The sequence below is a fragment of the Nelumbo nucifera genome, chromosome 8 (assembly GCF_055504915.1).
Source record: "Nelumbo nucifera cultivar China Antique chromosome 8, China Antique-T2T, whole genome shotgun sequence".
NCBI classification, from domain to species: domain Eukaryota; kingdom Viridiplantae; phylum Streptophyta; class Magnoliopsida; order Proteales; family Nelumbonaceae; genus Nelumbo; species Nelumbo nucifera.
Genome location: NC_142656.1, coordinates 24,354,116 through 24,426,204, shown reverse-complemented (window position 1 = coordinate 24,426,204; position 72,089 = coordinate 24,354,116). Strand labels below are relative to the sequence as shown.

Genomic DNA, 72,089 nt, shown 5'->3' with positions numbered 1-72,089 from the left:
CATGCATGCATGTATGTATGTATGTGTGTATATAAATATATATCTATATATTTTCATACTTCTCCGTAAATTTTATTCAGCTAGTTAGTCAGCAGCCGGTCGGTTAGCTTCTCTAACAACAAGAGAAATTTTACTTTCAGCTCTATACTTCCTAGAGGCAAAGCAATTCAGAATGATGTTTAAGATACTCCACGGTTAGATTTCTAATTTCTTCAAGAGGTTGTCCACAACTTAGTATCTCCCTCCATCCATAAGCTGTTCTCTCCCCATTCTGCATCAAGTAACATATATAGCTTCTCTCGCCCACGAACCTCCACCACAGTGATAGAAACCTTCCCCACTAGGGGTATCAATGGACCTCGTTGACGGATTGGATGGACCAATAAGACATATTGAATTGGACCTGTCCAGACTTACTGATCCAAATATTAATTTATTAGATTGGATTCGACCTGGCCCATAGATCTGTAATGTATATTGGATTGGGTTGGATTGAGCCGCTGATCCATTGATAGAAGATAAGAATATAGGTGTTAATGGACCAGATTTGGGTTAGAATTAATCTAAATTAAAACAAATTTGAACATATTGGATGGTTGCTGAAGGCCTTTCAATGAGTCTACCGTCTCCAACACCTTTTTCTGGGCTTTCTGCTGGATTAATCCCTTTCTCATCCTTCTTAGGAGCATTTGCCATGTTTTATATGTATAAAATAACAAAGATAACCTCTGTGAGAGAAAGAGATCTAGAGAGAGAGAGAATGGTTAATTTTGATATTTGCAAGGTTCTGAGTAGTGAATCTGGAAGCGGAAGTGGATAGTACAAATGGGTATGGGCATTTTTAGTGGGAGGGTGGCAATTTTGAATGAGTTGATGTGCAGAAGTTGAGTTGTTCAACACAATAAGGCGTTTATATAGAGAAGTCCTGAAGAGGAAGAAATGGTGAAGTCAAGAACTCAAAGACATCTTTTCATGGAGTGTGAGATAACACATTAAAAGATAACACTTCTTTTTCTTGTGTTCTTTCTTTCTAGACTCGCCAGTCGCCATGTAGGAGGTGGTTATTTCTCTTTTCCTTGACTTGTCAAACTCAGAGGTCAACATATCCTCCAATTTCATGGAAAGATAGGGTTAAACAAATTGGTGAAATTAATAATAAAATATATAAGGCCTGCCATGATTAAGGTAGCAATCGGGTCGGATTCGGATTTAGTTCGGTTCTGCTTGCTTTACTATTAATATACTTCATTACATTACATATTGATGGGTCAAATCAGCATTGGATCGGATTACTGGACAGAAGCAAGTACTATCGTATCCAAAGTCCAATAATATAATAATATAATCAGGTTGGATGTTAGATCGTGTATCACGTTTGGTGGTTTAAAATTAAGGTTGTGTTTGGTTTGAAGGAAAAAAAATAGGGAAAGGAAGAGAAAGTCAGAGAAAACCTTTACAAATATACATATAAGTTTTCATATCTTTCTCTTCCTTTCCCTACTTTTTCCTTCAAACCAAACATAACCTAAAAAGTCACAGGAATAATTGGTGGGTGAATATGGAGGGTATTGTAGATATTTTGTTTGTGGCTGATCTTTGAATCGAAATTATCTTGGAAAAGCTTTGTATCTTGGAGATGTCATCTTTTATCAAACGCGACTGCTTTGTGCTTTATTGGGCTTTAAAAAAGCAACTTTATTGTAGTGGGTTAATAATAGAAAGATGCATTAATTTATTAAACAGGTCTCATAATAAACGGATGCAGCAATTGAACGGCATATTAAAAACTCTATCAGTCCGAGTTTGTCTTACATTAAGGGTTCGTTTGGTTTGCTGGAATAGGGGTTTGGAATCAGAATTGAAATAGGCTATTTCGATTCCAACTATTTGGTTGGGCGGAATCAGAATCTCATTCCCATTTTTGTTGGAATGACATTCTCCCATTTGAAAGAATGACTATTCCCTGCCCCTTTTTTGGGAATGAAATCTCATTCCTGCTGATTTTAATTCCCATTCCCATTTCTGTCTGAACCAAACAAACTATGGGAATGGACCATTTCGATTCTGATTCCGACTAAAAACCAAACAGACCCTAAACTCTAATGAATAATGACATAGATCCTGATTTGTCTCGTACTAATGCTAGGACAAACAATGGATAAATGGTATTAAATAGAAAGGCAAAACATGATTCATGTTGCCGGCCCCATTTACTTGGGACACTTTTGGCAGATGATTTTTTGGAAAGACATGATAATCAAAGCCCCTACATCTCTGGGTGAATTAAATAAATAAATAAATTAATTAATTAATAAATAAAACAGCTGATTGATTACCACTTTTATGATATTGGTTTATTTATTATTACAAGATTTTCTGGTATCAAGGTCCAACCTTTTATATATTAATATTAATATTAGGTAGCCCCAAAATATATATGGCCTGAATGGTCTAGAATTGACTTGAAATCTGCTATGAACACAGATGTAGGGCTAAGTATTAAATACAGCAAATTAATAAAGGGCAAATTTTTTAAACTGCCCTTAAGGTTTAGGAAATTGACTAAATATATCTCTACTGTTTTTGACAATTTGCCCTTAGTATAGATAGACATCAAATCATTTATCTATCCATCCATCTATACTATTATAAAAAGTAGGAATATCTCCCCATGGCTTTTGGATTATTTTCTTGACTATTTGAATTTGGTCTCTTTTTATTGTAATCACAGAAATAATTGTAATAAATGATTATTACTTTTATCAATGATGAAAATGTAACAAAAAATAAATAAAGCTAACTTTTGAAAACAATACTTATTTCCATCTAAATGGCGGGTCAAAGGTCCAAATGTGTGGATAAAATGGGTCAACCAATGATATCAAAATTAAATAATAAAAATAAAAAATACAAAAAAAATCATAAAAAAATGATATATCTCAAATATTATACATTTATCATAAACAAGAATTATTTTTATAGTTGATTATGAAATGGGGTAGAAATTTTAGAACCACCCATAAATTTAAAACTCAAAACATAGATAAAAATAAAGGACAAACATAGAAAATAAAAGAATTATAAAAAAATTATGCACATCTCTATGTCCCTACTACCTGGTAAGTGGGTTTCACGTAAACCATGCAGTGCCCCACATGAAGTTCCTACGGCATCTACTGGTATGAGCAGTCTTAAGTAAGAAAATGAAGTTCAGGGGCTCTGGATCAACACTAAGGCTGTGTTTGATATGAAGGAAAAAAGTATGGAAAGGATTTTTAATTTCCTTCAAACCAAACATAGCCTAAATGCACTACTCTCAATTTCTGATTTTCATATGACGAGAAATGACCAATAGATAACAACCCTTATCAATGAAGTAATGATCCTCTTGTTCCCAACAAATTAGACCATACCATTAACGACTTTCATCCATTTCTATCATTTACAAGTTACAAGCAATGTAAAAAAAAAAGAAAAAACTTTATCAAATGTTTCAAAGTGTTCATGCTAATCCGAAGCCCCAATTGATTGTAGGGAAATATTATACTAGTTGTTGCTTTACCCGTAGCCCAAGTTCTTTTTCAGTTTTTCTACCCTCCATTAATTGTGGTGGTTGTTCAGACTTCTCAAGCAATGTTTTCGGTTCAGTGAGTTCGGCTTCGGTCAGGGCAAGATGGTGAACAAAAGGGATGACAAGAATCCAACACCGAGCTGTAGTTTCACCAAGATGTCTCTAGTGTTTGGCATACTTCTTGGAAGCAAATAGTACTCTTGAACAGTTCCATCAGCAAACGCAAGCGTTAGAAACTTCAAACAAGTTAAGACTGCATCTGCATGAACTATATATGTCTCTCTGGGACGAATTCTCAACTCTTCTACATTCTTTATCAACTTCTTGGCCTTCTTTCTTTCTTCGTCACATGGACAGTTGGATCGCTAGATCAGCCAGTGAAACTGGTATTTGGTCCAGAAACAACATTTGCAATAGAAAGAAACAGGTATTTGGTTCAGAATCAGCATTTGAAAATTGAAATAGTCTAGGCTTTCGGTTCAGAGGTTTGAAGAAGATGAACAGTATTTTCAGATTCAAAGGGTAAATTTGAAATTACAGGAAAAATTATCATAACTATAAACAGCCCTAAACGTTTTATTAAGGCGGTTTTTGGGATCGATGCTGTTTCCTGAGAGACGTTTTCTCAGAAAATGGTGCTGCACAAGCATATTATTTTTTCAAAAAAAAAAAACATTTTCTTAGATTTTCTTAATTTCCAATGTGTTATCTGAAAAAAAACATTTTTCGGAAAAATAGCTTACCAAATAGTAGGCGTTTCTCAAAAAATGAATTTCTGATATAACGCTGATGTGACACCGTTTTCTAAAAAACGGCATCCAACCCAAACAATACCTACTAAGAGAGCTTCATGTTGGCCACCTTAAAAAAATACATGTAATTAATTTTTGAAACCGTATATATTTAATTCTTAAGCAAATTGATGAAATTAATAATAAAATATAAAACACCATGATTAGGGCAGAAATTGGGTGGGTCCGATTTAGATGTAGTCCAGCCCCGCTTTACTATCAATAAAAGATAAAAAATATTATATATAACATTGTTATATATATATGTATCATTACATTACAATGACTACATGTAATCGGACTTTGATTTTTATTATATTGAATGGGTCAAATCAGCATTGGTTTCAATTACAAAACAGATACAAGTTTTAACATCCAAGTCTAATATGATCAAGGGAAAATTCCCGATTAGTACCTTGTATATTGGGTTTATTTTCACTTTGGTTCCCAAACTATAAAATGCGATAATTCAATATGCGAACTTTTAAAACATGATAACAAAAAATAAAGCAAAAAGAAATCAAGATAACAAAAATAGAAATAAAAGTAAAACAGACAATCAGAGAACAAATATTTTGTATTTTCTATATTTTTACTTTTTTATATCTAATATATACTAATCAGTAATATCCTTTTTCCAACATTATATTAATTTATCTTTAATAATTTTCTATAATTTATAATGAAAAATACACAATTTTTTAATAGTTTTTCAAAATCTATCATTTAATACATTTTAAATAAACTTTAAAAAAGTCACTGCGTTTAATAGAAATGCTGAAAAGTTATGGTGAATTTTAGACAAATTTCCAAAATAGAATAAAGAAAAATAAAAGAAGCATTTAATTATCTCTTATCCCAAGACTCATTGGAGAATGTATAGATTATTTTTCTCTTGATCGATGTTTAAAAAATGATGTGGATTAAAAGAGAGAGAGAGAGAATTAGGAAGGGGGGGTTTGGAGCTAGGAGAGTAAAGCTGTATTTATAATAAAAAACCACCAAATTCCAAAGGGATTTTTTTTTTTTTTGAAGTGCAAATCTAAAGGGAATGGGAAAAAAAGTGAGTAGCTGATATATTCAACTGCATTTTAAAATATAGTTTATACACACAGTGGCCCAATGATACGAGTATATTTTATGTAACAGAGCTAATATATGTGAACATTTCACCAAAAAAAGGTTATATATATGTAAACTAATATGTATAACACTCTTTCTCAACAATATGGCTCTCCCCTATTCAAGAAACTTGTGTCTCCAATTCTCGGAAATTTCTTCTGCTCTGTTTCAGATCTTCATCTTCTTCATGTTGCTAATCCCCTTTTCAAATCCAATTTCCTTTAACTTTTCCAGCTTCGATGATAAAGCACGAGATTCAATAAACTTGGAACGCGATGCAAAGATCTCAGCCAGCCAAGACATCCAACTCAACGAAATCGAATGGAGTAGTGGCCGAGCTACATACAGAGACCCGGTGCGTCTCTGGAACAAGGAAACAGGAACGCTCACAGACTTCACCACTCAATTCTCTTTTTACATTGATTCATTAAATGACGAAAGATATGCTGATGGAATGGCCTTCTTCCTCGCTCCCAATGGTTCCGCCTTGCCTTCTAAATGCTGCAATATGGGTATTTTTAAACAATACAGCGAACTCGACCCTTTAGAAAATCAAGTTGTTGCCGTGGAGTTTGATACTTATGGAAATGAATGGGACCCAGTACCCTCAGAAGACAATTGGAGCTTTATACCCTATCATGTAGGTATTGACATCAACTCAGCTAGATCAGTAGCAACTGCTAACTGGACTAGTACTAGCTTCGAGGATGGGAAAATGACTATAGCTAATATTAGCTATAACTCTAGTACAAAAAACTTGAGTGTTTCCTGGACCTACGCTGACAATCCAACTTCTAGCCTCTCTTTTAAAGTTGATCTGAAGAATTACCTACCGGAATGGGTTATGGTTGGGTTCTCTGGTTCCACAGGTCGAACAGGTGAGCTTCATGTGGTTCGCTCCTGGTATTTTTATTCGAGTTTACAAGTAGAGTCGTCTGATTCGAGTGGGGGAACGAATTGGAAGACAAAAATGGTGGTTGGAGTGGTTGTTGGGGCAAGTATGAGTGGCTTGGGTGTGATTTCTTTCATCCTGTGGATCAAGAGGAAAAGGCAAAGAGAAGAAGAAGAAGAAGAGGAGGAAGATATGGTCTTTGGCAATTCCATTAATGAAGAATTTGAAAGGGGAATCGGACCAAAAAGGTTCTTGTATGGTGAGTTGGTTCGTGCAACAAATAACTTTGCAGAGGGCCGAAAGCTTGGAGAGGGAGGGTTCGGAGGGGTTTATAAAGGTTTTCTGAGTGATCTAAATATGGAAATTGCAGTCAAGAGGATCTCTCAAAGGTCTAAACAAGGGATAAAGGAATACATGTCCGAGGTGAAGATCATTAGTCAAGTACGGCACAAAAACTTAGTCCAACTTGTGGGTTGGTGCCACCAACGAAAGGAGCTGCTCCTCGTATACGAGTTCATGCCCAACGGGAGTCTTGATTCCCATCTGTTTGGACAGAAGGAACCATTGGGATGGGAGGTAAGATACAAGATAGCTCTTGGACTGGCCTCTGCGTTGTTTTATTTGCATGAAGAGTGGGAACAATGCATCGTACATAGAGATATTAAATCCAGTAATGTGATGTTAGATGCAAACTTCAATGCAAAACTTGGAGATTTTGGGTTAGCTAGACTTGTAGACCATGGCCAACGAGCACAAACAACTGTGTTAGCTGGCACCATGGGTTACATGGCTCCCGAATGTGTTGCAACTGGGAAATCTAGCAAGGAGTCAGATGTGTACAGCTTTGGAATTGTTGCTTTGGAAATTGCTTGTGGAAGGCGGCCTATTGAACCATGGCTAGAAACAAATAAGGTAAGGTTGATAGAATGGGTATGGGAGCTCTACGGAAGAGAAATGCTTGTTGAAGGAATAGATCCTAGACTTACAAATATGGGTTTTGATGAAAAGCAATTGAAGTGTTTGATGGTTGTTGGGCTATGGTGTGCTCATCCAGATTCCAACCTCCGACCCTCCATAAAGCAAGTGATGCTGGTTCTTAGTTTTGAAGCTCCACTACCCACTCTCCCACCTAAGATGCCTGTGCCTACCAATTATGCGGCTACACTGGATATGCATAATGTCTCGAATCCACCATCTGCTAATAATTATTCTTTTGCTGATATTTCCACTACATCAATCTTGTATCCACGCTAAGTTGGAACCCTATGTTGTATGTTTTCAATCGGTTTATTTCTTTTCTTTTCCTTGGGTGCATGTATGTGGTTTTGGAATAAAACAATGTAAGTTGTCTTTTTTTTTTTTTTTCTATTGTTTTCCTCCCCGAGTGTATATGCTCTTTATCTGAAAAAATAAATGGCTTGTATTTTGTGCTTACTTACCTGACAATTGACATATTCAAATGTTGTTTTAAACATCATCTGGTATAATGACAATAAGAATATGAGAAAACCCAGTGAGTTAGACGTTTATTTGGCTGTTGTATTTATAATGCATGGCTCTTGTAAGTGTTATAATAGAATACTAGAATACAATAGATAAGTGTTATCAACATAGATGCAAAGAGACAAGGATGAAACATATCGACTGCCTTAGTGAAGCAAACAACACTGACATTATCACACCAAATCAAAGGCAGTGTAAGCAATTGAACATCCAACTCATTAAGCAAGGAACAAAGCCACAATATCATTGTTGGTTGCTCGGTCTAACAAGTCGATAACTTGGTGTTCATATACTACAAATTTGGGAAATAGCAGCAGTTGAGAAAGTGGCTATAGGGCGAATGTCACTATAAGGCTGCATTTGGAATCAGTGTAAAATATTATCGGTGTAAAAATACATCGATGGTGTTCTACATCGAACCATGAAAGTGACCGTTGTTTTTTGAAAATAGCGATGGATGGAAGAGTGTAAAGTTTTACATCAATAAAATCGATGTAGTTTTTATATCAATTATCGATGTAAAACTTTAGACCTAATCAAGTTTTACATTGATTATCGACGTAAAACTCCACTCCATCCAAATCTATGTAAAATTGAACCGGAGTGGAATTTTAAGATAATATTGTATAGAAATAGTCATTTAAAATTTCTGCTATAGGTATAGCCATTACTACTAATAAATCAAGTGCAAATTAGGGCCTTTTCCTCTCCTCTTTCGTTTTTTCATTGTCTTCCTGCCCCTCTCTCTCTTTCTCTCTCTCACTTTTCTACTGTCCATGACTGATTGAGTTTGCCTTAGCTTTCCATCAAACAACACCAACCCACAACATCAATGTCAGTGGTTAATTTGGTCTCTTCATCGCAACATTGAACCATCATCTTGAAAGCTACATTAGGGGTAGGTTCTACCTCAATTTGCAAAGTGTGTTAAATCAACCTTGTACAAGGTGACATTATTCAAATCCTTGTTGAATCGTAATTTACAAGTTTCTGTTTCTTAGCTAAACTAGCTGTGACCCGTGCGATCCATGTGCCATTTTTTTAAAATGTATTTGTAAGGAAAAAATGAAATAATATTGATTCCCCAAAGTTTTTATATATTTCTAGTTCTTTAAATATAAAATAGTAGAAAAATAAATTTCTTTTCCTTATTTAGTTATTGAGCTTCAAACTTATTTGGTTTTATATAGCCAAAAATGTGCTTAACATAAGATCAATAACTAATTTAAAACAACAATTTCAAAAATTGAACTAACAAAGATGACCAAAGGCTCATGGACTAGACCTTCACTTTATGCTCCATACTTGTTTTTCTGCTTATTTGGGTTTAATCTTCTTTTTTTTTTTTTTTTTTTTTTTTTCCTTTTTGGCTTCAGGGATTAATCTGTAATATAAACTCTTTGTAGGATTATATTCAATATTGCAATATCTAAGTTAAATCACAGGAGGAAGAAGCACTTTATTAAATAATTGAAATATTTAACTAAATATAAAGAAAATCCTTTAGAAAGGCCATTCTATTCGATTTTGTCAAAAGACCTTTTTGTGTTCTATTTTCTTCAAATATGCTAATTAAGTCTTTTAATTGGACCTCTTCCAAATTTTAACAAATTCTCAACCCAAGCCTACCCAAGTTTATTTGTAGGACACCATCACCTGCAACTATAACTCTAATTCCAATGGTCACACTAAGGGATGACGCCAAGTTGGACTTTCTACCTAAATAATAAAACATATCTTTACTTTTCGAGTTGGACTTGACTTCTATAGTTCTATTGGGATGATGCCAGCAGACAAAAACCTTCTTTTATGTCTGTCTGTTAAAATGTAATATCATGCTGCGTAACTAAGTTTTTGAAAATCCTAATTATATCCTTTCTTTGATTTGTTGTCTTATGTGACATCATGAAAATACAATAAATCAAAGAAAACTTTACGAGAAAGACCCAAGCAATCTAATCTTAATTCTAGGACACCATCAACTACAACTATCACTCTAATTCCAACTATCACTCTAAGGGCCCATTTGATTAGTCAGAATCAGAATTGAAATCTCTCTACATTGATATCTTAATGGTCTATTCCTCCATCTGTTTGGCTCCAATGTAGATCAAAACCAGAATGGAAAATCATCTACAATGGGATTCTTATTCTCAGAGGAGGGAGAAGCTGGGAATGATTATTCCCTCAAATGGGGGAATACCATTTTAGTAAGAATGAGATCGGGATTATAGTTCTACCTGTCCAAACAATTAGAATTAGATGGGCATTCTAATTCCAATTCTAGACCCTTATACCCACAAGCCAAACAAACCCTAAGATATGAATGAACCTGCAAATACATATTACAACTGGTTTTTTTGGAGGGAAGAAAAAATGCGCCTATAGCTCTTTCAATGGTAACTTAATGCTTTATCATGCCAATGGTCGTAAAGATGTTGCATTAGCCATTTACAACATGCATCTTAACATGGTGCTTTGCTGTTGAAGCTTCAATAGTCTGAGAATGAAATTAATAATGTACATGATGGTTAAATACTTCAAATAAATATATAGAATCATTGATACTAAGACTATTTTCTACACAAGATATCTTTAGGGTCATTTGATGTTCATATTTTTTACTGATAGATTTAGCATTTAAACCACTAAGTTTGGCTTCCTTGCTGAATCATTTATTTCAATGTTTTTTTTTTTTTTTTTTTTTGTCATAAATCGCCCCAATTTTCAATTCCATTGACTGAATAAACTTTCACTAATTTGAATTTTAAATATTGAATAAATTATGTTTTTTCATATCCACAAAATTCCTTATATAAAGTTAACATTGACTTGTTAACTTTCACCCTTAAAACTGAAAAACAAAAGGACTTTTAACCTACGCACATGGTAAGGACATATAGAAGCTAAGGAAAATTCCAGTGAGTTTCACAAAGCGATATGTCTGTTTTATTTTCTCATCTTTCTAAGTGGGGACATGAATAATAATTGTAAAAGACTTAAACCTCACCTATTATCTATCCGTGTCTGTTAAAATGTAACGTCATGCTGCAGAGCTAAGTTTTTGAAAATCCTAATTACTCTTTCTTTGATTTGCTATGTCTTATGTTACATCATGAAAATAAAGTAAGCAAAAGAAAAATTTATGAGAAAAACGCAAGCAACCTAAGTTCATTTATAGGACATGCACCATCACCTGCAACTATAACTCTAACTCCAATTGTCACACTAAGGGCCCCATTGATTAGTAAGAATCAAAATTGGCATCCCTTGACATTGAAATGCTAATGGTTTTCTCCCCCATCTGTTTGGTTGAGATGTAGATCAGAACTGGAATGAAAATCAACTACAATGGAATTCACATTCCCAAGAGAGAAGAAACCGGGAATGATTATCCACTTAAAGGCCTGAACTCTCAAGTGGGACATTTTAGTATCCTAAAGCTTTTAGAAATATGCTTTTGAGTCCTGCTCCCTTAAAATTTTCTTTTTTTTAGAAATACTTAAATAATGTTTTATTTTTTAATGTTAAAGTATTCAAATTTTCTTTTTTTTTCACTGCTTTTAGCCTTCCATTGAAATGCTTTTTGGGTTTGGTGAAAAAAAGCAGAGATTATTTAAGATGGAAGGAGTAAAACAAAGGACAATAAAATAGTAAAAAGGTTTAAGTTATGCTTTCAAATTCAGCATATATGATTTAAATTAGGTAGATTGAAGGTGAAAATTTGAAAACCAACTTAAACATTGACATTTTTTGTAATTTTACTGTTATTGTAATGTCAGTTTTAGTAGAATTGGATTGAAGTGAATATTTCTAAAAGTTCAAGGTACCTATAAATTTAAAACATGAATATTAAAAGCATCCATATATTCGAATCTGGTTGCTTGTCAATAATGAAGCCCAATTGATTAGATAGGTCGGGTTGAATATTCGAATTTGGCAAACCTCCAATTATTTTGAACTTAGAATTTTCCTTCCATCTTCGCAAAGCTTTCATGGAACCCATCTTGACTAGGTAGCAATGTAGAGAAATGACAGAAGATGTGTAATAGCTGATAAAGATGCATATACAATGACCACAAACGACGAGTAATAACTAAAGCAGATGATACAATCGTTAGTTGGCTGGTTGCTTGTCAATAATGAAGCCCAATTGATTAGATAGGTCGGGTTGAATATCTGTTAAACCTCCAATTATTTTGAACTTAGAATTTTCCTTCCATCTTCGCAAAGCTTTCATGGAACCCATCTTGACTAGGTAGCAATGTAGAGAAATGACAGAAGATGTGTAATAGCTGATAAAGATGCATATACAATGATCACAAACGACGAGTAACAACTAAAGAAAATGATACAATCGTTAGTTGGCTGGTTGCTTGTCAATAATGAAGCCCAATTGAATTAGATAGGTCGGGTTGAATATCTGGCAAACCTCCAATTATTTTGAACTTAGAATTTTCCATGAATTTTTTTTTTTGTTTTTGTTTTTTTCTTTCTTTTAATTCTAACTTTCATTAATTGCTTTTTGTCTTTTCACTTTCTTTTCTTCTTTAAAAATTTTCATCAAATGGATAGAGAGTAGTTGACAGTGTAGGATGGCAGCTGGACGGGTATTAAAGATAGACTGGAGTTGGTCGGTTGCTCATAAGGATAAGTTGAGGTAATAAAATATACAATTCCAAGTTTGTCGGTCTCTCTTCTACTTGTCTTTTTCTCCCCCATCTACTAATTTTCGTCGAAGAGATCAATTTTATTATAATTTGGATCCTTATCTATATATACATTAATTGGTTTGTTCACGTTATCATATTTTTCCTTGCTCCAAATTCTCTTTTTTAATTTTTTTATATTTACATAATTACTAATTAAATCAATAAATAAATCATATATGTTTAATTATTTTTAACAATCATAAAGAAAGAGGGATTTGTTTTTCTAATGTTTAGCTAATTGGCACCACTTTCCCCCACTTCCTCTTAAATCGTCGTAGTTCCTATTTATCTTCTAAATTATCTCTAACTCCTATTTATCTCTAATTTAGTAAACAAATTCTTTCCTAAACTATCTCTAATTCCTATTTATCCTCGCCCCCACTTTTTATCTATATCTATCTAAAGAAAGTTTCAATTAAAAAAATTCAGAACTATTTAAATGTTATAACGAAATTATATAATAACATCATGTTTGGAAACGTAGGCACTTTTGAAACCGATTTTCAAGAAAAAACGCCCATTCTTCCAAGACCCGTTTTACACAAAAAAATGCTTCTGCCACATGGCCAGTGAGCAATACTATGTTGTTTGGTATGTATGTGCTGACAGGTAAGCACCATGTAGGATGTACATCAATCAACCATAGGGGGAAACAGTTCACCAATGCATGAAAAACGTTAAAAGATTTAATAATGTTCATATTATTAATAATTCAATATTTTTACAAAATGCATCATGAAATTATGTAGTAACAATATAAATTATAATTTAATGAATTATTCAATTTAAATGTCATTCAAATAATAAAACTTTAACATTAAAAAATAAAACATTATTTAAATATTTCAATAACTAAAAATCTCAAATATAAAACATTAAAAATAGCTAAGTAATATAACAAAATATTTAATATTACATAATAACATTAAAATAAATAAATTCAAATAATGAAAATTTTTAAATATTATACATTTTATATAAATATTTAAATAACAAAATATTAAACATGACAAAATTTTAAATAGTTAAAATAACAAAATTATGTAAAAAATTTAAAAAATTCTTAAAGTAGAAAAATAATTATAACAGAATTCGCAATGTTCATATTGATAATAATTTAATATTTTACAAAATTAATAATGAATTATGTAATAATAGTACAATTATAAGTTTATTGATTATTAGATTCAATAAATAATTAATATTTTAAATATTAAAATAAAAATATTATTTCAATGACTAAGTAATATTGTAAATAACTAATTTCACTTATATCAATTAATAGTTATAGAAAATAACTATCAACAAAGTTATATTTATTAGTAAAAATTTTATAATAATAGTGTATATTCATTATAAATATGCTTTCAATAATTATTTACAAATGTATTTTTATTTTTGTTATTTAATAGAAGATTATCAATAATTATTGGATATTAAGCATCTATAATTTAACTTTTGAAATTTAATTTTTCATATTTATTGTATTTTTGTTATAAGTTTATTTTTACTAATTATATATTTTTTTATAATTTATAGATTAATACTTATTAGATATTAAACTATTTTTTAAGATTACACTATTTATTGATTGATTTATTATATTTTTGTAATTATTTTGCTTTTATTATATATCTATTATATTTTCATTATAAATTTATTTTCAATGATTGTGTACATTTGATATAAATTTGTAATAATTATTGGAGATTAAACTATTGTTATTTATTTGAGATTAGACTATAAATTTAGTTGAAATTAGGAGTGTTCAATGATTGGTTTAGTTCAGTTGCAAGATGTTTCGCCAACCAAATCGATCTGGTTAAGTCTGTAGTTTGTCACTCGAAACTGATTGACCACTAGAGAAAACCCACCAACTCGGGTTATATCAATATTGGTCTATTTCGGTTTAGTTTGTTTGTTCAAAATATTTAAACTTAAATAGTATGCCTTCACAAACCCACCACCTACGTGTACCCGTGCTACGAGATCGGGTCAAATCACCCTCCATCAGGTTATAACCCTCACTATCGTGGCTTTAAATGCCTTCACATACCCCACTGCAAAATAGTATGCCTCCAGGCACACGTAAGTTTTCATAAATCATATCAGAATTTCCATTCACTAATTGTGGGCCTCCACCTCCTCATTTAGCCCCCACTATGCCTGCTCCCCCCAGTGGACCCAATGTTAAATTTCCCTGTTTCTACTTTACCTTAACCTCATGCCTCCCTTGAACAATCTCCACCCGTGGTTACAATTGAGGCCCATAGTGCACCCATCACCACTACAACTCCATTTCCTCAATTGTTACTGTCATCCCACCCCTTAACTACCAAGTCAAAACCTGAGATCTCCAAATCCATGGTATCATATGCTTTGGGATAGTGACACTTAAAAAGGACTTTAATTATCAAATGCAATAGTCAATTATGGGAAAAAGACGGTTCAGTCCAAAGTCAAAATTTATAGATATAAAATACTGTTGGAGTAGATATCAGAATTAATGTTAATTTATAAGAAATATTAATGCATGAATTATTACCATTTTAAATATTTATAGATCTGCATCAGAAATCTGCATTGAATCTGTCTTTTTCTCGATAAATTAATGAAAAAAGTATGAATACATACGATGCAGAATTCTGAATTCCAGCCACCCCCTACAATTAACCCTCTTCCCCCTTTAAATCACATTCTGCCCATGAATTTGCAATCAATTCACAGTCAGAAGCATTCCGCGTGTACTTCGTGGCTAGTAAACTCTGAACTGGGCTGATCGGTACTTCTCCCTAAATTAATTGCATCTGGAAACATTTTAATGGGCGTGCAGAGTACGTGGTCGGGTCAACGTTGATATTTATATATCAACAGTAAAGGGGTCATTTCTCGGTGACCTCTATCTAAAGCTTCTAAACAAGCAGGCTTCGGATAATGGCTCTCTGCTATCTAAGAAGTTTGCTTCTCCAAGCCCCAAAGCTTCGTTTGGTTTTATTTCAATTTTTCTTCATTTCCTTTTTATTGCTAATCCCTTCTTCAGGTTCATTATACTTCATTTTTTCCGGTTCTGACAATAAGTCCCGAAACATCTTAAAGTTGGATGGCAATGCATCCTTCAACGGAAATGGGGTTACACTGACCGTTGACCAACCGAGTCTCGGAGGTCGAGCTGCATATAAAGATTTAGTGCGCATCTGGGACAAACAGACAACAAACCTGGCAGACTTCACCACCCGTTTCATGATTACCATTGCATCGACTTCAAACTGCACCGGTGATGGGTTCGCTTTCTTCCTCCTCACGCCGAGTAATGATTTGGCCTATCAAAGTGAAGCAGGTAACTGTCTTGGTCTTGTCAGTAACAACCGTTTCGCCGCCGATGGATGGTGCGACAATAGAACAGAAAATCAACTCATTGCAGTGGAGTTCGACACTTATTATAACACAAATTGGGATCCGCCATACAATCATGTAGGTATTGATGTTCACTCTGTGGAGTCTGTGGCAACTGCTAGCTGGAACAGTACTATTAACAACAATGGAAGTACAATCGATGCTCGGATTACCTATAATTCTAGTACACATAATCTGAGTGTGTTCTTGACATATGACAAAAAGCCTGCATCTAGTACCCCTGACCTTTCGCATACAATTGATATGCGTGACATCTTGCCAGAATGGGTGCTTACTGGGTTCTCTGCTGCTACTGGTGGGTGCACGGAACAACATGAGCTTCGTTACTGGGAGTTCAATTCGAGTTTGGAGGTAGAGGTGTCCAATTCCACAGTGGGGAAGGATGGACTCAAGTCAACTACGGGAAGTAATTCCACCTCCACGTTGCGCAACGGGGGGGCAAATTCGACTTTGCTCGTTGGACTGCTTGTTGGTGCGGGGAGCTTGATGGGTTTGTTGGGCATGACATGGTTTATCATTCGTATGAAGACGAAGGGGGATACAGAAGAAATGGAGGATGCACTTTTTGATGATGATTCTATGAATGATGAATTCGAAAAGGGAGCCGGTCCTAAAAGGTTCTTGTTTGGTGAATTGTCTCGGGCAACAAATAACTTCGATGCGGAACGGAAGCTTGGAGAAGGAGGCTTTGGAGGTGTTTATAGAGGTTTTCTGAGTGATGTCAACTTGGAAGTGGCCATCAAGAGGGTCTCCAAACGGTCTCAACAAGGGATAAAGGAGTATATGTCTGAGGTGAAGATCATTAGTCGATTACGGCACAAAAATTTGGTCCAACTTGTGGGTTGGTGTCACCAGCGAAATGAGTTCCTCCTTGTGTACGAGTTCATGACCAATGGGAGTCTCGATTCCCATCTCTTCGGACAGAAGGAATCATTGACATGGCAGCTAAGGTACAATATCGCTCTTGGCTTGGCCTCTGCATTGCTCTATTTGCATGAAGAGTGGGAACAATGTGTCATGCATAGAGATATTAAATCAAGCAATGTGATGTTAGACTCCAGTTTTAATGCGAAACTTGGAGATTTCGGGTTGGCTAGACTCGTAGACCATGGCCAACAAGCACAAACAACTGTGTTAGCTGGCACCATGGGTTACATGGCTCCCGAATGTGTTGCAACTGGGAAATCCAGCAAGGAGTCAGATGTCTATAGCTTTGGAATTGTTGCTTTGGAAATTGCTTGTGGAAGGCGGCCTGTTGAACCATGGCTAGAAACAAATAAGGTAAGGTTGATAGAATGGGTATGGGAGCTCTACGGAAGAGAAATGCTTGTTGAAGGAATAGATCCTAGACTTACAAATATGGGTTTTGATGAAAAGCAATTGGAGTGTTTGATGGTTGTTGGGCTATGGTGTGCTCATCCAGATTCCAACCTTCGACCCTCCATAAAGCAGGCGATGCAGGTTCTTAGTTTCCAAGCTCCATTACCCAATCTCCCACCTAAGATGCCGGTACCCATTTATTGTGTCCCTCAATTTAGTGTGCGTGATTCTTCAAATTCATCATCCGATGCTGTGTTTTCTAATAATTCTTCTACTGCATCTCTCTTGTACCCACGCTAAGCTGAAATCTTAATTTTTGTTGTATTGTCATTAATTTTCTGTAATTTTCTTTCTATGCTTTCCTTTGTCTATATAAGTGTATGTGGCTCTTTTATTATATGTTAATGAAAATAAATTATGTTTTTTTTTTTTTATAGTTTTCCAATTATTCATGTTGCAAGGTTGACTAGGATTGTTGTAAAGGATTATTAAAAGAAAATAACACAGCCTAAGGGTGTTTGTCCGGCCAGGTTGAGGGAGCTTATATCAGGTGGACCCTTCACTCCACCACTTACATGTACCCTCCAATAGTTTTTCGCGATGTAGTGCATTTCGTCCAATTCAACATTTAACGGCAGTGACTGGATCGCAAAACTAGTTCATTTTCATTTTAAAATGATCTCTTTCTCCCAAGTACAAACCCTCTTTTTCTCTCTCCCCTCTTCTTCTTCAATGTTTTTCGTTCCCAAGGCTCATTTGAAAAGAGTACAAACGCAAATATGTAGAACCTTATATTTTTGTATTATTTTGTATGCATTTGAACTGTCCAAATGCAAGTAATAACCCCAGTGAAATCAGAACCCTTCATGTGACGGTAAACCTTGTTGGCAAGAGACAGGTCTCCTACCGTCCTACTACTAATGCAATTAATTGAAATAAAAATCAACAAGTTGTATATACAATGCCTCTATAGATAAATGAACAAACTTAAGAGTATTAACACCCCCTAAGGCTGCCAACTTGGGTGGGCTAGAATTGAGCATTTGCTAAAATTTGAATGATCCTGTGCATGATGCTGTGTACGTTGTGCCTAAATTTTCTGTCGTATGGAAACTTATATTCACTAGGTCTTCTTTGCATTAGGAGTGCAATTTGGGCGGGATTGGGTCAGGTTAAAGGTCAACCTAGGCCCTACCCTAAAAGTGCAAAACTCAATCTCAAACCTCAGGCTCTATTCGTCTTCATGTGTGTTTTAGGATTTGGCCTCGGGGAAGACGATTGATAGAGGAAGTATGGTAGATGGCCTCTACGTGTTGGAGAATAAAGTTGGTACTGTGGCGACAGAATTTTTTAATTCGTCTAGTGAGAGTCAAGCCTATTTATGACATAATCGTCTTGATAATCTTTCTTTTTATTCGTTAAAAGTTATGTTTCCGAAGTTGTTTGAGTCTTTGTCAGTGAGTCAGTTGCAGTGTCAGACATGTCAATTGAGTAAACATTGTAGAAGCTCTTTTCCTTTAAGAAATAAAAGATCCCAATTTCCGTTTCATATTGTTTATTCTGATGTTTGGGACCCTGTTACTCTACCTACTGAGGTTGGATATAAGTACTTCATTACCTTGATCGATAATTACTCTAGATACACCTAGGTTTACCCTATGCGATCTAGAGAGGAAGTGCCTAAAATTGCGAAAGATTTCAACGCATCATCTTCACTCAGTTCCAAGCTGAAATCCATATTTTCCAGTCGAACAATGCAAAGGAATACTTCCATAGTGATCTCATAGAATTCTTTGCTTCGAGTGGATCACTTCAATGAAACTCTTATGTTAAGACACCTCAACAAAATGGCGTTGCAGAAAGAAAAAATTGTCATCTTCTTGAAGTAGCCCGTTGCTTGTTATTCATATGAATATTCTAAAGCACTTTTGGATGGATGTTCTTCTATGTGCTATGTACATCATCAACCGTATGCCCTCTCGGTTACTAGAGTATAAGGCCCCACATCAGTTTTTGTTTACTACAATTCCGTTGTCCCCATTCTAATGCATGTTTTGGGATGTCGTTGCTTTGTTCATAACTTGTCACCTACTCGGGGTAAACTTGATCCTCGTGCTATTCCTTATGTCTTCCTTGGTTACCCTCTATTTCAAAAGGGGTACCATTGCTATGATTTCGTCTCTCGTAAGTACTATGTCTCAATAGATGTGTCCTTCTTTGAAAATCAATCTTTCTTCTCGGTTTTTCCTTAGGGGGAGAGTAGGGTTGAGGAAAAACATGCTCATACTCAATTACCTCCTCTACCTAACCCTCCTCCATTCCGCGTTTTTCTTAGCCGCCACAAAATCTAACAGAGTTCAAGAGTCATGGAACTTGACACTATGCAACCAACATCATTGGCTTCACCGGAGGTTAATCCATTCCCATCAGCCAAACATACTTGCTTCTATTGATATGCCTGCTTCTCTCATTGTTGATTCTCCTGTCACTAATGATCTTGATGTTCCTATTGCTCAGAGAAAGGGTGTTAGATCTTGTACCACTAACCATCCTATCTCTCACTTTGTGTCCTATAATCATATTTCATCTTCATATCGTGCAATCATCTCCTATATTGATAGTATCCCCATTTCTAAGAATGTGGAATAAGCTTTATCCAAACCTGAATGAATAGATGCAATGAAATAAGAGATTAATGCATTATACAAAAATGGCACTTGGAGTTGGTGGATCTTCCTGAAGGAAATGAACTAATGGGGTGCAAGTGGGTGTTTATAGTGAAACATGGGGTGCAAGTGGGTGTTTATAGTGAAACGCAAGGCTAATGGAACTATTAAAAGGTACAAGGTCAGACTAGTGGCAAAAGGTTTTACACAAGTATATGGAGTGGACTATGCAGAGACTTTTGCCCTAGTAGCCAAGATGAACTCTATCAGAATTCCCCTTTCACTAGCGGCAAATCTTGACTGGGAACTTCACCAATTGGACATTAAAAAAGCTTTTTTGAATGGTGACTTAGAAGTGGAAGTGTACATGAACCAACCTCCAGGTTTTTGTGCTAAAGGCAGTGAACAAAAATTGTGCAAGTTAAAAAAATCTTTATATGGGCTAAAACAATCTCCTTGGGCTTGGTTTAATAAGTTCCACTCAGCAGTGCAGTAGATGGGGTTCAAGCAATGTCAATCAGTCATACACTATTTGTAAAGAAAGGCGAAGGGAAAATTGCATCTCTAATTGTGTATGTGGATGACATAATGATCACATGAGATTGGGAGGCTGAAATACATAGACTATAAAAGTTCTTAGCCACTCAATTTGAGGTGAAAGATTTAGGCCCCTTACGTTATTTCCTTGGAATTGAAGTTGCCCGCTCTCACAATGGCATTTTTATTTCCCAACAGAAATATGTACTAGATCTACCAGAAGATACAAGCAAGCTAGGGGTGAGACCAATTGACTCACCGATTGAATCTAACCATCATCTATGAGACAATCAGGGAAAGTTCTTAAAAGACGTGAAAAAGTTTCAGAAACTTGTAGGGAGACTCTTGTATTTGTCTATGACCAGGCTTGATATTGCTTATGCAGTGGGTGTCCTTAGTCAATTCATGCACAATCTTAAGACAAGTCACCTTGAAGCTGCAGAGAGGATCCTCAGATACCTCAAGAGGTTTACTGGAGCTGGTTTACTATTCCAAAAACCTGGACATTTAATAGTGGAGGTATATACTGATGCTGATTGGGTAGGGGCAGTTGATGTCCGAAAGTGTAACAGTGGATATTGTGCCTTTGTAGGGGAAAACCTAGTCACATTGAGAAATAAGAAGAAAAGTGTGGTGGCTAGGTCTAGTGCTAAAGCAGAATATAGAGCTATGTCTCAGGGAGTTGCTGAAATCATGTGGATAAGAAATCTGTTATGAGAACTGGGTTTTACAGTTAGCAACCCTATGTCACTTTATTGTGATAATAAGGCTGCTATCAACATTGCAGCTAATCCAGTCCTCCATGATAAGATGAAACACATTGAAGTGTATACCCTTCATCATGTGCAAAATAATGATTTGTGTGACAAATTGGGCATGATTGACATCTATGCTCCAACTTGAGGGGGAGTGTTGAAGGTGTTAAAATAATTGATTACGTTTATTAGGGTCTGTTTGGCTAATTATATCCTTTTTATTTTAATCTATTATTGTACTATCACTTAGTAGGGGCATAAGGGTCATTTCCCTTCTTATTTTTTCGCCCTATATATCCATCTCTCCACCGAAAATTGCACTGGGGGGCCACGGTAATGACATTTTGTGGTCTTACGCACGGTTATAATGACATTATTGTATGTTGTGTATTTGTCATGCTTCATTGACTTCAAAGTCGATGGAAGTAGCATTATTGTGACTTGTGTATTTGTTATGTTTTATTGACTAAGGTCAAATTTGGTAAGTCTGTTTGCACGGGCTTTCGGCTGTTTATAAGTTTGGATGTATGAATTTTGAGTTTTTTCTGTTTGGTAAATGATAGATCTATTTGAAAAAAGATGTAGTCCGTAAAAGATACGAAAACTCGAATTTAAAAATTTTTGAGAAGTTTGAAATGAAGCTTTCATGATCTTTTGTCTTCTTCAAACGTGTTGCACAATGTATACACTTGTGAGAAATTTCAAATCCTTTAATAAAAACTTTCAGAAGTTTCAAGCCCTAACTCTCAGCTCCACCATTGTCGACCTGCCTAATCTTCTCTTCCTCTTCTTCTTCCCATAGGCTAATCTTTCTCTCCTTTTTGTAAGTATACCATCGAGGGTAACTTGCTAGGATCAGGGGTTTGAAAACATGCTAACAAGACAGGTACAATCCCATTTCCCCTCTTCATCTCTTATTGCTGCTGTTATAGTATAAACCCTTCTTCGTCTGGAACCCCTTAAGCCGACCTACGACTTCCAATCCGACCAAAACTGTTGCCCTATTATCCTCCCTAATTTTCACTAAAACTGTTGCTTCAACCCCAAGTTTTCACTGTGGCTCCCTGATTTTCAAAAAATTTTGAGTATTCTCATTGTTGTCTAATGTTTGCCTACTTAAGTCCCTTCCGTATCAGCATTCTCTTTAGTAGTGTCAAAACTGATGAGGATTTTCCATTGCACAGAGAGATGGTGGATTTCCTGGACTGTAATTAGAACTTAATGCCTCCTTGATTGATAAGCCACTTTCTATGTGATTGTGGGTGTGGGTGTGGGTGTGGGTGGGTGGGTTTTGAGTGGATGAGGAAGTTGATAGTTATCCTATCATTTTCACTTGCTTACTTTAGCATTTGGATGCTCTGGGTTTAGGAAAGGGAGACAATTCAGGATTGTTTCAATTTTGGTTAGGCTATAACATATTATTGATAGTCATCCTATTATTATTATTGTTATTAGTGAAGAAGAAGAAGAATAAATTATATTTTTTTGATAAAATGCTATTTTGTTATAAGAATTCAAAGTATATTAGAACATATTTTATGTAAATAGATAATTAACGACATCATCCCTTCAACTTGCATTTGTTTACAGGCTAAAACTCTATTGGTTTGGAAATTTGAATTAGCTTTGTAGGTTGGACTTTGAAAGATTCAAACTACTTTTATGATTGTTCTTTCTTTTTGTGAATAACCAGGCTATGAAGGATATACATAGTTGGAATTGCATGTGGGGCCTATATTATGAATTATGCATATATTGAAATGTTTGTAGGGTCCATATTAGGTATTATATATATTTTGAAATGTATATGGGGCCCACCTTGAAAAAATATTTGTGTACTTCATAGTGAAAGATATTCATAGGTGGACTTAATGTGGGGCCCATTTATGGTGAGTGCACATGGGGCCGCATCTATGAAATGCATATTTAGACCTGTATCTGGGCTCCACATGTGTTAAATGAATGGTTTGCTGGCCCATACATGAGACATTCATAAATACATAACTCATATTTTCATCACATTATCAAACGGTTTTCTAGCTTTCATGGTCTTTTCGGAGATCTATGAAAAATGTTTCAACCAAACAATCTTTGGTCTTCCAAGATCTATTTGCAAAAGCTCACCTGGTCTTTTAACCATCATATCAAGCAACTGATGTTCTGAAAAAGACTTGCCAAACAAGCACTAAGTCCATGCGGTAATGACATTTTTTGGTCCCATGGCACCCCTCCATTTTAGTCAAGACCCGTGTATGCAAAGAAAATTTGAAAGATTGAATAATTTTATTCATTATTAATTAATTGATAAATTATTAATTAAAATTTACTATTAGTTAATTAAAAAGTATTCAAAGTTATTGTTAATATCTAAAATTTTAATAATTATATTTTTCATTTAATGTTGATATATAAAAAATAATTATTATTAATTTAATATGAATCAATATTTTATAATAAATTTAATTTAATTAATCATTTCTAGCAATTTTAATAACTATTATTATTTTCATTATTTTTACATAAAATTTTGATTAGCTTAAAATAAATAAAAATAATTACAAAAGCTAATATTTTTATTAATTTCACTAATAATTAACAATTATATAAAAATGGCAATGGGGCTAGGCACCCCATCCCTACCCCGACCCTATAGTCAAAACACTCTACCCCATCCCCGCCCCATCCCCAATGTCAAATGGGTTTGTGTAATTTTGAAAAATTATTCAAATTTATTTTTAAATTATTGTTAAATATTTTATCTTCTTTTTGAAAGGTTTACTTGCAGAATTAGTGAATTACACTAATTTATCTTATATTTCTTATATTTTTGTGTTATTTTTCCAATTATTGTCTAGTTTATTTTTTATCTTATGTTAATCCAAATTGACATTTCAGTTATTTCTCTTCTTTTAATTATTTTGGTTGAATTGATATTAGTGTTAAAAGTTTCATTTTGTACTTTTATCTAAGAGAACTAGCAATAAGTGGTTGCAAAGTAGAGGGGGTGTTTTAGTAATAGATAAACTATAAGGTAGGTCTTAGCTATGTAGGGGCTGCATTAGTAAATGATCCCTAGTTTTAATAGTGTAAAAAACCTATATTTTTAAAACTGGTTTGGAAACAAAATTATTTCTTTTGGATGGCAATTGAGTAGTTTAACCTTTTTTTATTTCTTTTGAAGGGCTACAATGCAGGGTGGGGGTAACCTAGGTGCAGGCAAGATTTGATTCCAAGTCTCCACTATGACCAAAAAGAGACCTTACCAATCAGTTGGTTGGCACCTTGCAAAACCATTTGGGTCAAACAAATGGATACATGATGCCATAATTAAATGTTTAAACTTTAGAAATATAAAAAAAAATGAAAAATTGTAAAAACTTTGGCACATTTCTGATATTATATATTGTCATGTCAAATAAAAAACAATATGATATATGCAAAGTATTTTGTTAATGACAAAAATAGAATAAACAAATTAAAAATGACCTAGAAATGAAACCATGTTCTTGTCTAACTGGTGGGTATGTGAATATAACAACTATTATTAAGCAAAATTATCTTATAACTTATCTATCTAATTTACCCTTTTAGACAAAATATAATAAAATTACAAGAAAACTAGAAAACCTTCTTATATTATTAAAAAAAAATAATCAGTTTGGGCTTGAGTTGGTTCAAAACAAGCATGAACTAGAACCATTATAATCAGTTCGATTGGGTCAATCAGTCGAGTAGAACTAACTCATTGATACCCCTGGTTTATTCTAAAGTACCTTGTACCCCTACAAATTCATATTGAGTGTTGCTACCAGATTTCACAATAAGTGTAAAAAAGGGATTTTATAGCTAATACTAGTTGTGAGACCCACCTACAAGAACAAAAGGACGTTAGAGGCGACTTCAGATCTGTGCCCCACAAGGGAGCACCCACAACGTCCCACAGCACATCCCCACCGTGTATTGAGAACATCTCCCGATGATGACATCATTATTTATATTAAAAGATGATGTGCTGTGGGATATTATGGGGCACAGATATTCCTAATACATGACGGAGATGTGTTGTGAGACGTTGTGGGGCGCAGATGTAAATTCGTTAGAGGCCCTAGGGTATGGTCCCAATGGCAAAGACCTTGTGGGCAAGTTAGCTAAGGTGCCAAGGTGAATAGAAAGTGCTAGTGTGAGAGTAACAAAGAGCGTAAGAGAGGATACTTCTTGCTGCTTGGCCTATTTATAGGTAAGTCGACGCTAAATGTAGCATTGAAAGGGTTTGTAACATCTCACATCGAATAGCATTGAGTGTGTGCCTCAATAAAGAAAGACTAGTACCACATGGCCGAGTGTTACCCGAGCATTAAATGAGATGGAACACCGCTCGAAGTCGTAATGGTCAGAGCTCAGAGGTGAGCCCTTGGTAGTTTCTCTTCTCCTTCTCCTAACTTGGAGTCCAAGACTAGGACCTCAAGTTAGCACCCCTTCAAGGTGGAGAGGTTTGTATGTGTAAACCTAGGTCACCATGAGTCAAGGCGGATGAAGTTAGTAGTCTAGCCCAAGTAGAGAGTGAAACAATTCCTGTGGTTGCCAAGGTTATCGTACCCAATGAAGCTAAGCTATATTAAAGTTAGAGAGCAACCTATGACCCATGGATGTAGAGAGAATACGTCAACAATACCATCTCTTCGACCAATATGTGATGATTGAATCCCTGAGGCCGGAGACAGACCTTGGACCTACCATGAAGGAGAAGTTCTGAACTACTATGAGACCACCATCAGCTCCAAGCCAGATTAAAACATCATTTCCATCCCCTAATCTAAGAGGTTCTGAACTACTATGAGATCACCATCAAGTCAACTGTCTCCAAACGCCACTTACAAGGTGTAAGTGTCAATCATAAACTTTTCAAGGTGTTACTCTGCCTGAGAACCCACCCAACAGCTGAAGGGTGATACTTCATGGCTCGTACCTAGAAGAAATTGGACAATTTTCCATCTTTCATCTATGGGTGGAAGAGTAAATTCTTCTTTTTGTGTCCTGTGTTGAGGGTTGGCTCATTAGAACAGCATAGGGGAAATTAGACCTCATGTTTGAGAGGCTGCTCCCAATGTTGATTTCCAAGACCTTATCAATCATATTAAACAAAAATAAGTATGATAAACAAGAATTATTTTATACAAAGGGAAACATATTATTAGTATCATCATCACCTAAAATATCATGTGCAACCTACACATTTGCTAGTATAATATAAAATTACATGTTTCATTTTCTATTTTTACATTATTCATATATTTTCCAAATCATATTTCATCATCCATGCCTATGCCTCAATCCCAACTATATGGAGTCAGCTACATGAATCTTGTTTCATCAATCCATTCTATTTAAAACCTTATCCACTATTAAATTGTTAGTGCTTAAATCATTTTTTACTATTTCTACCAATGTCTTTTTTGGTTTACCCCCGCTCTTCTAACCCCTTCAACTTGTAAAAAATCACTTCTAATTAGAGATGTTTGTGGTTTTCTATGCATGTGACCAAACCATCTTAACTTGCACTTTCTCATCTTATCACTTGTTGAAGTTACTCAATTTCCATAGATGACTTCATTCCTAATCCTAACATTTCTAATTTTTCCACTCATCCATCTTACTATTCGTATTACTACCACATTCTTTTTTTATCATGATTTTTTTGACTGTACACTACTCCATACAACATAGCTAGGCTTTACAATTATTTTATAGAAATTTTCCTTTTAATAAGTATTATTCCCGTATCACAGAAAAGTCTAAATGCACCCCTCCATTTTGCCCAACCTGCTCTAACTCTCTCTGTGACTTGCTCCTCAACCTCTCCCTTGTTATTGAATTGTTGAACCAAGATACTGAAAATGGTCACATTTGAGTTATCTCTTGGTCCAATCTTAAATGTATCATGATTAACACTCCTATTATTACTAAGTGTATCCTGATTTTCAAAATCACACCTAGTATCATTAATATATTTGTAAGACTTGTGAAAATAGGGGTGCAAGTTGGGTGGGTTGGACCGGGTTTACGGTCAACCTAGGCCTGACCCTAAAATTTGGACTTAAGGCCCGAGCACAAACCAAGCCTGAGGTCAAGCCTGATCTTCCCAACCCACATTGTAATTTGATGCATTCACGTTGGGCTCAGGCCTGGGCTAGGCTCAGGCTGATCAATGAAACCACTCTAAAATTATATGTATATATACATTTATATAAATATGTATGCAAATATGTATGTAGGTAAATATTTATACAAATGTATATACATACAAATATATTTGTGTTATATATATATATATATATATATATATATATATATATATATATATATATATATATATATATATATTTTCAATATTTACACACACACACATAGGTATACATGTGTATAATTGGGCCAAGCTCAGGCCAGGTTCGGGCTAAGGGCTAAACCTAGACCCGGCCCAAAACAAAGCCCAACTTCTTGGGCCCGAATCCAGGCCAAGATAATCCAAACTTAACCCATATAAAACTTTGGACTAAGTCAGTTCGGGCTCAGTCTAGGCCCGCCCAAGTTGCACCCCTATGTGAAAGCATTCTTAATGTTTCAAAAGTATAAAAAAGAGTATACATTCCAAGCAAAAAATAATACACTATCGATGTTTTAACTTTGCCCATTGTCAAAATTGTCATAATTTGGCAAAATAACAGAACAAAAGGCAAGTATTTTTAACTCAAAAATCAAAAAGGAAGGTTGGCAACCATTCGTTTATGAATTCCCATCCTCTTTCAAGCAGATTCCGTTAGTCTTATTAGAGAGTTCATATATATGCTTTGTTAGTCTTAAGTCTTGGTATCATACCATGCAATTTTGGGGTTGCAGATCCCCCAAATCTAAACCCTGAAAGATTTACTAAAATTACATTCAACCAAAAAAGATAAAACCAAATAAAACAAAAAATTATAATGAACATAGGGTCAGTACAAGGAATCACAGCCAATGGGTCGGCAACCACAAAATCCAACATTTAAACCATGCCCCCAAAGATGAATGCCACGGTAAGGCGATAATCCCACATTAAATACTAAACTAAGGAAATGCTTGAATAGGGACAAGAAAGTTTGTCCTTGGGCCAAAAATACAACCACTCAAAAGCATAGACTTGCACAGTCAGGAAACTCTTGTAGTCAGCAAGAAGAATACAGCTCACAACAATCAGTTTAATAGGTCAAAATCAATGCAGGGAAAAAAAAGGTGCCCTGCCTGGGAGCACATCAAAATAATGTAAGAATTAGATAGGAAAGTCTTGATTATCCCATAAGCAGATTCTTCCAACAGAATAGTATTCACTGCAACAACTAGATCAAAATCCGAATCAATTACAGCTAAGAGAGGTTAAGGGAAAACCAGTCCTACAATGTTCTGACTATGACATCACACCCTCATATGATTAAAAGAGGTCATACTAGCATAATTCTAACTAAAAATGTGGCTTCTACAATGCATAACATAATCCTCTAATAGTTCACCATTGTCAACTTAATTGAGGCGCCAAGTGGACTTATCTACAATTTTAATCTGCCAAAAACTTAAAGAGAAAAGAAAGGTTGAAACAAGATGTTCTACAATCACTCACTCGTATCTGGTGCTTAGAGTGGATACTTTGAGCTCATTGAATGGAGAAACCACTGGAGATGGAATCAAAATATCGACATTTTATCTTATCATCATCAACGAAGGTTTCCTTGCATCACTCAAGCTGCCCTTCCCTCATCAAATTTCGGCGTTCCAATTGACAAAACCAAGCTCCAATAAAAAAATATTGCTGCTGTGTGCTGCTGCCAGTGCTCATTCTCCTTTGCAGGCCATCTTTGAAAATGCCTACAATACCGCCCCACCACACCTCAACCAAAAAATACACCAAAGCTTCATTCCGATACTTATTTACTCAAGGATTTTTCTTAATACTGGAAGAACATCTCAAATTTAGTTTCAAGTTGATTCTAGAGAAGCAACTATCCTACAAGGTTGTCTCCTTCATTTTCCCCTTCTCCTCCTATCCCTGTCTCTTTCTCTGCTTTTATCCCTATCATGATCATCCCTCTCCCTGCTTCCACTCTTCTCACGCTCCCTCACCCTTTCATTTTCTGGTTCATGAGATCTATCACGGTGCCTGTCCCGATCCCTCTCTACATCATTTTCCCTTTCTCTGTCTCTAATTGATGACTTACACTGTGGGCTCCGGCTACCGCTCTGGCTACGATGTCTCTTTCTTGAGTCACGGAAATCATCTCTTCTGTCCCTCCTCTCCAATGATGACCTTTCTGCAGTTTTAAAAATTTAATTGAATTCTTGAGTATTCACATGCCATGCAAATATCACATGCCAAACCATTAGCAATTTTCACAAGCACTTAATGCACATGAAAAGAAGTATGATGTTCATGCCATGTCACAGATGAAATATCAAGATAACTAATCTACATACACCTACATATAAACAGTCATACATGCGTCTGTCAATATGCATAATGTATAACCACCCAAACTGCAGTTGCCTAGTTTCTGGACTTGAGTTCACAGCGGAAAATAGGGGTGTTCACATTAAATGTCAAACCAACCAAACCGGTCTGGCCCAATCCGAGTTGGTTGGTTTTTTAAAACCACTGGTCAGTTTTGGTTTGTGTGAGAAAATAAACCGACAACTCGGTTCGATTTTGGTTTTCATGACAGAACTGAACTGACCCAACCCCCTCTAAGAACCCCCTATTTGCTAATGTTGTTCATTCATTCATTCCAATAAAATATCTTCTTAAAAGGAAATTAAAGTTATAAAATCATTATTTTTTGTGAGAAAATAAGAATTTAAGACCCTAACATGGACTTGTTCGGGCTTGCCTCAAGGGACGTGGTACAAAGGCAACTCAGAGAATCTAGAATGCAATATGTTTTACATCACATTAGCTACTTGAAGCAATGCAATTAAGGAAAAAAAGAGATTGTGGGTTTTACATGCTTGAAAATGCTTTATATGTTTGCTTTTATTTTTAACTTTTCATTTGAATACACTTTACATGTTATGTTTATGTATTTTAATTTTAGATTATAGGTTTTTTAAAACATTTATTTTAAAATTTAAGTTTAATTTTTTATTAACATTATGTTTAATATCTTTTTGAATTTTTTGCATTTTTAAATTGGCATTTTTTTTTAATTTTCTGACATTTTTTACTTTTAGCATTTTCTTTGTAATTCCGCCTTGCTTCAAAAAGGCACATACCTCGCCTTGCACCTTGCGCCTCAGGTGCAAATTGGCCCTTGCGCTTTTAAATCAGTGGATGGGATGCTGGCATATCGCATCGAGCTACGTTGGCAACTCCTTGGAAAGCAATCCAGAGTATCCTCCCTCAATATCTCAATTTTGTGGTATGATGTCAATTCCGGTAACTCTGTTTTATTTTGGGAAGATATTTGGGTGGGTAGCTCTACCCTTAAGGATCAGTTTCCATCTCTCTTTTTCTTCCAACACCTGTCTCAGCCTCCTCCTTAAGATGGGACTTTGGTTTTTGTAGGGGTTTGAGGGATGATGAATTTATTAGTGTTTCAGACCTGTTGTCTCTTCTTGGCAGTGTTTTTTTTGGACCCTCTTAGATTGGATGTGAGATTATGGTCTGGATGTGAGATTATGGTCCCCTCATCCAAAAGGTTACTTCACATGTTCTTCCTTTTTGAAGGCCCTTTGCTCTTCCCCTGGACAATTGGGTTTTCCAACCAAGGAGATATGGTCTACACCTGTTCCACCTAAAGTTATTATTTTCTATTGGGAGGTGTTTTATAGAAAGATCAATACCTTGGACTACTTGTAGAAGAAAAGGTGTTTCATGTGTTTGTCCCCTAACTGGTGTGTACCTTTCAGGGCTAGTGGTGAGGACTGTTCCCACTTACTGTTATCTTGATCTTTTTCTGTTGCTATTTGGAGTTGGACTTTTGCTTTGTTTTGGTGCCAATGGAATCTAACTAACCACAGATGTAAGTTAACTATTTGATCCTTCCTTTTCTGTGTGGCCTACGAAAAAATAGGTAAAACCATGTGAAGATGTATTAGAGCAGCTGCCTTGTAGACAATTTGGGAAGAAAGAAATGTAAGGTTATTCAAAGAGAATGAAAGAAGCATTCAGGCTGTAGAGGAATGTATTTTGATCAGTCATTCATTGGTTGAGAACTCTGGACTCCTTTCATACCTTTTCTTTTGATGATATTTGGAAAAACTGGATAGTTGTGGCTAGTAGTCATATTATGAAGAACAGGATATCAGCAGTGTGGGTGCCTCCGTCTGAAGGTTGGGTAAAGCTGAATTTTGATGGTAGCAGCCAAGGAAATCCAGGCCCATCAAGGATAGGAGGGGTGCTGAGAGATAAGGACAGTAACATTTTAGCCTTGTTTTCAGGCCCCGCGGGAATAGGAGACTCTAATAAAGCTGAGATGTTAGCATCTGTACAAGGTATTCAGATTGCAGACCAATTAGGAGTTCAGAATTTGGTAATTGAAGGAGATTCCAGAGTTGTTGTGGGATGGTTGACAAATCCAGGCTCAGCTATATGGTGCTACAGAGACTTGTTGAGGAAAGTTAATTGGTTCACAAGGAGCATGACTATTACCTCTCTTTGGGTGGGAAGAACAGAAATACCTTAGCGGATGGGTTAGCTAAGCAAGGGGTCTCAAGGGAACAATTATTTTGGGCTGCACTGTAATTTTTATTTTTGTTTTAGTTTGATGTAATACTTTGTTAGGGGAGGTAACAGCTCGTGCCTCTCCATTCATAAAAAATTACATGAGGGCATTCTGTCCATTTTATCATGACTCATTGGTTTTGGGGCCTCTGCAAGATCTAAGCTGCTAACAGTCTTACAGAGACAGAGACTGCCAAACTGTGGGCATGTCCCTTGGTTACAGTTGTGGAAGAGGACTCCCAGTTAGTACTGGGCTTGTTAAAGAACAATAGCCAAAGCTCATGTCAATATTGTCATTTCATGAGGGAAATAAAATTCCCAGTTAGGGAACTGGGGACTACCTTTTTTTTCAACAGCAACTTAAAGAGATTCATTAGAACTTAAAAAGAGAATAGTACGACAAGAAGTTGTTAGAGATAACACCCAATACAGCAGAGAGCCCCATTACCCAGCTAACATTGAGCCCAAAACAAATGATGTCTATTCACCCCTTCTTTAGCTAAGCCATCTGCCAAACCATTAGCAGACCTCCTCACCCATCTTAACTGGTTTTGCATATGATCTTGACAGCAACTTGAACCACCTGATATCATTTCTGAATTTCCATTATACCCCTTCTCTTATTTTCAGCCATCCAATGACTATTTTAGAATCTCCTACTATTAATCTTGTAATCCCCATTTCCTTAGCTTTTTGCACCCCAACAATAGCAGCAAAGAGTTCAGTTCTCACAGAGTCACACTGCCCAATAGGCCCCGAAAACAAGCCACAAATGATCCCATTCCCATCCCTAATTACTCCTCTAATTCCGGAACTGGGGACTATCTTTAAGCACTAAAAAGTCAACAAATAGTTTGGCTAATGCAATGGCCAGATAAAGGCTGAAACAGGGAACAGCTATTTTGGGGCTCTACCTGCCAATGAATGCTTATAATTTGTAAGAAAGGGATTAGGTAGCAGAATCTAGCCTAAAACAGAGAAACTAGGCACTCTGCAGTATGTGAACCATTTTATCACAATTTAAAAAAAAAAAATGACGTGTTTTCAAAGGTCAATAAAATTTGATTATTAACAAGCAAAAAATAATAATTACTTTTACAGCACATTTGTTTTAATCATTGTCATTCTGAAAACAATAATGTGAACCTAATATGCAATAACATCAAGGAACATGGCAAAGAACAGTTGACAGAAATAAATAACACAATGTATGAAACAATAACAAAAATGAACAGATGCAGAGTTCAGGTGAACTGAGATTTTATAATACCCATCAAAGTACTTACGAGATGAATGCTTACTGCTCCCTGAACCATCTTCATTAGTATCTGATAACCCAAATTCAGCCTGTAGCCGTCTTCGGTGATTTGCCACTTTCCTTTCAATTTCCTCTGAACTTTTAATTCCCTTCTCTTCAAGAGACTCACGATATTCCATCACAGCAACCTCTAGACGCCTTAGCTTTTGTCTGCAAAAAATAATACATATAAGCACTCAAGTACCATTTTACTTCGCCACAACATGATGGCTACATAAATGTATTTAAACTCTGAAGTACCTCTGTTCTTCATTCATGCCACTCTCAGGGTGAGGTGGGAAGATTGGATCAGTTGCAACCTCTGTCCCATCATCCTTACTTGGACCATCACCTGCATTTTCACTTCCAGAAGATGAGTAACCTAACCCCAGACCTTGAGCATTCCTCTTATCTTCATCTTCACTGCCATCATCCTCTCGAGCCCATTTTGAAACAGGTAAAACAGGATCAGATTTCTTGGAGAAAGCTTTTACTTCAGGCTGTGGAATAGGAATAGTTCCTGCCAAAGGTGCAGAGGAAACTTTGCCTTGTGAATGAATCCCATCATCCCCATAATGATTCCATCCGGATGAGCCAACAGGTTCCATCCCAAGGTTGGTCTCCCTATGAGTAGCACTATTTGCATTCCAGTTATTCTCCTCCTTTGCATATTTACTCGAGTTAGAATAGCTTGGTCCATATTTCAGATCATCATCTCGTTCATAGCTCCTCTGCTTTTCTGCCTCTTCAAGATAAAGCAACCGTGCAACCATCATTTCACGACCACCAGCAAGAGAAAGCCCATTGTGTCTGCAACGTCTTTCCAGCTCAGCAAGTGGAAGATTCAACAACTCTTTCATAGCAGCTCCCTTCCCCATAGCCAATGCAGCATCTTGGTTGAGCTTACTCCCCTCAACTGGATCTTCAGAACTTCTTGTATTTTCAATTTCTGGCACATCCCCACATAAAGAATGAAAAGGGACCACACCGGAATTTCCAGATCGAAGAAAAGTAGCTTTAAGTCCATTTACATATGCATCTGAAAACAGAAACCAGTCTGCCCATACTTGGAGAACCTTCATAACCCTTTCCTACATTGTATCAGACAAAAATGAACTTTACCTTCAGGACTTTAAAAGAAAATTGGGGTGAAGGGAAATCCAAAAGAAAACTGCTTAGTAAAGTTTACCTTCAGTGCTTCAGCAGTAATCCTTCCAGTGATACTACGGTACAAGTCATTGAAGCTCTCCATTATGTCAGGTAAGGTTGCTTCAAATTTCGTACGGTATGCAGATGCATTTTTTACAGGAGCACTACTGTTATGAAGAATATCAGAGACAAGCATAAGTCTTGCAACTTTGGTTGGTATTGGTGTCTCTTTAAGCGTCAAAGATTCAGTAAGAACCTCAACTATCTGCAATGGAAGATTATGTTAGAAACTGAGGAACATTACATAAACTGGTCTATCAAATTTATGGAGTCATACTGTCGTAGCAATATCAAAATGGCCTTGAAAGAAAGAAGAATGTTGAGTTGCATAAAGTGCTAAATGTTTTAACCAGAACAAATTAATGAGTCAAACCTAAAGTCCATAAACCCAGATGTTAATTGGAAAAAGATGGTACATCCGTCTATAATCTATAAATCTATAAAAGAGAGTATAAATCAGTATCAGCATTACCTCCCCTGCAGCATCAGCATTATCTAAAGCAAATCCCATAGCTTCTTTTATCTGGCTCCTTTCTAATGTCAAAGCCCGCAGCATATCCTCAAACTCGTCTCTCTGTTGATCTGTCAATGTCCGTTCCAATTCCAAACGCTGCAAAATCAAATAAGAAAAAGAAACAAAAAAGTGTTGAATCAGAAGAAAATTCTTTTCCAACAATCGAAAAGGTATTCACAGAACATGGCTGTATCACCCATATCGCTAAAAAAGACATGACAGAAGCAATACAAATCAAAACAAGAAAAATTACCCTGCTTCTTCCGGCTGCAAATGTAGTACCAGACTCTTTCTCATGCTCTGGGCTTTTTGCAGCAGGTAGAGGTGGTGGTATCCATCTGAATAAAGCAGCAGAAAGAAGCATTACATCATATAATCAAGTTTTCCATGTCCTCCACCCCAAATAATTGTAGATAAGAGGTTGCTAGGAACTTAGGAAGTAACCTAGCAAATGCATTACCTCCCACTCCCAGTTATCATGATGAAAGGCTCTGTTCGCCACCTCTGAAGCGTATCACCCTGAATTTGTGAAGCATAAAAAGATTATAAGATAATCCAAATTCGCAATGTCTCCATTCCTAACATAAATGACCCAAAGAAGCTAGATATCCAATTTAGAACACAGTAAGCTGTACCTGAGCAAAGGAGTAAAGTCTCCAAACATAATATGTATGCTCCTTTGAACCAAGTTCAAACAAGAAGTTGAAAAGTGGATTACCACGACCTCTCTCCATAATTGCTTGTTCAAAAGCACATCCTCCATCAAGAACAAACAGAGCCATAGTATCAATTACATGGCGGAGGTGATCGTTCTCAGGAGGTACAACCATTATGTCAGGAACATTGGGAGTAAGAACCTATATACCAAGATCAAGCCACAGTGAAAACAAATCAATTTACTATATTCTAAATTCAAGAATGGGAAATTGAACAGAACATAATGAACAAAAGAACATTGCTTTACATAATCATACAAATACAGAAAATAAAACAATAAGTAGAAGAAAAAGGATAAAGAACCTCATCAAGGAGATGTGAAATGAGATTGTGTACTAGAGATTCATCCCAGGTTGGAAGCCTTAAACTCAACTTTGATGGTTGCAACTTGGGGAACCCGGGTGCATCTCGGATTGAATGTGCTGTAAGGAATGGGAATGGCTTCATCTTATTAAGCTTCTGTAGTGCAGTTGGCATGGGTTTCTCACTAAGGGCCGAATTGTTAGCAGTGATTCGAGGTCTCGATTTATTGGTACAGAGAATTGGACAGGTGTGATCATAGGAGACTGTAAAAACCGTTATTTCTTGGCTTAATTTAGAATTAGAACTAGCTTAGAATTTCAGATTTATGGTAGGGAAGCCCAATTGTTAGGAAGAAACCTGAACTGCCTGTTCCAGTGGGTTCCAAGGTTGGCTAATTTCAGGAATTCTGGGTCAGGGGTTCAAGTGTAATTAGTGATTTTTGCACATTTTTTCTTGTATTAAGTTCTTAGTTGGCATTGCACTTCCTTGTTATCTACTTTGGACAGCTAGGGGCTTCTTATATTTATATTCATAAAACTCTGTTACTTATTAAAAAAAAAAAAAGATGATTTCTTCTCAGGTTTCAGATTTGAATGCTTTTACAGATGAAAAAGAATTCATTATCTTTTGTCCCATCAATTCACAGGTTTAATAAATAATAGAAAAAATTAATAAAATTAAAAGTTTGTTGCTGGATTAATGTTATGATAAGCTTAACGGCATGGTAGAGAAAATAAAAAAGGGCAAAGGTGTAAATTAAGGCACCAAGACCCCCAGATCCATGAATCAAAACAATAAAATAAAATAAAATCTCACAAAACTTCAAATATAATGAAAATACAGAACAGAAATTGTGAGATCCATCCTGCATCCAAGTAACTATAGAAAATGATAGATATGTTGATTCCAAGCTAATTACACATAATAAGCATAAGATCAAGGGGAGAACCTAGCATGTTTCAGATATTCACATTATATACACTGTTATTACAAGGAATCATTTTGTTTCTATTTCATCAATACTAGTGTAACGACATGTTGAAAGTAAATGGCAAAGATATAACTAGATATTGCATATCAAATTTAACTTTTATAACCCACACCAAAGCCAAAGCAAGTATCTTCTTTATAATAGTATAGATATATGTGTCAAAGATAACCATGATAATTACATGTTAATGAATTTAAAAAAAAAAAAAACAAATGTAGAACTCCAAGGTATTCATTTGACCTACCAGCTCAGAACTCTGGTTTGTCACAGAAGTAACTGGTGGACCATCAGGACCAGACAAAATAACAGTACCACCCTGTCAACGCATTATATGGGCTTCAGTTTCATAGTAAGGGATTTTGAAGAAAAGAAGCATTTCAATTATCCTCTGAAATGGAAAACTCATCCATAAGATTAAGCATGATAAAATATGAATGCCTGTGAAGAACAGGCACAATAATGTAAAACTGATATTAAAACTACCAACCTCCTTACTCCTGATAGCCATATGCCCTGGTGGGGGAGCAGGTAAGGCTTGTGCTGGAAGAGAGACAGACTTGCCCCAACCAATCTTCAACTCATATTCATAAACAACAACTCCTGGAGCAAAAGAACTTCCATTAATACCGATGTTGCAAGCCTCAAAAGTGGCTAAATAAATGCATATAGAAACTTAAATGATCAAGACAGAGATATATTAGCTAAAACCACCCCCTAATAAAAGGGAACCATTGTTTTGCTTCACTTTTGGTCACCAATGAATGCTTTCTTATGGAGTTGGCAGTTGAAAGGACTTGGTAGAAGAGGGAAGTTGTTTGGGTACTATACCCCTGGGCCCTGGCATTGGATTGGAACATATTGACAGAAAGAAACTCTCCATTTTTTTAAAAACAAAATAAGCTGAGAAGATTCAATTGAAAGGGTCCTAAGGGGGAAGCTATACTCATGAATGGCAGTGCACAAATGTTTTGAAGTGTACAGTATAGGATTTTTTTATCCTTATGGATAAAAAATGTTAGTTACACATTTTTGTAACTAACATAGAACAGTATTGTGTAGAGAATGATTTTGTAGCCACATTACAGCATCTTGCTATGATGTGACAGAGATGCTCTCTATTTTATTTTTAATGCAATACCTTACCATTATTAAAAGAGGGAGGGAGGAGGGGCGACCTAATTTGGACCTAATCCAACATGAAGTTCAGCATAATCTGGCAAGTCCAATGTATTACCATACAAAAATCCTCTAACTTTGTTAATCAGAAAGGTGCATAAGACCAAGTTTTCAATGAATTTTTCAGTAATATAATAGTTAAATAAATAAAACAAACAATAAAATAAAAGATAGAAAGCAACCCAAATGGATCAGGGAGGAATCGTAATCAACAAAATTTAAGTGGTTTAGAAGGAGAATAACTCAAGGTTCTTTGAAAACAGAGGAGCTAAAGAAGATTAAGTAATTCAGGGGGCTTCTGTTTTGCTTCATTATTGGTCACCAGTGGATAATTCCTCAAGGGCTGTTGCAGGCTTCCCCATTTTTTTTTATCAATAACACTTTCATTAAATCATCAATAGAAGATTTACAAGAGGAAGACAAACACACTTATCTTCCAAGAGCAGCAAAGAACCACAAGAAAAGGAAAAAAAGAAAGAAAAAAACACTAAAGTTACAGCTTAAGCCCAAAACAGTGAATCCCTTTTTGACCCTTGTTTAGCTAAACCGTCAGCTAGGGAATTAGCCGATCTTTTAACCCAACATGTCTTAACTTCCATCTCCCGCACCAACCACTTGAATTTCCTCATCTCATTATTGTACTTCCATAAGCCATTGTGATATTTAATCAGCAACCCTATCACCACCTCTGAATCCCCTTCAATTATGAGTTTCCTGATGTTCAACTCCTTAGCTTTCTGGACTCCTTCCATAACTGCAAAGATCTCAGCTCTAAGGGAGTCACCCACTCCAATTGGGACTGAGAACATGGCAGAAATGACCCCATTTTCATCCCTAAAAACACTCCCAATCCTCGATTGTCCCGGATTTCCCCTACTACACCCATCAAAGTTTAATTTCACGAATCCACCAGGTGGAGGGGTCCAAGCCACACTCATTACTGACTTGGTCTGTGTGCAAATTGCAATTTCACCCCACTTCCTCGACATGTCATCCACAATGTAATATGTGAAAAGCTCCAAAGATTTCAGCCACTGTACTGCCCTAATATGTATGATAGCCCTCAGATCTGCTGCTCCTCTTTGAGCTTCTGAGAATATCCTGGAGTTTCTTTCTTCCCAAAGTGTCCAACATACTACAGCCCTTAGTCCTCTCCACATTGTCCTTCCCCTTTTTATCCGCCACCTGAAAAAAGAAGGGGAAAAAAGGCCCTACAAGTCTGATGGGGGATTCCAGCTACATCCAAATAGGGAAAAGGCTTGTTCCTAAATTGACCTCGCAAAATGGCAAGACACCAGTAGGTGAAAACCAATCTCCCCATCCGCTTTACAAAGAACACACCACTGAGGTGACAAACAAGTATTGGGTCTCTTCTTTTGGAGTAGATCACCAGTGTCGATTCTTTCCAGATAGGCTTCCCAACAAAAACTACCAACCCTAGGAGGTATTGTTCTGCACCAAACCTCATCAACAAGGAAAGGGAGGAAAGTAGGACTGGTGAACTGACTTAAGACTTTGAAGAAAGAAGCACAAGAAAAGATGTCGTTGGGGGTAGGTGTCCAAATTATAGAATCCACCCTAGTGGGGTCTAAGACAACGTTATCAAGAAGTGCAATAAGGCTCGAAATACTGTCGAAGTCTAAGTCCCTCAAATCCCTTCTTAGACCCAAGTTCCACCCAATCCCAGAAGTGGAAGAGGACGGGGTGGTGAAGGACCAGATTGGCTCATCTTTCAAATCAGAAAGAGCATACAAAAAAGGAAAGTGATCCTTTAGAGGGGCACTCCCCACCCAGGTTTGCTCCCAAAATTTTATGGAGTTACCGGAATTCAAATCATACTTCTGATATTAGGGGAGAAAACTGGTAGCAGGTCATGAAAGGCTTTCCAAAGAGAATGCTTGTGGTCCTAGCTCTGATTCCAACGTCCAATCCATTATGCTCCAACCCATGTATACTTGCCACTATTCTAGCCCATAGCTTCCTTCTCCGTAGGGAATCTCCACAACCACTTTCACAACAGAGTCATATTCCTTCTCCTAATACTCCCAAGCCCCAAACCACCATAGGTCTTACTCCTACAAACTATCTCCCAGCTAACTCTATGATCCCTCTTCTCCTTTTCCGGCTCACACAGGAAATCTCTCATTAGCTTCTCCAATCTATTAGCAACCTTCACTGGGATTTTAAACACCGACAGGAAAAAGATGGGTAAGTTAGCAAGTGTGGCCTTAATAAGTGTAATTCTCCCACCAAGAGAGAGGTAGTCCTTTTTCCAGGAAACCAATCTTTTTTCAAACCTTTCCACCACCGGGTTCCAAAAGCTCTCTCTCATAGGATTATCACCTAAAGGCAACCCTAAGTAGTTCAAAGGCCACCCCGAGACTTCACACCCCAGCACTTCAGCACGCTCCCTGATCTCTCCCTCTCCTCCATATTCACCCCCACTACACAGTTTTTCCCAAGGTTAACCTTCAAGTTGGACATTTGCTCAAACAGTTGTATCACTGACTTCAAGTTCCTGATAAAGCTCACATTACCGCCTTCACAAAACAGAATCGTGTCATCAACAAATTGCAAGTGAGTGAGAGGGGTTTCCACCCTCCCAACTCTCCAGCCTCTAATGAGCCCCCTAGAATCTGCTCTGTGAATCAGTTTCCCCAAAACCAACGCAATTAGAACAAACAAGAAAGGAGAAAGGGGGTCTCCTTGTCTTATACCCTTACTGGCTGGAAAGAAATCTACCACTGTCCCATTCACTAGCACTGAATAATGACAATTCCGGACACAACCCATGATCCACTTACACCATCTAGCCCCAAACCCAAATTTAGTCAAAACTTACCTCAAGAAGTCTCAGTCCACCAAGTCATAAGCCTTTTCCAAGTCCAACTTACAGACCACTCCCTTCTTCTTATCCCTCTTAAAGTTCTCCACACTCTCATTAGCAATTAAAATATGATCAGTAATTTGTCTTCCACTCACAAAAACTCCTTGATAGTGTGCAATGATATCTGGCAATACCTTCTTCATCCTCAAAGACAACACTTTTGCAATGATCTTATACAAGCTATTAACCAAGCTAATTGGCCAAAAATCCTTCGGGTGGGAAGCATCTTTCTTTTTTGGAATTAAGGCTATAAAGGTAGAGTTCACACCCGGATTGACGATTCCTCTCCTGAAAAACTCCTCAAACACCCGCAAAAGATCATCTTTCAAGATATCCCAAAAGTGTTGATAAGCAGGCTTCCCCCATTTATTTATGCAGAAAATTTTACTTAAGCCTGGTTTTGTATCTCAATTCAAGGGTGTGGACTATCTTATGTATATAGTCAACTACTCAGTGTACTTGTATTGGAAAAACCTGTACCACCCTAGTTTCAGTCTTTCCAATAAATTACCTCATGTTAAAAAAAAAAAAGAAGAAGATTTGATTGAATAAGGAATTTGATGGATAATTCCTTCAGGGTTGTTGCAGGCTTTCCCATTTTCTTTATGCAAGAAATTTTACTTAAGCCTCGTTTTGTATATCAATTCAAGGGTGTGGACTGTCTTATGTATATAGTCAATTAGCTACTCAGTGTACTTGTATTGGAAAAACCTGTACCACCCTAGTTTCAGTCTTTCCAATAAATTACCTCATGTTAAAAAAAAAAAAAGAAGAAGATTTGATTGAATAAGGAATTTGATGGATAATTCCTTCAGGGTTGTTGCAGGCTTTCCCATTTTCTTTATGCAAGAAATTTTACTTAAGCCTCGTTTTGTATATCAATTCAAGGGTGTGGACTGTCTTATGTATATAGTCAATTAGCTACTCAGTGTACTTGTATTGGAAAAACCTGTACCACCCTAGTACAGGTAGATGGCAACTTTATTGAAACAAATGAGAATACTTTGCCGGTTTATAAGGACTGAGTCATAATACACATAGAGCACAACCCCATGATGTACACCTGGTTGGATATATTTAGATTGACCAAAGGCAGTAAACAAGTGTTCAGTTTTACAGAACATCCAAAATCTAGAGCTAGAATGGCAACTTTATTGAAACAAATGAGAATACTTTGCCAGTTTATAAGGGGAACTTTTTTTGTATGTGTATAATCTGTTCAGAAGGAACCACTGCTTTGTGTAATGGAAAGGCTTGGTCTGCAAAGCAAGAGAACACATGTTCAAGTCTGAGAGTGGCACCTTTATGAAAAAAAGAAATATGCCAAAGTATAGGACTGTATCTAGTCTACCCCCCCCCCCAAATACACCAGATAGATGGAACCAACGTTGGGCAATGGCCCTTTCTTGATCTTTCTTATATTCTGTCCAGTAAAATAAACATGCATACATGCTCATCTTTAGAAAACATATAACTGGTTTTTTATAATACTGATCATGGTATCTTTCAGAAGCAACAACCAGAGATCTAATAAACCTTGCATTTCATCCTTTGCAGCCTGCCCATCAGCTCTATTCATAAAAGCAACAAAACCACAGTTCCTTTGCCTCCTCCTCTCCTCTTCTGTCCGAGGCCACATTATCTTTACACTAGCAATGGGCCCAAATCTTCCAAAAGTCCTCAAGAGGAAATTCTCATCCACCTTATAAGATTCAGGCAACACAAATACATATTAATATTTTCATCAAACTCCAAATTGCAGAAGAATCACCAAACTAAAGCAAAAGATAATGACACAAAAGAATATTATGGTGTCACCTGTGGTGAGAGATTTCCAACGTATAGATTTGTAGTTTGAGGGTCCCCATCATCAAACGATCCAGGAAGCTTCCCGCTTGGATCAAAATCATCTGGAAGTTCATCAAACCGGCTAGGTGGCTGCACAAAGAACCTCAGTTTTCTAAGGGTCATACATACATTCAGTGAAGATGTGATAAAAACCCTCACAAAACAAGAAATAAAACCATACTGGAGTCACAAAATACTCATTGAGTGAAACAACAACAATAATAACAATGATAATAATGCAGTGGAAACAGCTGCTCCGGCCAGGAGTTGCAAGAAATAGATTGATTAACCCATTAAGGTCTGTTTGCCTCTCATAGTTTTGGAATGCCAAGTAAATATCAGAAACAACTTACAGCGGAATTTTCACTATGGCGCCCTTCCCGCCTTAGTTCACGCTCCTGATTTCGCCTTTCTCGCATTTCTTGCTCAAGCTTCAGTTCCTCCATAAAATTATCTATATTCCTTGACTTTCCCTTTTCCTTCTCCCTTGGTCTCTCCTCCTGCAAGTTGTATTATAGAAATCTAAGGTACAACTGTCACTACTAGAAAAGAATAAAGCACAAAGATCTAGGAACCTGATCTACAATAAAACATAATAACCTAAAAGTAAATCAACAAAACACACTAACCTTCTTCTCAGGTTCTTTTCCCTTGGTTGCCAAAGGAGGTGGAATAAAAGATGGAACATACCTGAAAAGAAAAAAATTAGACTTCCATTTCACAAGAACAAAGCAATTACTTCAACAGAAACTGTTTTACTGTCCCAATTGAGAGTAATCTAGACCTCCAAGAAATAAGCAACCATCACATGAGCTATATATCACAGTACTGCTAAAATTCTCATTTCTACGTCATTGTCAAAAACATCCTCCAATATATCAAAAATGTCACCAAACTAGTATCCCAACAAATCATAGATGCAGCCAAAAAAGAAAAAAAGACAGAGAGGTTCTAGATAGCTGGGACCAGCATTCCGTTATGGCCTTCTTAGCATAAAAAAATGTTAAATATTTCTTAATGTCAAGATTCAAGTCAGGGTTACAACAAGGAATTAATTCCCTAACTTTAACAGTGTTGAAAGAAAATTCCTAACAAGCCCATAATATCAAATAAACTTAAAATAATGTATAACCCAAACAGATGGGTTGGCTAGTGGGCTAACTAAACCCATTAAGACTACATGAGGTGTCCCATACAGGACTTCCCTCTCTTTAAGTGGGAAGGCCAGGTGTCCTTTACCTAGGGGAGGGAGTAGTTGCATACCTACCTCACTCCCTATTTAATCTCCTTAGAGTTGTGTCTTAGAGGATAAGACTCCTAGAGAATCCTAAGAAAATCCATAGTAAACATAAAAGATAAAGAGAGGTTTTTGAGAAGAAAGAGGAAGACAGAGAAAAGCGAAGTCCTCTCTGGCAAGTATCTCCTATGTGTCTTCTATTTCCACATTACATATTGTTCTCCTTCTCTCTTTCATTTACTCGCAAGTCATAAGAAAGAAAGTAGAGGAAAAGAAACCATCCACCACCAGGTGCTTCTACTTGCTTGATTATGGTTCCTCTACCAAAACAGGTTAGGGATTAAGCCATCTACAACCTTATTCCCAAATGCTGATTATGGTTCCTTTCAAATGCAGATGAAGAAAGGAGGGATAAAAGTCATCTATAGTCAAATGTTCAATTTGACTGACTATGATTCCCTTCCGATGTGCAAGTCCAGGAAATTAATGAATTTACAATCACAGTTTTGTCCAATTGACTATGGCATATAGTGAAAATATGATGTCATAAAGTCTCTCAATTGTAATTTTTTCATTTCTCATTCTTGTACACTTAAAATATGTAAAGAAATGAAAATGAAAATATCATTTCTCTAAGTCAGAATCAAATCTCTGCTCTGCTGCAGGGATGTAATTAAGGGGAACAATCTATGTGATTCCCTGAATGGGCCTTACCCCCACCCCCACCCCCCAAAAAAAAGGAACTCAATCATTAGATTGAGTGAATTATGTTGCATAAAATTTTCTTAAAATGTTTACACCAACAAACAGGAAGCATATTAGGATATTCTCTTTGAGACATCAACAAGAAAGTTCAAAGCCTGAATTCTGATTATTCAGAGTTATGGCTGTCAACATGTCACTGGCCTTACAAAGGGTAACCTCCATCCTAGTATCCTCTTTTCTTTTTGATAATTAACAATGTAACTTTATTGATTTAGAGAAAGCTTGGCATACATATCCATCCTCATTTCCAGATATAAAGCATAGCTTAGATAGAAACAACATTCTGAACCCATTCTTCCAACAAATTCTGATATTTACCAATTGACTGCTGATAATTTGCTAGAGTTCCCAAGAAGTCATTCTAAGTCCTTTACCAAGCTACTGGTTGTTTTTGCATATGTTTGTATAGATTGGCCCTCTTTGTGGGGTTACAGCCACACGACTTTCCCTTCCCAAGCCTGTGGGTGTTCATTATACAGTTCAAACCGCAAAACCGAACTGAACCAAATCGAATTTGCAGTTTGGTTCACTTTATACCTATAACCAGTTTGATTCATTTGAGAATTTTTTAAATTACAGTTTATGGTTTCAGTTTGGTTTATTAAATTATATAAACCGAACCAAACCGTAAACCAAAATTATATAAATATATAATATATCTAAATGGAGTGCATAAAATTATAAATATATAATGAACTCTTTATTTTATAATAAAAATAGTAAATAAAAGTTTTAAGTTTTAATTTTTAGGGGAGCTATTTGGGCTTTCTAATTGGGTTAAGCCCAAAAAAATCATAGAATGGTTCAAAGTCCCAAAAACTGTATTAGATATCGTACCAAACCATAATAAAACAGTTTGGTTAGGTTTCTATACGAAAACGGTTTGGTTTGGTAGAGAAATTTCTCCAACCGTAATTTACTGGTTTGGTTTGAGATCTCCAAACCACACCGAACCGGACCGTGAACACCCCTATCCAAGCCCCATGGCTTCATGTTCATAACTCGTATATTTCCAATTGTAATTTTATTATATTAATGCATGACAAAATGAGAACGAAAGTGAACAAGTGTAAATGCAAGGCCCTGAAATTTTATACATGAATAGGTAAATAGTTTGCTGCCTAGCACCCTCAATTGAGCTCCTAGGAGAAATGTACAAAAATGACCCTAAGTTCAGCAGCAAATCACCCCAAAAGGGAAAACTCCTTGATGCCTCCACTCCTCAACTATCTAATTTATTAACATGGTCTTCAAGGCACAACAGAGCTAACACATATATAAACAACATGAACTCATCCCACGAATTCCATGTCCAAACTCGTTCTATATATGCTAAAATCACAACACAATTGCTGGTTTTCCATACTCTTCCAATCCCCGATGTTCCTGAGTTACCTAATGCATTCCAATTGAAGTTAATCCAATGGACTTCACACTGGGAAGGTCCATGGTAACATCATCCAATCCTTGATGCAGCATCCTCAACCAGTAACACAGGGACTTCCAAGATGGGGGAAGTATTCAGAGTTTTGTTTTATTTAGAAAGTATTCAAAGATGACAAAGGCCTCTTGGCCTTGTATTTGGGACCAATTGACTAATGACAAGGGTGACGATAGAAGCTGTTTTACATAGTCTGAGCCTAGCCAAGCAACAGAACTATAAAAAGATTGAGGTGAAACCAGATTACAAAATTATTTTCAAAATATATATTTTGCAGTCAAATTATTTTTTTGTTAAGGGCATTTCAGTAATATATCTATTTGTCTTATTTCCAGTGTTTAGAAAACCGGATCAGACTGGCCGATTGAACCGTGACCCGGGGCACTGACCGGTTCGGTCACACCCCAAAAACCAGGTGACCATCCGGTTTAACCGATGAACCAGTCCTGGTTTCATGAAACCGCATGGGTCCATACATAAGTGAAATTTTAAAATGTTGTTAACAAGATTTGAACCCAAGACCTCTTATTTTCACAGATTACTTAATTACCACTAATCCACCTCTTTATTTATGCTAATTAATGACCTATTTATCTTTATCTTGCCAAACACAATAAGAAAACATGAGACGATAAGCACCAGTTGGACCTCCTCCTTTGAAGAGCCTGATAATACAACCTTCTTTGCTGATGTTTCTACCCTCTCCCAATGCTTCTGACTCCAGCAGCATAAATTAGCCTCTTCATAATAGTAATAATATAGGAAACACCCAGAAGAAAGCAAAGTAAAATTGAACCTTGATGGGAGCTCCTTGGTAACCCAGGTAATGGCAGGAATAGGAGAGGTAATCAGAAACTCTGAGAACAGGATATTGGCTCTATTTTCAGGACCAATTGGCATGGGAAACTCCCTGAAGCCTGAATTATTGGCATTGCTGCAAGGTCTTCATTTAGCAAAGCAACTGAGTTATAGACAGGTGGAGGTACATGGGGATTCAAAAGTAGTTATTTCATGGGCAAACTGCAATAGACATATCCCATGGACTCCCAAACATGTTTTAAGGGAAGTGGAAAGAATTGTTAAAGACAAATGCTGAATTCAAGTGCACAACAAGGAATGCAAATGGTTTAGCTGACCCCCTTGCCAAACAAGAGGTACTGAAGCAACAAATTGAAGGTGACTCTAAACTGGTAGCAGAGATTGCTAGAAAGTTGAGCAATGAGAGATTGCTAATTGAAGATGACTCTAAACTGGTAATTGGATGGTTGAAGGAACTAGAGAGAATGGCTTAGTCCCATAAGGAGTCTTTGTGAAGATTCAAGTGGCTAACAACAAATATGACAGTAAGTTTTCAATGGGAAAGGAGATTGACAAATGGGTTGGCAGATTTTTCAGCTACACAAGGGGTGCATTTTTTTTTTTTTTTTTGAAAGTACAAGGGATGCATAATAATCAATTATTTTGGGCTCAACTGTAATTTTGGTTTTTGAGGTTGCATCTGCACAAAGCCTTTATTAGTAACTCTCTTTATGAATTTTAATAAACCATCTATTACTTATCAAAATAAATAAATTCAAACTTCAATATTGCCTTAAATGTAGCACTTAATTAAATTTAAGATAATATTCTTAAGCATAGCATTTAATTAAAAGCGAGGTAAATTTGAATTTGAATAATTGCCTTAAATATATAGAAGCTAGAGAGAGAGAGAGAATAGGCAATATAATAAAACCCATAATATATTGCTGGTACATTAAGTGTATCAGTAGGTATCAGGCCTATATTGGTCAAATATAGACCCAAAACGACCCTATAAAGGCTTGTACAATGTTTTAAAAGCACAAAGTGCAAAAAAAGCGCAAGGGCCAATTTGCGCATGAGGCGCAAGTCGCAAGGCGAGGCCACACCTTTTTACAAAGGCGCAAAATTACAAAAAAAAAAAGCTAAAAAATCAAAAAAAAAGTCAGAAAATTCAAAAAAAAAATGCAAAATTTTCAAAAATTATTAAACATAATGTTAATAAAAATATATAAACTTAAATTTTAAAATAAATGATTTAAAAACCTATTATCTAAAATTAAAATACATAAACATAACATGTAAAGTGTATTCAAATGAAAATTTAAAAGCAAGCATATAAAGCATTTTCAAGCATGTAAAACCCACAATCTCTTTTTTTCCTTAATTGCATTGCTTCAAGTAGTTAATGTGATGTAAAACATATTGCATTCTTGATTCTATGAGTCACCTTTGTACCATGCCCCTCGAGGCAAGCACGAAAAAGTCTATGCTAGGGTCTAAAATTCTTATTTCTCACATAAAAATAATGATTTTATAACTTTCATTGCCTTTTAAGAAGATATTTTATTGCAATGAATGAATGAACAACATTAGAAAATAGGGGGTTCTCAAAGCGTGGTGCGCCCAGGTCCTAGGCGCACGCTTGGTGCACCTAGGCGAGCGCCTGATGCACCTTGCACCTCAGCCCAGGTGTGCGCCTTTTTAAAATTTTGCGCTTTTTGCTTTTTTTAGTCTAACAGCTGGGTCGGGGGAAGCGTGTGCCTAGGCGAGCACCTAATGCACCTTGCACCTCAGCCCAAGCGTGCACCTTTTTAAAATTTTGCGCTTTTTGCTTTTTTTTAGTCTAACGGCTGGGTCGGGGGCTCTGCCCCCAGACCCCAGACCACACCCCTCAAGGCAAAACCGAACAAGTCTATGCTAGGGGTGGCACACCTTTTAAATCAATGGGCTTGTATCATCCCAATACAAACAAATAAGTACAAAACAACTAATTTCCAAGCGTCCGCCGTCTCAACCCCTCATTGGAATTATGTGTATTGGCTGATACATTCCAATATGTTGTGAAATTTTAAACAATGGAAAGAATACAAGACATAGAAGATTATCCTATTGTGCATTGAACAAATATGGTGTGTATTCCCCATCTTTGGAGTGAGATACAAGAAGTAGACTCACCAAAGAGATATACCCAAACTAAGGTTTAATAGCCTTCTACATGGAGAGAGAAAGGGAAAATAATAGAAGAGAGCAAGGGGTGGGAGAAGAGAGCAGTGGCAGATGAATGTTGTGAAATGATAAGAGGAGAAAATGGGGAAATGATAGGATTAATAAATTAATTTTGATTTCTAGAAAAGAAAAGAGTGGCTATGGTTGTCATAACATGAGCAAAGCTATCATATGAGTGTTCAAAGATGTGAATGATTTTCATTAGGCAATAACAACAGTGTTGAGGTCATAAACTCACAACAGATCTGGACTCCTCCAAGTCAAGCAATCGAATTCTAATATTTCTCTGACTCATGCCCAATCACTTGACAAATCCAAACTCAATTTCCATTGACAACTGCACAATACTTGTGGCAATCATATTTAAAACACAAGGATTGTGTTTGGCATGTTCTTTACTAGATGAACCAGATAAATTAATTATTATTTAAATGACATACATGTCTAATTTCATTTTACAACCAGCAAGATTTTTGGGGGACATTGCTTGATGAAATGGTAAAATCTTGGACCAATAAGCATGAGAAAACAAGTTCAAGAACGGCCACTTTATGGAAAGATAAAATGCCAAAGGTTAGGTAACCCAAGTAATGTAATTAATTCTTCTCTTTAGCAGGAAAAATTTTGGAGACCCCAATTGAGGTGTTAGGCCTTTTTGAAACAAATAGTTTGATTTGCAATATTGGAAGACAAATAATATCATGGAAGTGTGTGCAGTTAGCAGTGTTATGGAGTTTGTGGAATGAAAAAAAACAATAATATTTGAAAGGAAATCAAGGAGTATTGAGGAGCTGATAGATATCATCATGGTAAGAGTTGCTCATTGAGCTCTAACATGTGAGGGTTTCAGAGGTGTCTCACTAAATGACCTTATAAGGGAGTAAGGGGATGGCAAATCACTGCTGGACACCAAACCAGTAGACAACAAAGGATGGAAGAATGGATAGATCCTGCTACAGGCAAGGTTAAATTTAATTTTGACCGGTGCTGCCTTGAATATCTAGGAAATTCAGGAGTTGGGGGGATAATTAAGGACTATAATAGTAATATTCTGCTGTATTTCTAGGGTCCAATTGGATATGGTAATTCTTTAAAGGCTGAACTACAGGCCTTGCTTCTGGGACTAAAGTTGATGAGCATGATACAAATGAGAATGCAAAACCATAATCTGCTGGATGAGATCCCAACAAAAGATACCTTCAAAGTTCAGGCCATTGGTCAAACAAGCACAGATTCTAGGCACCAACTTGAATGGCCCATTCAATTGGATGCCTAGAAGTGCAAATGCTTTCACAGATGCTTTAGCAAGGGTTGGGGTTGCTACCAGATTATTTGGTATGGGGTTGTCCCGAGTCAAGTTGTTAACAGCTTTTTTTTTGACAAGAACATGATTTCATTAATAGTTTATAAACATCAAATATACAAAGGAATATACATCACTGACAAGGAAAAAAAAAACCTTTCCCATTAGAATAATATTACACAATTACAACTCATCCCCCCCCCAAAAAAAAAGTTCCTATTCACCCCTTGTTTTGCCAAAGAACCAGACATAGCAGACATAGCATAGGATGATCTTGTAACCCATTGCACCTGTACCTGCATTTTTTATCACCAACAGAAAAAAAAAAATATTAATTTAAGGAGCACATGTGCCCGCATTCCTTGATTTCATTTCTATAAGTCCAAAGGGCTTCCTCCTAATTCTTCAGCCAGCCCACAACTACCTTACAGTCTCCTTCTATTACAAGCTTTTCAATCTTCAAGTCTCTTGCTTTTTGTATCCCTTCATTCAAGGTTATCCATTCTGCTCTAGGTAAACTCCCCTCCCCTACTGGCCCAGAAAAAGAGCCTTTTATCAATAACAACTGCTTTTCATTAACAGAATTAAGGGACTAGTACACAAAAGAGGAGATAAACTTTCATAACTCTCCCATCCAAGAAGACCACCCAACAGGTGGGAAGAAAACAAATGCAATTACAATTGAGCCCAGAAAAAAAGAAACTGTTTTCACCCTTTGTTTAGCTAACCCATCCATAAAAGAATTAGAAGATCTTTTAATCCAAGAGAATTTTACATCAACATCCTTTGTTAGCCACTTGAACTTCTTCATTTCATTGCTGTAGTGCCACAGTCCATTCATTTTATTCTCCAGCCATCCCACTACCACCTTAAATCTCCTATAATCAACTTTCTAATACACAGCTCTTTAGCTGTTTGTGCTCCTTCCAAGGCCGCCAAAATCTCTGCCTGAAGAGAGACACCTGTTCCAATTGATCCAGAAAAACGCACAACTACATCTCCATCCACGTTCCTGAAAACTCCCCCAATGCCTGAAGGCCCAGGATTACCAGCACTGCTACCATCAAAGTTCAATTTGATAAAGCCACTAGCAGGAAACCAAATAGGACATGTAACCTCAGTTGCTGGGGCCGAATTTTCTATCTCAACACATTTCCTTCGTAAATCTACCACTGTAAAGTCCTCAAACAAGTTCAGAGTCTTCAGCCAATGTACAACCTTTATTTCAAGCACCTCCAGTGAAGTTTCTAGGATTCTCTCGTTATCTGAGAAGACCCTTAAGTTCCGTTCTTCTTATATTGTCAAACAAACAGCCACCCTTACACCCCTCCACATCACCCTACTCCCCTTCTTTGGCCAACTAAAAGTTGTAGAGGCAAGCAAGCTTTGCAATATTAAGTGGGAGCGACCACCTGAATCCAAACAAAGAAATAAACAATGACCAAATACTATTAGCAAAATGGCAGGAGAAAAAGAGCCTTTATAACACCCTTCTCAACTCCAAAAGCTCCCCCTATGCCTGAAGGGCCCAGGTTCACCATGCTACTTCCACCAAAGTTAATTGGATGGAACCTTCATCTGGTGGTGCCCACAACTTCACAGTTTTCTCTTTTTGTAGCTTGAACCAGACACTTCCCCCCAGCTTCTAATAATATCATCATATGATAAAAGGTCATGTATTCTAACATAATGAACCACTCTAGCTATTATACACACAATGACTGTCTCCAAGGATCTTTCCTGTCTCTTTAAAAATTCTTGCATTTCTTTCCAACCAAATAGTCCAAATAACTTCAACTCTTGTCACCCTCCTCATTTCTTTGGCCTTCTAAAAGCACAGTTCAAACTTCAAAATATCACAATGTATCAGTGCACATTGACCAATCTGTATAACGTTTCAGGATCACTGACACATTGGATAAGAAGATCGGGTTACTTGAATGATTTCAAATGTTGTCACCCTCCACAACAACATTCAAAAATTCTTTCATTTCTTTCCTCCCAAATAGTCCAAACAACCATAACACTTGTCAATCTCCACAACAACCTTACTCTTTTCTTTCGCCTTCTAAAGGCATGGTTCAAACTTCAAAATATCACAATGCATCTATGTGTATCAACCAATCTGTGTCACCTTTTAGGATCACTGATACGTTGGATAAGAAGAGTTTGGTTTATTTTAATGACTTCAAATGTTAGATATTGATCTGATGGGTTTCTTCTCAAACTATCAAACCAAAAAGTAAAAAAAAAAAAGGTAAATTTTCCATCAAAAGAAACTCTCAATACAAAATTTGCATATTAAAAGTATTGATACATTCAAAGAGAAAAAACTCTCCTAAACACAAAATAAAAGGAGATTCATAGATGGTGGCAAGTCTCACTACTAACTTTAAAAAGGACACGCCAATAGGAAACAGGCACAAAGAAGGCCTTTTTTTGTAGTACATCCAAATTGTTAATCTTTTCATGAAAAACTTCCCTACAAAAAGCCCCAATTTTGGGAGGGTTTGGTTTGCATAAAATGTCCTTGGCGTGTAAATGAGCCAAGGAAGGAACAGGATGACCAAGGCCCTAAAAAGAAAGCATAAGAGAAAGAACCCAACAGAATAAAAATCCATACCTGACAATCAGAAGATGAAATATTCAAGATTCCCCCAAACTAATCCAACAAACTGATTACAGCTAGAAGTTCTGGATTCCTTACAGCTCTCCTAAAGCCCATATCCCAGTCGCAACCAACTGATGAGATTGATTGGATGGCAAATTTAGATACACTTTCCCCTTTGAAGGTTGAAGGTTGGAAACGACCATGGTTTAAAATGTCCCTAATTTCCCTAATATTTCCACGACATATTTCTATTTCCATGGGTAGGAACACAAAATTTTACCAGAATCGGCACATTCCTCAATGAACACTACCAACATTTTGCGGAATACATGAGATAGTTTCCACAACAAATTTCCATTTCCAATTCCATGGATAGCGACATGAAATTTTACTGGAATCAACATATTACCCAGTGAACACTACCAGCACTATGTGGAGTACAAATAGTATTAAAACATAAGTTGGTAACAATGTCGTTGGGCTACCTTGTAATTGTGTTTCAGGCTTGTGTGTGTTTATTTCTTATGGTTCAGTCCTTGGGGGAGGTAACACCTCGTGCCTCCTCCTAGGCTGACTGTACTCTCTTTATTTGAATTAATAAAACTGCTCTCCTTTATCAAAAAAAAAAACAATGTTTTTGCCTACATAACTTACATGATTACTGCTTTGAGCTAGCTCAATATTCATTTTAAATATGAAGTTAAACATTAGTTTTTGATAGTGTAATAGAATATTTGGTTTATTTATTACAATAATTTACATTTTCTATGAGATTAAATTTTCCTTAACCCATTCTATCATGAAGCTCTAAATCATAAGGTTTGCAGGGCAACCTCAAAACATATTTTTTGTCTATAACATTAGTTTCTTAGCTTTGTTTAATAATATGGAACAAAATAATAATTTAAAAAGGTGTACCTACATTTCTTTTATCATTTCATAAAATAGCATTATATACTTTGCATATTTTACAATGTTTTCACCATGTCTATAATTTTTATAATAGTTCCATACGATATTTCTGACATTTTCTGACATGTTTCTTATATTTGGACAACCAACATTTCCACTGGCACCGACATTTTAAACATTGAAAACAACTACAAAACCTCTCCTTCAATGGAACCTCGACCAACCAGGTATCTTCCCAAAAGTGAATAGAATTACCAGAGCAAATATCATTAAGTACCTTGTGAATTGCTTTCCAGGGTTATGCCCAAGTGCACCTTATGGAAACTACTACATTCCATCCATTTGTCATAAGCCCATGAATGCTGACAAATACCTTTTTTTTTCAGATCAGTAACTGATAGGCTTTTATTAATTAACCAGAAAGTAAGCATATTACAATAATAATAGGAAATTAACCTCCCTAACCATGTAATGAACCCTCAAATTACAGATTCCACTTAATTAACCCAACCCCAAAATATCAGTTATCTTGTTGCCCCTTGATTAGTTAGAACATCTGCTAAACTGTTAGCAGATCTGTGCACCCTAACAGCCATAGCTCCCAATACAGGCATTAAAGTCCTTACTTCCCACAACGTGTATCTATACTTCCAAGCTCCTTCCTGTTCTGTTAGCAGCCATCCTATGACCACCTTAAAGTCCCCTATTATAATTAGGTTCCTGCAATTCAGTTGCTTGGATTTTTTGGAGTCCATACCTATCACTCTCCAAAGTTATCATCCACATCATTTCCCCATTAGTGCTTCATTTTTCCTCTAAACTTCCATATCCCTAATCCACCCTTTTATCTTTCTGCTCCTTGTTTTTGGAGCTTGCTTTGTACTCTTTTGGCCTACTGTCCACTTTTTGGGCAGTGTGGAATTTTTTCTCTAATGAAATATTTCTGTTATTTAACAAAAAAAGGTTAGTCGTCCATTCCATCCCTCCCAAGATCCCAGATGCCTTGGGACAAACATTTGATAATGAGTTACTAGCATGTTTTTCTGTGTTTGGATTTGTTATTCATGATTTTTTTATCAATAACAGAATTCCATTAGATTTAAGAAATAGGTACAGCACTCCAGAGAGAGTTAAAAAAACTTAACTCTCTATAAGAGAGCAAAGTAACATCTCACAATACAGCCCAATGCAATTGATCCCTACCCACCCCCTGCTTTGCCAAAGCATCTGCAAACGCATTTGCTGTTCTTTTCACCCACTGAAATTGGATGTCCATCCCCCTAGTTAGCCATTTGATTTCCTTACTTTCATTAGCAAACTTCCAAAGACCCCTTCCCCTCTGTAAGACTGTAGCCAGCTTACCAACTTTGAGTCCCCTTCAATAATTAACTTCTGTAAATTCAGTTCCTTACTCTTTCCCTCCAGAACAGCATAGATCTCAGCTCTAAGAGAGTCCCCAACCCCAATGGAGCACAAATACATTGCTAACACCTTCCCCTCCTCATCTCTGAATACACCCCCTACACCTGAAGGGCCTGGGTTACCTTCACTACTCCCATCAAATTTTAACTTTATAAAACCATTGCCAGGAGGTGACCACACAGGAACAGCAGAAAGCCTAGTCGACACAGAGTTAGCAACTTCCATCCAGTTGTTCAACAGCATAACCGTAGAAACATCATCAAATAGCTGTACAGATTTTATCCAATGCACCACCCTGACTGCTATGACCTCAATAATACTTTCATTACTTCTTTCCTTTTCAGAAAAGATTCTGGAATTCCTCCCCTCCCATAGAGTCCAGCAAGTAGCAGCCCTCACACATCTCCACATAATCCTACCCCTCCTCTTTGGCCATCTAAGGAACAAGGAGCTAAATAAACTTTGGATGTTTGACGGGGGGGTCCACCTGCAACCAAAAAGAGAAAGAAACCAATAATCCCAAATAACAGAAGCAAAATGGCAAGAAATTAATAAGTGGTAGGAACATTCACCATTAGCCTTGCAGAGAATGCACCAACTAGGAGATAAGCACCAATAAGGCTTTTTCCCTTGGAGTAAATCACAGGTATTGCATCTTTCCAAGAAAACTTCCCATTAGAAAGCCCCAACCTTAAGAGGAATCAGCTCACCCCAAAACTTCCTTAACTGGGAAACTTTTAGCAAAATTACTGGTAGAAAGCAAAAGGGAATTAAAGAAGGAAGCACAAGAGAATGTCCTGGAGGGAGTTCTAGTCCACGTCTCTTATCCCTCCCAAAGGGATCCAACACCACCCCATTTAGGATTTGAATCAAATTCATTGCATTTTCAGCTTCCAAATCCCTTAGGCCTCTCCTAAACCCCAGATCCCAATCAAACCCAAAGTTGGACTGAGAAGGAACCAGAAAACTAGACACAAACTTTCCCTTGTACTAGGAAAGAGAGAAAAGAGAAGGAAAGGTAGAATGGCAAGAATGGATTTTCAAGGAGAAATTTATAGCCACATTGTCTCCCAACACGACTACTTTGCAGAAGCTACAAAAAAAGAGGGACAGATCTTATATGTCCTTGATTTTTTTATCAACTTCTTAAGTCCTTGACTTCAAGAAATACATCTTCCCCAGGAATCAATTTAATACAAGTGGCGTTATTTCTGATATTGATCTTAACAGCCCTATGAAAATCATTGAAATACTCAATTAAGTCCCCTTTAATGATGTCCCAACCAATGTTTTAAAAACCGACCCGAAGGCCGAACCGTTTTTGCCTCCAAGTTGTGGGTCACTCGTTCGACTGGCGACCCGGTCACCGGGTCAAACCGATTGGGTTGAACGGTTCTCGACCAAGTCAACGTTTTTTGACCATTTGGCAGGTCTTGACTGAACCAGACCCGGAATCCTGGCCGAGTGATAGTTCGAACGGTTCGACTATGCCACATCAGCGCATATATGTATTAAGTGTGCATGTGTGTATATATATGTGTGTGTGTGTGAGTGTGTGTGTGCACGTCTAAATATATATTTTGGCAATAAATAATGTATAAATATTTTTTAGATATGTTATATGTATTATTTTTTATTTAATTTATATTTTTATTTATAAAAAATATTAAAAATTACAATTTGAGGCCAAAAAATGGGATTTTTCACAAAAATAGTCGGGCAAGGCACCTTTGGGACACATAGATCTCGAAAAGTTACCCAAATCAAAAAAAAATCTCCCCAATCAAACATCATAGTGCAAATTTATAGCCTCTGAAAGTTTGCATGCATTGCAACCCGCAACCCAATCATCGGGTCAAATGGGTCAACAATCGAACCGGTCGGGTCAAACGGTTCTTGAACAAGTCAATGATTTTTTTACACTTGGCGGGTCTTAACTGAACCAGACCCAAAATCCTAGCCGGATGACAGTACGAACAGTTCAACCGACTAGGTCAACGGCAGGTGAAAACATTTGTCCCAACACTCATGAAAGAAGACTAGGAAGAAGCAATCTGAGATTGGGGCTTTGTCTTCTTCCTCAAGAGAGAAGTCACCTTGATTTCAGCTTCAGTAAACTCCTCTTCCAGCTTGTTCTTCTTCTCCTCAACAATCTTGAGACATTCCAAGACTCTAGGGTCAGCTTCCAACATCTATCAGAAGAATATAGCTTATAGAAGAAAGTGAGGATCTCATCCATGATTAAATCTTGATCTTCATCTTCCACACCATGAATAAGTAGCTTGCAGTTAGGTTCTTTCTGTATCTACCATTAGCTGACCCTTCTACTCCTTTTCATCCAACATAGCTATTTCTCCCAATATTGTCTTCTTCTCGGCGAATGACTCAAAACTTTGATTTACTCCACTCCTCAAGCTTTTCTTTAAGAAATTACAGATTCTTCCCAAACTTTTTTTTCATAAATAGCTTCTTCCCAAACTTAAAACCAGCCCAACCATCAGGATTACATAGGTCCCACTATCAGGCCACTTCATCCTTGAAATCATGGAGGAAGATCCAAAACTTCTCAAAACAAAAAGGAGGCTTTTACCTCAGCTTCCGATCTGTGTCCAAGATCACCGGCCAATGGTCAGGCATACATCTCTAGTTAGTGAACTGTCATTGAGAAGTGCTCCTCCCATCTCAAAAAAAAACAGAAATCCGTCCAATCTAAAACTGATGGAACTTAACCAAAGATTCAACCAGGTCAAGCTCAAGTTCTGAGGGGAAAGGACAATAATGGAATAATCTGTAATGATATTGGAAAAAATCCTTATACTTCTTGTTAGTCTTCCACCACTAGGTTTCTCATGAGCAAACCTCACTACATTAAAGTCCCCACCACACACCAAAGGAGTTGAGCATGATATCCGATAGCTTCCAATTCTGGCCATAAAGACTCTCTTTGTCTAGGATTGTTAAGCCATAAACACTAGTGAAAATCCAAGTAAAACCATGATATATTTTCAAAGAGAAGGGAGAGTAGATACCTCTATCCACTTCCATTCCTTGAATCTTGTATTCATCCCACATAATCAGAATACCCACAGATATCCTCATAGCACCAATAGCATCCCAAGTTTTTGGTCCAAGTGACTGAGTCCTCCTCAAGTTGCTTCTCTTGTTCTTCGTTTTTCAATGTTTTGTTGCAATCTACTAACTTAGGCCCTGTTTGGCGGTACTTTGTCATTTGTACCTTCAACAACACCAAAGTACAAAGTGCATGGTATACTTTTGGTTTTGTACTTTTACTTCATAAACCGTTTGGATGAAAATTTTCCAAAAACATGTTTTTCAAAGTAAAAGTAAATGATGGTGTTTGGATACAACAAAATGCCAAAGGTGAGGTAACTCCAAAGGTGAGGGCCTTTTGTTGGGAAGTGGTTCTCCAAAAAATTAACAACTTCGATGTGCTTCAAAAAACAAAAGACCAAACAGGTGTTTATCCACCCATGTATGTAGCCTTTGCTTGAAGAGTGGTGAGACAGTGAATCATCTATTAATCTATTGTCCTTTTCTTATTCATATTTGGGATTGGCTCTCCTCTCTCATTGATTGCATGTGGAATCCTACCACAAACATGCAGACATTTTTTACTCTAGCTTTCTTCTGACAACCAAAGAGGAGGATAAGGGTGATGTGGAGAACAACGAGGGCAATTATCTTGTGGGCAGTTTGGGGAGAGAGAAATAACAGGATTTTCCAAGGGCAAGTGAGAACAGTACTTGAACTTATAGAAGGGATCACCATCAAGGCCATACATTGGCTGAAAACTTTGGATTTATTCAAGGATGTTTCTATAGATGATTTAACTAGAGGATGAAGCATAGTAGTGGGTTCTTCCATTTCGTCTCCTACCATTCAAGAGAATTGATCCCCTCCTCTGCGATGTAGTGTGAAACTGAATTCTGTAGGTAACCCAGGTCCCTCTAGAATTGGTGGTGCTTTTAGAGATTGGAAGGAAGAATTCTGGCCATTTTCTCTGGCCCAATAGGATTGGGTGACTTACTTAGAGAAGAAGTATTGACACTTCTCCAAGGGCAAAAACTGGCTAAACAGTCAGGTTTCAACAATTAGAAGTGGAGGGAGACTCAAAATTTGTAGTAGGTTGGATGCAAACAAATAGTTCAGGCACTTGGTCCCTTAGACAAACTATAAAGGAAATATTGAACCCAACAAGGGAGCTAGGAGCACAATTTAAATAGACTTGGAGGTCAGCAAATACTTTGGCTGACACTTTAGGTAAAGCAGGGGGCTACTAGGGAGGCTTTATTCTAGGCTTGTTTGTAAGTTGATTATATGATGTGGGGTCACCTTATGTCTTTGAAGGTGACAGCTGTATTACATCTCATTTTAAGATTAATGAAAGTTGCTGTTTCCTATCAAAAAAAAAACTCTCAAGTTTTGTTCCCACCATCACAAAGAGAATTAATAAGTCTGCAGTCAATTGGAACCAAAACATCTAGAATAAACTTCCTGGCAGTCTCCTTAACCATGCATCTCTTACAAGCACCGCCCAGTTCTCTTACATTCCAAGACAAAATCTTCATTGGAACCCTACCTACTCCCCAATTTCCTGTAACAGCCTTCCTCCACAACATTCCCCCCCCCCCTTCCACTTTAGATCATTGTTAGGTTTCCTCCCCTAGAAAGTTTCTAACTGTTTTTTATCAGCAACACAGAAAAGATTTCATTAGATTTAGATAAAAGAGGTAAGGGACGCAGAAAGTTTCTAACTTTCCACTTCTTCCCTTTTATCCACCAGATAAATCCCCAATTTATTAGCCACCTTATACCTTCCTGAGCTTACTTTCTCCATACTTACTTCATTCCCCTGCATCTCCCCTTGTGTCCTTGGGCTTCCATTCATAAACACATCTACTAGAGGATTCTAAATTTCTAACCAGGAGGAGAATGGAACCTGCACCTAAACTGGAACTAACCACAGAAGACACATTTGAGAAGCAACTTTCAATGGAAGGAGAGAATAATGACATGACCAAGAAGGCAAGAAGGGGAGGATTGTCCCTGAACAATTGGTTTGAAGCAATAAAGAGGGCTCAAATATTGGGCAGCGCAACATAGCCTTTCCTTGTGAAGACTCTAGTTCCAAGTCATGCATAGAGCTATAGCAACTAGCCTGGTTGACGTGGAAAAAGCTGGCAATTTTACCATTGGTTCAGACTGGCTGATCTCATTTTGCTTCACAAATCTCTCAGATGAGCTTTCTAGGCAACAGCCCTGGCCAGTAGCCAGCTTCTCCCTCAGGTACGCAAATGCCTCCGGTACACTATTGTCCACTCGAGAAGGCAACATGTATATATCAGCCCCTCCGATTTAATTTCAATTGGATCAAAATGAATTTATCTTTGAGAAAGATCTTCTTGTCTATTAGGGTTTTTAAACCCACTTAAGACAATGCTCCAAAAATCTTAGGATTAACACTAGTCTCACCATCTCTAAGCACCAAACAAAATGGGACCAAAATCCTTAATCCTCTACCTCTTTTGATCAAGCAGTAAAACCCTTCACAGGAAGCTGGGGATAAAAAAATCGAAGGTCTTTGCCTCAATAGAGGGATTTCCTTTTTGGTTGTGTGCTTATGGGGGACCACTCCCCATCAAGAAAGAAAAAACATTTTTGGACGACTGTTTACTTTTTGGGTCAATCACATGGTCCTAAAATACCATTTACGTTTTAGGATCATCAACTAAACAATTTGAAGATGCTTTCAAGAGGATCAGAGATTTCAAATGTAGAGCTCCAGATGCTTTTTACTTTTTAAGTCAATTACAATGGTTGTAAAACACCATGTACTTCTTGGAATCATCAACCCAACAATTTGAACATGTTCTCAAGAGGATGATACGTTACAAATGTATAACTACTCCAAGGAACCAATAAAATAATTAGCAAAACAAATACATTAGGGAAAGAAAATGAATACTAAACAATATTGAGCACACTATTTAGCAATTCAAAACACAACATTTCTCTTGATAATTGATATATGGAATAGGCATTCCTTTCTTTCATCCCAATTTGACAGTAAAGCATCTCACGTCCCATGTTTTGGGGAAAAAAGGGGATACAGTGTACAGAAGGAAACATTCAAAATTACAAGTAAAAATTATTAATCCCCACCCTAAAGAATAGCATGATACATATAGCATCCATAAACAAAATGTTGCAATTCTAGAGTGCATGTCACCACAATTGATCTAATCAGTGTAAAATAGAAAGGACAATTGCAGAATCCATCTCCCAATACATAATTATGCTAACAGCATGAACATCTGATGCAAATGTTTCATGATCTATGAACTGTGAAGGTCAACAAATTCATATGTTCCACAGAAATAATGGTCCATCCCAACTACTGTACAGAAGACCAAGTTTCAGGGTTTCATCATCTTTGACTCTAGCAACAGTAGAATACCCAAAACTGCATCTCCAAATGAAACAGAGGAAAGAATAACCTCAATAAATTGAAAAATCAAGCATCTTGTGGATCTAAGACTAAACTTGGTATATCCATATAGAGCTTAAAAGTATACACCAATTCCAATTTTCTACTACTCAAAAGCCTAAAATAATACAAGCTTCATCTGACAGATACAACTCTATAATACAATTTTCCCACATAGAAAAGACAATGTGTTATAAGATGTGCACCATAACATTTCTAATCATGGAACATGGCTAACACCAAGATCCATCTTTAAAAAACAAGTACATTCATTTACCTACTTCCCTTCTTTGGAACAGATACCCCATCTTTGAAATTTCCACCTGCTGTCGAATGAATAAAAAGGCCCATATTTTTATTAATGTGCCCTCAATAGAAAATCACTCTTATATCCATAGAGCGAAATTAAATAAAATATAATACTTAAAAGGAAAACTTCTAGTGAAGAAAATGTTCCTTAAAATGCAAAAACTAACCTTCAGAATCAGCCTTCAGTTTCTCATTGGGATTGATTGTTCCTCCTCTAACAAATGTCTTTGACCCAGGCGTATTATCCCCTTGGAATGACTCTACAAATTCCGCATACAAGCGTGCAGTTTCATCCTCCGCTCTCTGCAAAGCCAATAGTCCAGAGGTATTAATTACTTAAGTCACACTTACTGAGAACCGACAGCTAACCGGAAGGGAGGCGGGGGAAGGAAAATAAAAACGTGCCTTCTTCTTGGCTTCTTCCTCCTCTCTGTGCTTTTGAAAGGGGGTTTTCTTCCGAGTAACAGAAAACGAATTCATCTTCTCTTTTCAACACATGCTACAAACCTAAGAGGCATAAAACAGTAATTATCACAACCAAGTAGATAAATTGCATCCAAAGATAAAACCCCAAGGCCAAAGAGCTAGAAAATAGCGATTTAACAAGTCCAGGTAACGCCATGATCGAGAAAACCAAACAAAAACAGCTCCTCAACATAAAAACCGTTCCAAAAGTTAAAACCCACATCTAAATTTGCTTCCCCCGATCAACCGCTTCAGATTTATAAGCTAAAACCCATAGTTAACAAAACAAAAAATGCTCCACATAATGCATCATACGAAGTAGGGTTCGAGCTTCAAAGGCACACATAAAACTTGGAGTAAATAAATGGGATATAATAACACCGCATGTCTAAACGTTGCAGATTACACTGTAAAGAGAATGGATTCTCGAAATTAAGTTTGAAAAAAGAAAAAAAAAATTATATATATATAGAGAGAGAGAAGATGATGCACGTACTGATAGCTGCGAAAATAAATAGAAACGCTGTACGGGACCCAAGTGAATGCGGGTTTCTAGGGTTTGAGAAGACTGCAGGAAGAATGTTTTACAGTGATTTGGAGGGGAGCATTTGCAAGGCGGCCGATTCGCGTTAATGAACGCTGTGAAACCGGAAAAGGAAAATTGTACTTTTCGTGGAGGGTTCTCGTATTCTAGACTTGTACCAGCGAAGACCCGTGCAGTAGACGGAGTTTCTCTTCTTTTTTGAGTAAATTGTAGAAAATCCCTGTTTTTTGGGGGCGTATGACACTTAGCCCCTTATACGGTTATACCGGTATCAAACATTCCAGTACCATAGATAATCATGCCTTCTCGGTATTTTAGTGGACTCGTCGTACTTCGTAGTGTTTTCTCGGAATATCGATTCAATCGTACGGTTCGAACTCGATCGTTGATTTCATCAAGTAACTCCTTCCGTTCCTTTAGGATCTTTTTGTCGCACATCTTTACATGTTTTCCCCATTCTATCCCGTCAATTCCCTTTCTTTTATCAATCTAACGATGTCAGTTCCGTCACCGTCTCATCTCCGTCTGCCCAAGTTCCCAAAGCTCAAGCAGACCCCCAAGTGGGGCGAGCGGAAGAGTAGTAGAAGATTTCACAGAGGAATAGAGAGGAGGAGAGAGAGAAGAAGAGAGGAAAGCTATCATCGCCATCAGCCGTCAAGGTTGCCGTGGATAACTTCTGTATACTAGAAATCTCTCTCCTTTATCTGTCTCTTCGGTATTCGATCAGTTGATAACAATTTATTCAAGAGAACATCTTTCATTTGGTTACAGGTTTCTCTGCTTCTTCTGCCCGACATTTCCCGTCCTGGTGATTATTGGGCCGTGTAATGCAGTTAGCATTGCAGCAACCATCAGCTTAGCAAGGCTCGTCAATCTTGAATGCAGAGGTAGTGAGAAGAAGGGCAGAGAGAAACCATGGTGGTGGCCTCCGGAACTAATTCCTATACTAAGGAGATAGCCATCCGTAGGAGGATTGCCAACATGTAAGATCCCTTCTCTCTTTCTCTACTTGCTTTTCCCATGACACCCAGTTTGCGACATCAATGAAAATCAAGGCGAAATGGTGTTTATGCCTCCTCTTTTCCTTTGTTTTATTCATTTTTATTTGATTTGTGTTCTGGGTCGTTTTGACAAACTTTGATTTCTACTCCTTCAGTTCGTACGATGCTTTTTTCTAGTATAATCTCGTATATGATTTAGTTGAAATTGCATAGACCAATTTTGGGTCAATAATTGATTGCAAATCATAGGTCTGGTGACCGTGGTAAAAATGAAATGACTCATTTGCAAACTAATTGAAGTTTTTTTTTCTGCAACTAATTGAAGTATTTAAGCTCTAATTGTGGAGCCTTTTCTTTGTTTTCAATTTCACAGATATAATAAGAGAGAAGAGGATTTCCCATCTTTGAGAGAATATAATGATTACTTGGAAGAAGTGGAGGATATGAGTAATTCTATTAGGATTTTTTTCCCTTCGTTTTTTCACTGATATACCAAACTTAAGATTGTTGTTCTGACCAATTTTTTCCTCTATAGCTTTCAATTTGATCGAAGGAATAGATGTCCCTGCTATTGAAGCGAAAATTGCCAAGTATCAGGAAGAAAATGCCGAGCAGATAATCAATGCCCGAGCTCGTAAGGTAATTCATAATTTCTTTTAGTCCCTCTCTAATTCTCAAGTTCAAAAATGATTTTAGGTTATATTTTTTATCCATCACATAATATAACTACTATGCTGTAAATGCTGTGAAGATAGTAAGATATGATGCTAATCTTAGCAAACTGTAGGCTGTGTTGGATCCCATTTGTCACTCTCCTTATTCTAACTGTGGTAGATCCTTTGTTCAGGCTGAAGAACTGGCAGCAGCTTTGGCAGCAAGCAAGGGACAGCCTGCACAAGCCAATGTGGTTGATGTGGTGAGATGATTTTATTGTTTATGGTTAATCATTTGTAGAGTTAGCATTGGTGATGATTGCACAACACTTCTTTTCTGGAACTACCAAGAGTTCATATAGAATCTGCATCACATTAATTGTTTTCTTTTCTCTCCTGATCATTTCACGCTCAGAACATATTTAGCACAAGTTTCCTTTTTTTATTATCCTAGGATTGAGGTCATAAATTATCATGTCTTCGTTTTGAGAGCTTGAGGTTGTCTAGAGGTAAAATGTTCAACCTTTTGGCTTGCTTCTAATATGTAAACCAATATGACTTCACCATCATAGTTCTGCCATTGTTTTTTTATCAACATGTTGCTGCTAGTTAATTAAGCAAAAAGATTTTCTACTTTGTACTAGATTTTAATAATCAGAAGTTGAGTGTACCATCTAAAATGCACCAAGGCGTCTTCATATTAAGAAACTCAATGAGTTGTGATTATGGTCTTCCCAACAAGGCCACAATTTCCTCCCATAGAGACGCAATACAAACCTTACCTTCACTCTTTTTAAAGACCCCAGCCTGCACTGCTGCTCAACATGGATGCACCATCTACATTTTGTTTTTTTTCCTCGTTTTTGATGGTTACTGTCTGTATTAAGTTTTAACTTCCAGCAGTTCAATGTCTCCATCACTGGTCAGACCATCTACTAAGAGTGATTGGCCTGTTCTCCACCTCAGCCCAAGATAAAGACTTTGAACTACCTTCACTGCATGTCAATGCAATTAGCCAATCATTACGTTTGCAGGATATATGTCTACTTATCTTTCTGATCTAATTCAGGACCTTCTTACTGACTCTTTTCTAAGGTTAAGCACATCAGCTTTCCTTCAAATCACTGTCATGTCCTCTTCTATATCACCCAAACTATAATGTTTGGGGCAATTCCAACAATGAATGCTTAGTGATCAGCTACCAGATTACCTTCCCTATGTAAATGAGACACATTATATCTGAGTAATAAGGGTTTTGACCGACTGTTTTACTGCATATAACTCATTCTTTTATTCATGTAATAAAAAATCATCGTTACCAATAAAAAAATGAGTAAGAACAGCTACACCTGATCTCAGAATGGTTTGTGTCCTTTTAATTAGATGAAATGAATAAAAAACTAATGAAACACATATTGATCAATAAAATCATAGATCAATATTTCAAGATGATCTTTTTGATGGCCCATAGCAACTCTTGTAAATCCCATGGTAATGAAACAACATAAGATAAGCCTCCTTCCTACCATAAACAACATAGATGAACTGTGGGAACAAAGTAAGTATCATGCCAAGTAGTTGTCACCTATGTCAACCAGCTGGATGTGAAGTGAACCTGAGATAATCACAAAGCCCAAAGATGAAGTTGTCTTTGTGATCACATACCCAATGTCAAAGGAAGAAGGGACTTCAATGGAAAGGCCATCAAAATTTACTTTATGCAGGGCACCAGGGGGCAAAGAAATCAAATAAACCTTGTAGTAAACAGGATACAATGTGAAGGGTTGAAATGTAGAAAATTAGTGCTAAGGTCAATTTTATTGATGAGGAAAGTAGGGCCAGGTGTGATTGATGATGGTTTGTAGATGCCAGTGTTCCTGGTCTGCCATGTAAACCATAAGGTGCAGCAGATGAAGGGTTTAAACAAGGGATCAAGGGTGTGAGTTCCTGAACACTGAGCAAGTTAGCCACTGTCAAAAGGTTAGCAAGGGAGTTGTATTAGGGTAGACACTAGCAAACCAGATGGCATGAAAAGAAATGCTGCATAAAACATGTGGGGTAGACTCTGGTTTCAAAGACAGATGGTAGTGGTGGCTAAATAGTAAATCTTTCAAGGCTAGTGACTGAGAAGTAGGAAGTTAATATCAATAACATTCCCTGAAGAATGTTTAGAATTTAGGTGCACAGAGACCAAGGAAGATGCCAAAAGGACTGGAGAGAACTTGCAAGAAAACAATTTTGTAAATGAAGTTCAGAAGAGCAGACAGTGAACTGATCTTTTTTTATTAGCAACAGTGAACTGACCTTCATGAAAAGGGAAAACTAAAAACGAGTAGCCAGGGTTGTGAGGCAAGAAGAATGGCTTAAGCATGATTGTTAATATTTGGAGGAAAAAGGGATTGCAAGAGAGATGTACTGCAGGTCTCTCTTGTATGTATTGATGAGATTAGATACTTACTGTATTTGGTCGTAATCAAATGAGGAGGCCTAAATTAGAAGAGTGATGGTATGAAAGGAAGTTATTCCAAACCTAAGATGCCCAGGTAAGGATACAAACATGGACAGAGATATAGGAAAGGAGAATATAACTCTCTTGTGATCCAAAGCATGGATATTCATACAAGTATCCCATCTAATATGTTAAATAATGCTGTTATGTTTAATTTTTTAAAGCCAAAGTATCATTTCTCAATATTCATATATTGTCATATTTCATATTCTAGTTTGATGGATTCAATAATGGGGAATTGGAAATGAATGGTCAGGCAATAGTTCCATCTGGCTTGGACAAGGTCAACTTCCAGAGGGAAGAGCTCAAGTTGGAGGCCTCCTGCCTCATAAGGAAGATAGCAGAGGAAGCCAGTCCCTGTTGGATGGAGTTCAACAGAGAGGTTATTTGGGAAGGATGAGATTGTTCATGAGAAATTGTAGTGTTATGTGAAGGGTTAAGAGGTTGAGAATAAGGAAAGGCTAGGTGAAGCTCACGAGATTCACTATATGGGGAGAGGAAGAAGGAAATGAGAGCTCTGGATTAGGCAATATTAAATATACTTCTAGTATTACTATTTAGTACCATGTAAAAACATCATGGTGCTATTACTTGGTGTGATGGTACAGATTTGGGCTAAGCATGAGAAGGTGGGTTTGAGTCTGAAAGCAGCCACGTTGTGCAAACAATGTCAGAGGTTAGGTCCATATCCAGTCCATTCCTGATGCTGCCCAAGACCCTGGATAATGGGGACTAGCATTGGCTAATGAACTTTATAAAGCATCATCAGACTCAGTTTTCATTTTATGGTTGTTACACCGGCTTCAAGTTGGTCACTAATTGTATTAAATTTCACCCAAAAGGAAGATAAGAGGAGAACCGTGGCCTCAACATGTAATCAGACCCACAAAACACCTTCCATATAAAAACTTGAAGAAGAAAGACATCCAAAAGAACCTTAGTTTTGTGCTTTTTTAAAGATCATATCCATATACCTTATATAAAAGAGAGAGTTCCGCGCTCTCTCTTTTGAAGTCTCTTTTGTCCATAATGGTATTTTGCTTTTCCAGATTTGTCCTCGTGAATTTCAATTTTTTCTCTGTCCTCTTTTATTTCTCTTAGTGTGTGGAGTTCTGATTTCTTTCTCTAGATTACACTACACTAAACAGAGAAGCTTCATTTCTCTTCTCTTTTTCTAGAGGATTTTGCCCATGCCAATGTTCGTTTGAATGGTGTCAGAGGCCACACAGCATAACAATTTGGAATGTAGTGCACAAAACCTGTTATTTTGAGCACTTATTTGGCTTTATGTTTGGAAGATGAAATAAGTCCCTGTTGAATTTGACACTTGTACCAAATTTTCAATGTCTGAGTGGTTGGATGGATCCCTACACTCTATGGTCCTTGTTTTTGCACTTTATTTTTTCTTTTCTTCTCAAGCTAGAACAACTCATTTTGGACATACCCAGGATGCAGGATACTTCCTTCGCATTTACTTAAAATCACAAATTAGATAATGTGGATGTGTTTCATCCATGAAATCTATATATTTGTGAAAAACTTATTGCTTAATTTTTAAATATAAAGCTTTAGTAACAAGATATTAGAATTTTGAAGATGCAAACAAAATTGCACTTTAAAATATTGGTAGAAAACATGTATGCTTTAAAATGGTGTTCTAAGTTCTGGACGCTTGAGAATTAACAGTTTTGGATTATCTATCAAAAAACAAAACACAGTTTTGGATTATACACATGCACATTACATTCCGGGTCTTTCGAGTTTGTTCTCTGCATCTCCAAGTCATGTTTACAATGGAGGAGCTGATTTCTTGACATTTTCAACTTATACATTATATTTTATCATTAAATGGGATGTACAGTTTTTCCTTTCTTAAACATCTGTTGTATTGATGCATTAAATGAAGTAAAAAATAATAAATAAATAAATAAAACTTTAACATTAAGTACCTCACAATATTCTTGTGATATTTGAAATAATAAACTATTCTAACATACAAGCCTTCTGCTTTATTGACGTCTGCATGTCTGACACTAACATACAAGCTTGAGTTAATTTTTTCCAAGTGCATGTTTACAACAAATAAGGGTCAATGATGAAGTTTCAATGTGCCTCTATAGGTGGTTATGGCCTTACTCGAATCCATCTTTGCCATTGGAGGCTACCTGCTATTTCTCCTCTAAATAGTTGACTGTTTCTGTAAATTAAGTAACTTCAAATATTGTTTTCATGTATACTACTGAACTTTTGTTGTCCTGTGAAATTTTGGTTATGCAGACAACGGGTCAGAGCTCTCAAGCAGGGGTTGCACAGGGGCAGTATGCACCTGCTGTGCCTGGAGGTGCACTTGGGCAACCACGACCAACAGGCATGGCCCCACAGCCTGTCCCAGTTGGAGGTGGACCTGACTTGCATGGTTATGCAGCTGATGATGAAGAAATGATGAAGCTCCGAGCAGAGAGAGGCGGGAGGGCAGGCGGATGGACAGCAGAACTGAGCAAAAAGAGAGCACTCGAGGAAGCCTTTGGTAGCATTTGGATTTGATTTCTCCATACAGTGGTATCAGTGTCCTTGTTTGGGAAATGCTGAGCCTCTCTTTTGTCAGATTCTGATTGTGTAAAGAATATCAGTTTTGTCAGCATTGTTTGCTGTGTTGTTTCAATGCAAGAACTTTCCAACACATGAGTTCATTCATGGCGCTGAGGGTGAAGTTACTAATAGTAGTAGTAAAAATTGCATTGCTCCTCTGTATGCATGCACATACACGCTCACACCCACATGGCTGAAAAGATGATCTTCTGATCAAGAGCTGGGTTGGGCGATTCAGCCCAGAAGTTTCTCTGGATCAACAACGAATCTGGTCAAGAGCCAATCTGAAAAGATGAGCTTCTGAAGAGAAAAGTCAGATATACGGATTGCATTTGGTGGGCGAAGTAGCAATTTCAGATCGGTTAGGAACACGTAAATGGACCAGTGCCATAGCCCATAATATGTGGGTGAAGCATCTTGAAAGAACGGTACGGCACGCACAAAGCATGTCCCTTTGATGGACAAAAGCTGATGGTGTGTTAAGCTGCTTAAGGGGAATGGTTAGAAGTACCGGCACGCTCGATACTTTTGATGGCTTCCATCACTTGGATTTTCCTGAAAAGTAGGTGATTTGTTCGTACCAGTTATGCTCTCAGAGTTAAACCTGCATTCTCAGGCTTGTCAACATGAGATTTTACCAAATTGAAAAATGCTGCAACTGCGGAAGAAAATTACTAGGAGACAAAGGAACCAAGCTCTCGATGTGACTCATAATTTGAGTTTGTCTTTTGCATTATATGATGATAATGTCTAGCCAAAGCAAAATTTTATGAAGAGACAACTAGCTAAGTAGCAGCCTAGCCCAGACAACATTAAGGGTTCAACAGGTTCAAAACATCGATATGCCCGATACGCCGGTAGGGGCTTATCGGGCGTTTCAATACTTGTCTTTTTACTTTTTTTTTTCAAAACTGGTTCAGGGGAGCCGGTCTAGGACCCCTCCATCCCCTGAACCGGTCAGACCCCCGATACACCCACTGTAGCGGCATATCGAAAGGGTCTCGGAATGATACGTATCGGCCAATATGGGCCAATACGTAACGATACTTTAAACCTTGCTTCAACTATCATACCGGAAAGTTATGATGCTGGAAAAACTTACAGCCAATCAGGTGGTATTCATCAAATTCATGGGGTGCTTTCATTGGTCAAATCTCTTCCCATTCTCTGTCTTCCGGTATTATAGATTTTTTTCTTTTAATTAAAGATTTAAAGTTTATCGCATCGCAGTTCATCTTTTCTTGGTTGATCAGTGAATCCAGCCACAAAGATTTGTTTCTGTAAATTACATTCTAGTCCATGCAAATGCAAAGTTGGTTTCTTGTCAAAGATTTTTAATTGTGATAGGTGCAAAGTGCAAACACAAATCCCAATACTGGAATATACATTTTTTCTAACATTCATCAAATTTGAATGCAAAGTTTATATCCATCTTTTGGATGCAAACTTTGGTCTCAATCTGAATGCAAACATGTCTTAGAATCTGCATTTGCTGTCACATCATCAGGACACAAAAGCATTCTCGCAAAACATTAGCACTGAACCAGCATTTACACTCTTCCCAAATGCACTGAACCGGCATTTGCACTCTTCAAACAGAACCGGCATTGTCAAGACTCAAGACTCCTTTTGCAAAGAGTACAAATGCCCGTTCAGTGCTAATTTCTGGCAACTTCTTTGAGTTTAAAATGCTGATTTATTAGATCGTGAGCTCATTAAATTGTTTTATACGATCTGGATCCAGGTCATCCAACGGATTCAATTCATGGTTTCCAACTTCAAGAAATAGATCAGAGATGTATGTGGATCAAATCACCTTAATCCATG

At 36.9% G+C, this 72,089-nt stretch overlaps 2 protein-coding genes and 2 pseudogenes across 6 annotated transcripts; 3 read left to right on the top strand and 1 right to left on the bottom strand.

The window, feature by feature from the left end:
- The first annotated feature begins 5,436 nt into the window (after positions 1-5,436).
- Positions 5,437-7,811, top strand: LOC104609181 (L-type lectin-domain containing receptor kinase IX.1 pseudogene; annotated as a pseudogene). Its single transcript, XR_016079634.1, has one exon. The product of XR_016079634.1 is annotated as an L-type lectin-domain containing receptor kinase IX.1 pseudogene (transcript).
- A 7,464-nt stretch (positions 7,812-15,275) lies between these two features.
- Positions 15,276-17,759, top strand: LOC104609180 (L-type lectin-domain containing receptor kinase IX.1 pseudogene; annotated as a pseudogene). The gene has a single exon (XR_016079165.1). The product of XR_016079165.1 is annotated as an L-type lectin-domain containing receptor kinase IX.1 pseudogene (transcript).
- Positions 17,760-28,586: 10,827 nt separating this feature from the next.
- On the bottom strand, positions 28,587-63,642 carry LOC104609179 (protein RRC1-like). 3 transcript variants are annotated; one of them, XM_088892926.1, is made up of 18 exons: positions 63,463-63,642; positions 62,903-63,008; positions 62,669-62,800; positions 62,470-62,518; positions 43,596-43,656; positions 43,320-43,466; positions 42,937-43,056; positions 42,655-42,820; positions 37,543-37,655; positions 37,300-37,371; positions 35,680-35,901; positions 35,505-35,563; positions 35,298-35,382; positions 35,003-35,140; positions 34,511-34,735; positions 33,583-34,412; positions 33,311-33,492; positions 28,587-29,619 (listed from the first exon to the last, which is right to left on the bottom strand). In XM_088892926.1, the coding sequence occupies exons 2-18, from the start codon at positions 62,979-62,981 to the stop codon at positions 29,333-29,335; spliced, it is 2,967 nt and encodes a 988-aa protein (XP_088749052.1). In that variant the 5' UTR covers positions 62,982-63,008; positions 63,463-63,642; the 3' UTR covers positions 28,587-29,332. The 3 variants fall into 3 exon arrangements, with proteins under 3 accessions (XP_088749052.1, XP_088749053.1, XP_088749054.1); XM_088892927.1 differs by having other exon boundaries at positions 62,470-62,515; XM_088892928.1 differs by lacking the exons at positions 62,470-62,518; positions 62,903-63,008; positions 63,463-63,642.
- A 410-nt stretch (positions 63,643-64,052) lies between these two features.
- LOC104609178 (cyclin-dependent kinase-activating kinase assembly factor-related / CDK-activating kinase assembly factor-like protein) lies at positions 64,053-70,353 on the top strand. The gene is made up of 6 exons (XM_010275418.3): positions 64,053-64,188; positions 64,282-64,493; positions 64,885-64,958; positions 65,047-65,150; positions 65,359-65,427; positions 69,951-70,353. The coding sequence occupies exons 2-6, from the start codon at positions 64,426-64,428 to the stop codon at positions 70,215-70,217; spliced, it is 582 nt and encodes a 193-aa protein (XP_010273720.1). The 5' UTR covers positions 64,053-64,188; positions 64,282-64,425; the 3' UTR covers positions 70,218-70,353.
- Positions 70,354-72,089: the final 1,736 nt, after the last annotated feature.

Coding starts and splice junctions, on each gene's coding strand:
- LOC104609178 (XM_010275418.3), top strand. CDS start 64,426: ATGGTGGTGGCCTCCGGAACTAATTCCTATACTAAGGAGATAGCCATC. Junction 64,494..64,884: donor CGTAGGAGGATTGCCAACAT/GTAAGATCCCTT, acceptor TCAATTTCACAG/ATATAATAAGAGAGAAGAGG. Junction 65,151..65,358: donor TCAATGCCCGAGCTCGTAAG/GTAATTCATAAT, acceptor TCCTTTGTTCAG/GCTGAAGAACTGGCAGCAGC.
- LOC104609179 (XM_088892926.1), bottom strand. CDS start 62,981: ATGAATTCGTTTTCTGTTACTCGGAAGAAAACCCCCTTTCAAAAGCAC. Junction 62,519..62,668: donor ACTGAAGGCTGATTCTGAAG/GTTAGTTTTTGC, acceptor TTCATTCGACAG/CAGGTGGAAATTTCAAAGAT. Junction 43,467..43,595: donor GAAAAGAACCTGAGAAGAAG/GTTAGTGTGTTT, acceptor TACAACTTGCAG/GAGGAGAGACCAAGGGAGAA.